The sequence below is a fragment of the Henckelia pumila genome, chromosome 3 (genome assembly GCF_033568475.1).
Source record: "Henckelia pumila isolate YLH828 chromosome 3, ASM3356847v2, whole genome shotgun sequence".
NCBI lineage: Eukaryota > Viridiplantae > Streptophyta > Magnoliopsida > Lamiales > Gesneriaceae > Henckelia > Henckelia pumila.
Window position 1 is genome coordinate 51,836,066 of NC_133122.1, and position 72,089 is coordinate 51,908,154.

General features: G+C 35.9%; 4 protein-coding genes across 7 annotated transcripts; 2 read left to right on the forward strand and 2 right to left on the reverse strand.

Moving 5' to 3' along the window:
- Positions 1–16,009: 16,009 nt before the first annotated feature.
- Positions 16,010–21,343, reverse strand: LOC140887984 (amino acid permease 4-like). 4 transcript variants are annotated; one of them, XM_073295640.1, is made up of 13 exons: positions 21,216–21,343; positions 20,942–21,059; positions 20,721–20,811; positions 20,396–20,629; positions 20,224–20,317; positions 19,940–20,129; positions 19,776–19,840; positions 19,573–19,695; positions 18,647–19,162; positions 17,924–18,061; positions 17,691–17,781; positions 16,384–16,874; positions 16,010–16,284 (listed from the first exon to the last, which is right to left on the reverse strand). In XM_073295640.1, exons 3-7 carry the CDS (start codon positions 20,809–20,811, stop codon positions 19,805–19,807), a joined length of 645 nt encoding a protein of 214 aa, XP_073151741.1. In that variant the 5' UTR covers positions 20,942–21,059; positions 21,216–21,343; the 3' UTR covers positions 16,010–16,284; positions 16,384–16,874; positions 17,691–17,781; positions 17,924–18,061; positions 18,647–19,162; positions 19,573–19,695; positions 19,776–19,804. The 4 variants fall into 4 exon arrangements, with proteins under 4 accessions (XP_073151741.1, XP_073151743.1, XP_073151742.1 ...); XM_073295642.1 differs by having other exon boundaries at positions 17,924–18,082; XM_073295641.1 differs by having other exon boundaries at positions 17,924–19,162; positions 19,573–19,685.
- A 3,349-nt stretch (positions 21,344–24,692) lies between these two features.
- On the forward strand, positions 24,693–25,504 carry LOC140886669 (uncharacterized). The gene is made up of 5 exons (XM_073293387.1): positions 24,693–24,797; positions 24,878–24,949; positions 25,028–25,071; positions 25,162–25,225; positions 25,393–25,504. Exons 1-5 carry the CDS (start codon positions 24,715–24,717, stop codon positions 25,439–25,441), a joined length of 312 nt encoding a protein of 103 aa, XP_073149488.1. The 5' UTR covers positions 24,693–24,714; the 3' UTR covers positions 25,442–25,504.
- Positions 25,505–47,086: 21,582 nt separating this feature from the next.
- On the forward strand, positions 47,087–48,817 carry LOC140887666 (3-ketoacyl-CoA synthase 5-like). The gene has a single exon (XM_073295071.1). It carries the CDS (start codon positions 47,168–47,170, stop codon positions 48,656–48,658), a length of 1,491 nt encoding a protein of 496 aa, XP_073151172.1. The 5' UTR covers positions 47,087–47,167; the 3' UTR covers positions 48,659–48,817.
- A 17,066-nt stretch (positions 48,818–65,883) lies between these two features.
- Positions 65,884–67,254, reverse strand: LOC140891052 (LOB domain-containing protein 41-like). Its single transcript, XM_073299295.1, has 2 exons — positions 66,853–67,254; positions 65,884–66,756 (listed from the first exon to the last, which is right to left on the reverse strand). The coding sequence occupies exons 1-2, from the start codon at positions 67,040–67,042 to the stop codon at positions 66,122–66,124; spliced, it is 825 nt and encodes a 274-aa protein (XP_073155396.1). The 5' UTR covers positions 67,043–67,254; the 3' UTR covers positions 65,884–66,121.
- Between the last annotated feature and the right edge of the window lie 4,835 nt (positions 67,255–72,089).

Genomic DNA, 72,089 nt, shown 5'->3' on the forward strand with positions numbered 1-72,089 from the left:
AACCCATTAACCTAAAACACATCATGTACTCTGGCCAGAGATTCATCACACTAATATCTCCTCAGATCGCATAGGATATCCACACTCGCAAGTATGTGGTGAATCCTTGACAACAAAGCATCGACTCCTATATGTGTCGTAACTATACCCAATCCCGACACCTGATGACCCCAATAGAGTCGGTAAATGAGTCAAAGTACAGTACTAGCATATAGAGTCTCAATGATGTTTCAAGTAATAAGGACTAATGGTGTACAACCAAAACCGCGGACTTTATCCACTCGATAAGTGATAACCACTTGGAAAGTCCGAATAGGGTAGTTCGATCATTCATCATATGAATATCCATTTGCATGCTTTGAACATCTCTATGTTCCATACCAATGAAACGTGGTACTCGGCATCGCAAATGCTAGTCTCAATCTCGAGCGATCCTTATCCTTATTTGCGAACGGCTCAATTGACTAGGAACAGTTTAGAATATACAGTGACTATAAGATGTGTTTCATGATAGCCATCCCCATGTGCTATCACATCTTACATACACTATAGTATATTCAAGGTCTTTATCAAAACAACAATAGTATATCATAATATAACAATATGAAGAAAGATAAAGTCAATGCCATTATAAAAGTGTAAATTATATTAAACAAAAGATTGTTTTACATAGAGTCATAAGCCCTTAGCCACAAGTTGGCTAACCGGGCACCCACTCTTTCAAGTGACGCAAGCAAGATAAGAAGCAAAAAGTAAAATCAAACAAAAAAACCGATCACTATCAGTAGGATACTGCTTCTTCATCTTCAGTACTTCTTCCTCATCAGTCTCAATCTCCTTCAGTGCTCTCATCTTCAACGCAACATTTCAACTTTTTTATCTTTAGAGCATCATCTTAAATTCAGCATTGCAGCATTCTCGTTGCAACATTCTGAAGTTTGAGTTTGTGCACTATATCTCCCCCTTTTTGACCAGAAAAGTAAAGTCTTTCACGAAAATCAGCCGAACAGGCTCCATAATTTCCAAGTCCTCTTGGGCTTGGGTAATCTTTCTCTTAGCATGAGTCATGATGGCCTGAATAGTAGTGAGGGAGAAATCCATAGTGGATTGTTGAGGCACAGTTTCTTCAGGTTCTTCAGTGTTGTATCCCGTGTTGACAACATTGGGCAAAACACTAGCAGTAGCAGCAGTAGTTTCAGACCAAGGAAGGTCAAGCTTTCTCTTCCCTCTAAGTAAAGCGACTGCAACCTGAAGATCTTCATATCTTAGAGCAGCTCAGAAAAACCTTCACCAATATCCCGAATCAAACCTTGAAACTCCAAATTCCATATATCAAAGATGGAAAAGGCATCTTGATGGATATTAATCATCCATCTGCAAACTGTAGAAGGGTCCGAAAATACCAGCTTCCCAAAATTAAAAGACTCTCATGCAATCTTATGCAAAGCAGAGTAAAATGAGGTAAGCTTGGCTGCAGAAAAATGACAGAAAACTAGGTAGTCATCCCACCAATCAGAACAGATATCACCTCATTGATATCTAGTTGAGGTACTTCTTCAACATCTGGTGTTGAGTACCTAGATCTCCAACTGAAGCAGTAAGATTTGCATAGAATTCCAGAATAGCTTTCTTACAGTAGGGCACCACAACAACGGTAGTAGAGTAAGTTTGCGAATCTTCAAAAAATCAACAAGATTGTACGTACTGTAGGAGCTTACATCAATGTTCCTCTCACCCAGCAATCCTCTGTGAATGTAGAGAGGCCAGACACCAGCAGCTTTACCAGAATAAAATACGAGAGAATAGGCAACATCAATGTCATATTCTTCATCAACAGTGTTGGCGATAGTGTTGGCAACACGAACCGCAACACTGGCTTCAGCAACATAAAGTAGACCGGGAAACTTCTTTATCAAATCACCAGTAAGTACAGAAGTGACTTCATGAATATCAGGGTGGTTTTCTTCAATATCTGCCATATGTGTCATCATCAATATTCTTCTCATCAATCAGCCCTCGAGTCACATAAAAGGGTCACACAACAGCATCTTCTCCAAAGTAAAACTTGTTGGAGAAGGTAGTGATCAAATAATACTCAGCAACATCCGTGTTGTCTGTGATGTTGGCAACATCATCAGCAACACTAGCATCAACATCATTATCATCTTCCTCAGAAAACTTGATGCATCACTCGCTTAAGCATCAGATTAATCTTCAGATGTTGAGGAAATATCAGATACATTGAGCCTGATTGCAGCAAATTATTCCAGAATCTCTTATCAAGCTCATAATTAGAAATATGACCAAAACAACCACAGAAATACCAGTCTTCCTTTGCTTTAGAATGTCCAGAAGTTGAGCCAAGGAAGCTGTGAGGCCTCAATTCTAATAATCTAATCATAGGTTAATACAACCATACATCATAATTAAACAATTGGAAAAGAAATAAAATAAATATTTTTTTAACGCCTCGCGCTCGAGCGCGCCCTGAATTTCCAGGGGCTAAAAGCTCCCCTCGCGCGGGAGCACGGTGTCCTCTCGCTCGCGCGCGCCCTGTAAAAACAGGGAGCTTCGATGCTCCTCGCGCTCGAGCGCGAGAAATCTCTCGCTCGAGCGCGAGCCACTTGGGCAGAAAAATGCCCAAGTTCAAACCCGAACTCTGAACTCGATTTTTCCGACACTACCAATAATCCTCGGGTACAAAATTACATGCAATAATCATCAACAAGGCTAAAAGCATGCTTTTTGAAAAATACCCAAAATCAACAGGAACTCGACAATTCAAGTTCTAAACATAATTCAATACATTTCTTTATTTAATACAACAAATGAGTTCGATACTCTTAACGACTCTATACCGAAGTCTCACTTCTATCAATCTTTCTCCAAGCTATCCAATACGACTCGGTCCTGCTCCTGCCCTACCTGTTGCCAAGTACACATACAAACAAAAACAACATTCGGATAATCCGGTGAGAATAATATTCCCAGTAAAAGAGACTAACAAGCAATATCATATAAACATATCTAACACGATATGCATCAACTTTCACATAAAATATCAAGTCAAGATATATATCAATAAATCCATTCAAGTGCGTAATAAAATGATATGCATGAATTTTAAAATCTGGGATTATCAGACTCAGATAATCAAAGGGAATTATTATTTTCTTTCTTCTTCGGTTGGGATCCCGAGGTTAAAATATCCAACAATCACACCGACTCCCCTTTCGAGGTGGAAAATGTATATTTTAATCCTCTAGACTCCAGAGCATTATAGTGAGTTAATCGACACTTGTAGTAATTCGCCTACTAAGGCCACTCAAATATAATCTCCAGATCTTCTAATTCAAAATGAATAATCAATCGGCTCAATATAAATGCATATGTCATCTCATGCATTCAAACATAATTTCAATCATAAATTCAATTAAGCATTCAAACATGCAAGTATGTGATTTTTTCTAGGACACTCGAATCAAATCTGGATTCGAGTTAATCATCATATTCCATTCAAAAGTCATCTTATACCTTTCAATTCAATCGATGCTCCAAATCTGGAAATAAACGATACACCAATCATTAAATAATCCAACAAGTAGAACCATTTCAAAGAAGTTCAATACTATACCGATCGTTGAATTCAATCGGTTCTATCTTCCAAGTTGATCAAAACCGTAACCTTTCAACCAAAATCTGAAATAGTGAGAATACAGATTCGATATCAATCTACTAACTCAAACAAACCCGGAATTCAACAATCAATTCGATCGATAATTCAAACTCGACTTCGACGGCATAACGGTTAGAAATTCAACTATACGAAAATTCAACAACTCCACAATTCAATCCAAATAACTCAATTCATCCTCAATCATCAAAACAAATCCACATTCATCAATATTCAAAAGACCCAATTTTTTAAAATCATCATTTAAATCATAACAATTCCGTTCTTCGTCCTTTTTCGAAACCGACTTCAAATATACGATCTATGCTAGCTCAAGAACAACATACTCGAAAATCATTCGATTCCAAGCACTTTCAAAAATTTTAATTATAATGGATCGGAGTGATACTTACGGCAAAAGGACGCTCTTGTGTAGATGATCGTTAATCTCAACTCGAAATGAAAATCCAACGGTCGGATCTTACACAATCGACGAAACAAAGCTTGAAGAAATTTTGGCCATGGCTTCTCGGGTCTTCGTGAGGGAGGAGGATGGTGGTGTTTGAATGATATGAGAAAGATGCAAATAATAATGCATGCAATAAAATAAACATGATTTTTGACTAGTCCAAGTCAAAATTGCATTTTGATCCCTGAAACTCTCAACTTAAATCAATTCAATCCCGGCTTAATTAATTCTCTTCAATTCAATACCAATAAAATTAATAAACTTTGCTAATCACGAAATAATTAATTCCCGGGCCTTACAATTCTCCCCCTCTAAGAATCGATTTCGTCCTCGAAATCGAATACAGTTCAATCTCCATTAGAGATAAAATCATAACTGTAATTATAATTATCATCATTAAATTCTCTGGAACAATATCTCTGTTCCTAATCGACTTATGTCTCTCAACTGGTTCTTCAAATTCGTAACGGCTTAACTGTACATACACCAACTGAATCGGATTCAAAATGAAAATCTCACAATATCCTGATTCAAACAGATACATTTGACAATAATTCTGACAGAAAACGATCATCTATCCCATCTAATTTCATTCTGCACGGAACACAGTAACATAATTCAACAATCGGTAACTCAATAATCGGATAGAATCTCAATCTCATGCTGATCAACTCGAAATCGGATGTGCAATAATCATTGATCAAAGAGAAATACCGATAGTAGATAAAATAATCACAATAATTTGGCTCGAAACATTAGCTGTTGCATTCAATTCTTCAGATAAAATAGATAGATTCGCAAACCAAAAAATTCGCAATCTAATCCTCTTTTCTGAAAAAAAAGAGTACATTCTGCGTAATAATTACTTCAACTGCCTCAAATTCTAAACTATTGCTTCCTTCCTCGGAATAAGAATATAACCAAAATCTCGATAAGAAGTATTTTCAAGAACTGAAAAATCATTTGTAGGTAAAATAAAGAATACTGAAACACTGATCTCCAAAGATTCCATCACCAGATAATAAGATCGAGGAATGAAAACTCGATCCAATCAGAATTTAGACATCGAAGAATAGCATACAACTGTTTAGCACACTAACTCTGTAATTAACCCTCAAGTACTCCGAAAATCAGTATAACTCTTCGTATGGATAAGAAAATCATCGATAAGAACAATCACCATTTCAACTAATCACTTTCTAGAAACAATTCACAGTCTCCTGATACTCGGTTAAGTAGTTCTACAACCAGAATAATCAAATTCTGATAACCTAAGTACTATACATCCATCACACTTCCATAAACTCTAAATCCAACTTTCGGACTGACCTCACAACATTCATCCTTTCTCTCAAAACGGCGAATAACAATTAAAGTTAGTCAAAGGCACAGAAGCAAGGTAAGTATGCAAACAATTTCCTCAATAAAAAAAATATAGTCACAAGACTATAATACGAACCGTTAACTGCTACTTCAGGTGTTGCTTGATCCTGATTCTCAGTGAGAGCAAACACTCTAGCCTGCTGTCCAAGAGGTTGGTTCGAGTTCTGGTTACCTCCCTGACGGTTCTGTTGTTGGGGTTGAAAAGAGTGAACTGCAGTCGCTTGCCTCCCAGGCTGAGATGACTGTCAAGAAGTATTCCCACTCTGTGCTGGTTCAGAACCACGCTGAGGACATAGTCTAGCATAATGTCCCGTCTGCTGACAGATATAGCAATTCCCAAAAATTCCTCTACACTGGTCACTGGAGTGACGACCTCCACACTTGTTGCAGGACGCTCCCAAAAATCCTGAGCTCTGTTTTGAACTGAACTGTTTCGAGCCACCGTAACTCGAAGAACTGCTTCCCGATTTCTTAAATTGTTTCCCTGTAGGACGAAGGTAATCTTTCTTGCTACCTCCACTGCTGTCACCCTCGAATCTCTGATGTTGGTTCTGATAATGAGTCGGTTGAGCCTGAAAGTGTCTCTGCTGTTGTTGAGGTGCAGACTGATTCTCTCTCTGTCTCATCAGTCCTTCTTCAGCACCCTTGGCCTGATCCATCGCATCTGCAAAGTTATCTGGCCTTCCGGTATTCACCAAGGTAAAGATCTCAGGGTTCAAACCATTTATGAACTGGTCTGCTTTTGCCTCCTCATTCTCGGAAATGTGCGGTGCAAACCTCAACAAGCTATCAAACTTAGTAACATACTCTTCAATGTTCAAGTTCTCTTGCTTCAGATTTGCAAACTCGGCACCCTTATCCTTCCGATAAGATACTAGGAAAAATCTCTTATAAAATTCATTTTTAAAAAGATTCCAAGTGATCACTGTACCTCGATTTTCCTTGGCCTTCCTAGTCATGATCCACCATTTCTTAGCCACACCCTGCAGCTGATGAATGATCAATCTAGTTCTGCGATCATCTGTATAGTCAAGCGAATCAAAAAGCTGATCAATGTCATCTAGCCAGCTCTCACAATCAACCGCATTCTCTGTACCCTTCAAATACGGAGGTCGGAAAGACTGGAATCTCTTCAATAAAGTCTCCATTGGATTCGCAGTAGCATCAATCGGATCAACTCCAGTACTACCCTGATCGGTCGAAGGATTCACCGTCGCCTGATTCCCATTCGGAGGAACAACTGCGGAGGGTTTCTGTTCAAGACTCTTCTCGGAGGCATCTGATATTCATAGAGTTAGGACACAATATCTCAATCTCAATCTCAATATCAATCATTAAGTGTTCCACAACCTATGATCTTCTTACTCAATTCAAAAGATGGAATTCGGATTCAAGATGAATGAAGAATACAATTCATATCTAATTTAATTCATGCTTTAAAATTTAAATCACAAGTCATGTAATTCAAAAAATATTTTCAATCAATAAAGCATGCTCGCATGATATTTAATACTCAATTAAATAAATCAATCACATGCGAGAATTCATTTCAAGCGGACTCGATCTACCTCGCTCACTCTAGTTCAGTCCATGAACTTATCGCTCTGATACCACTTAATGTGAGGCCTCGATTCTAATAATCTAATCATAGGATAATACTACCATACATCATAATTAAACAATTGGAAAAGAAATAAAATAAATAAATTTTTTTTAACGCCTCGCGTTCGAGCGCGCACTGAATTTCCATGGGCTAAAAGCTCCCCTCGCGCGCGAGCGCGGTGTCTTCGATGCTCCTTGCGCTCGAGCGCGAAAAACATCTCGCTCGAGCGCGAGCCACTTGGGCAGAAAAATGCCCAAGTTCAAACCCGAACTCCGAACTCGATTTTTCCGACACTACCAATAATCCTCGGGTACAAAATTACATGCAATAATCATCAACAAGGTTAAAAGCATGCTTTCTGGAAAAATACCCAAAATCAACAGGAAATCGACAATTCAAGTTCTAAACATAATTCAATACATTTCTTTATTTAATACAACAAATGAGTTTGACGCTCTTATCGACTCTAAACCGAAGTATCACTTCTATCAATCTTTCCCCAAGCTATCCAATACGACTTGGTCCTGTTCCTGCCTTACCTGTTGTCAAGTACACATATAAACAAAGACAACAACCGGATAATCCGGTGAGAACAATATTCCCAGTAAAAGAGACTAACAAGCAATATCATATAAACATATCTAACACGATATGCATCAACTTCCACATAAAATATCAAGTCAAGATATATATCAATAAATCCATTCAAGTGCGTAATAAAATTATATGCATGAATTTTAAAATCTGGGATTATCATACTCAGATAATCAAAGGGAATTATTCTTTTCTTTCTTCATCGGTTGGGATCCCGAGGATAAAATATCCAACAATCACACCGACTATCCTTTGGAGGTGGAAGAGGTATATTTTAACCCTCTAGACTCCAGAGCATTATAGTGAGTTAATCGACACTTGTAGTAATTCGCCAACTAAGGCCACTCAAATATAATCTCCAGATCGTCTAATTCAAAATGAATAATCAATCGGCTCAATATGAATGCATATGTCATCTCATGCATTCAAACATAATTTCAATCATAAATTCAATTAAGCATTCAAACATGCAAGTATGTGATTTATTCTAGGACACTCGAATCAAATCCGGATTTGAGTTAATCGTCCTATTACATTCAAAAGTCATCTTATACCTTTCAATTCAATCGATGCTCCAAATCTGGAAATAAACGATACACCAATCATTAAATAAACCAACAAGTAGAACCATTTCAAAGAAGTTCAATACTACACCGATCGTCGACTTCAATCGGTTCTATCTTCCAAGTTGATAAAAACCAAAACCTTTCAACCAAAATCTGAAATAGTGAGAATACAGATTCGATATCAATCTACTAACTCAAACAAACCCGGAATTCAACAATCAATTCGATCGATAATTCAAACTCGACTTCGACGGCTAACAGTTAGAAATTCGACTATCCGGAAATTCAACAACTCCACAATTCAATCCAAATAACTCAATTCATCCTCAATCATCAAAACAAATCCACATCCATCAATATTCAAAAGACCCAATTTTTGAAAATCATCATTAAAATCATAACAATTCCGTTCTTCGTCCTTTTTCAAAACCGACTTCAAATATACGATCTATGCTAGCTCAAGAACAACATACTCGAAAATCATTCTATTCCAAGCACTTTCAAAATTTTGAATTATAATTGATCGGAGTGATACTTACGGAAAAATGACGCTCTCGTGTAGGTGATCGTTAATCTCAACTCGAAATGAAAATCCAACGGTCGGATCTTACACAATCGACGAAACAAAGCTTGAAGAAATCTTGGCCATGGCTTCTCGGGTCTTCGTGAGGGAGGAGGATGGTGGTGGTTGAATGATATAAGAGAGATGCAAATAATAATGCATGCAATAACATAAACATGCTTTTTGACTAGTCCAAGTCAAAATTGCATTTTGGTCCCTGAAACTCTCAACTTAAATCAATTCAATCTCGGCTCAATTAATTCTCTTCAATTCAATACCAATAAAATTAATAAATTCCGCTAATCACGAAATATTTAATTCCCGGGCCTTACAGAAGCTGACTTATTTCACTGCATGATCCACTTGAGATTGTATAGCGCATGAGTGATCTGCAAAAAATAAGCTGTGGGAGTAGTGTTGCGCGCAGTGTTGGCAACACGAGTTGCAACATCAGATTCAGACCAAATTAGGTCTATTTTTCTTTCAGCAAATTAGGAACGACCTTCAATTCTTCACCAACCAGAGTCAAAACTCATCAATGTCTCGGAAAAACCATACGATTCCAGAATCCCAAAGATAAGATATGGAAAAATAAAATTTGTGGACTTTATAAACCTTCATCAATAAATTGGAATATGAACTTGAAACCAGATTCACCAAAGTTGACAGGATGTCATGTTCCAATTGCAAAAAGTACCCGAGCTTGTACTTGGTTATCACAGTAAAGTTGGTTGAAGAAATCTAGTTTTTCATAGTACTCCTTGATCTCCAGCAGAACTCATTTCTCTTCATCATCAAAAGTGCGGTATAGATAAGTGATAGTAACTGAATCAAACTTCGAGTCTTGAAAAAAATTCAACCAAATTCCGCCTCTTTCAAGCAACCATATCTATCTTCTGCTCTTCAATGAACTCATGATTGACATACAGATGTCCATAAAAAAACTTCTGAATATGACTTGTGAAATCAGACAAGTTCCATATTACAATCTGTATATCCGTGTTGCCTCCAGTGTTGGCAACACCATTCACAACATCATCACCAGCAGAATCTTCCGAGTTCGCTTCCACAAATTCATCATCCTTAGATATGGAATATGAACTACCAAAAATGTTATGCATGTTATCTGCAAGTTTCTGTTGCATATCCGCATCAGGTTCTTCCGCAATGATAGCATAATTGTAGATACATGTATGGAAAAAAAAAACAAAAAAAAAACAATATGATTAGCACAGACATCAGATAATCTTATGGCTAATCAAAACGAATGGATGTATGAAGGCAATTCGATGGTTACAAGCAACATTTAAGCATAAGAAATATCAAATCAATGAATAATATATGCTTAAAAGAAATCCATTGGACAGTAAAAAAAATCAACAATCAACCATCACCTTCTAACATACTCATTCAGAAACACTTACCAACGAAAATTTTTACGGGTAAAACTTTCTCAAATCAAGGGAATAAAATCCAACCCAATTATGACAATAATCCGAGATTGAATGCAATCAAAAATTTTCATAAATAACTCCACATCGGCTCAACTCCATTAAATCATTGTCAATCACAAAAATTCAATTTTCAGTAAATATAGTATTTCACCAAATTTTGATTTAGAACGTCAAACCCTGAACAGAAATATTCACAATTCTGAATGCACATGCATGTCTTATTTTATGCCTAAAACAGAATGTAACATAAAAGAAAAATGCAACCACACGAACATGATATGTTCACAAGTAAAGTGTTGTCTCTCGTGTTGACAACATCAACAACAACACCAAAGTTTTTCAAAAATTATTTGAAACTTTTCACACTTGATTACCCTTGAACAATTTATTAAAAATTTCAGAAGTGGTAGCCTGCACACTATAAGAACAGTCTTCATTGGACTCAAATAGATAGTTTTTTTTCATTTTCCTGTGATTATTCAAAAAGTTCGTATGTATGACATTAGTCAACAAACTCGATCAAAAGTATTGAACACTGAATTTGCGAAACCACTTTTCACATGGGACAAGAACATGGAATACACGTACATCCCTCAACTACTTTGTGGTTTAGTCAGAGTTCGCCTTACAAGGGCCAGTGTGTTTAATAAAATTGGTTTGCAAAAAAACTTGGCACCGTCGAATCACTGTAACAGAGATTAAAACATGCAAAAACACTTTACATCACAAATTGAATGCAAAATGCCTAAAATCCTAAATATGCATGAAAATAAAAACAACAGTGTTGTTCATGGTTTTGTAGCACCGAAGACAGCACCAGTAAAGGATTAAAATGCACACATGATGAGAGACTTCCTAAGATTGGAGAATCTCTCGAAATCTAAAGCTTTTGTGAACATAACTGTCAGTTGGTTATTAGTTCCAACAAAATCCATTTGGATCATACCTTTTTCTACCAAATCTCGAATAAAGTGACGTCGAATGTCAACGTGTTTTGTGCGAGAGTGTTGAAATGAGATTTTTGAAATGGCAATCGCACTCAAATTATCATAATAAACAATGGAGGGTTCATTTTTAAATCCATAATCATCTACCATTTGGTTCATCCAAAAAAATCGTGAACAAAACTTCTATTTCCAAAATAAAAATACCATCTGGTAGTGACTTTTCTATCATTAAAATACTCAGCCCAATCAACACCATCAACATCAACAAGATTGGTTTTTGTCGCCCTAGTGTACCACAACCCAAAATCCAAGATGTCAAAGATGTATCTTAATATATGTTTTACTGCTTTTAAACGCGTGACCTTAGGATCATATTGGTACCTAGCACATAAACACATACTAAACAAGATATAAGAATGAATTTCAATTAAGTACAAAAGCTTCCAACCATGTTGTGGTACATAGTGTTGGAAACACCGTCCACAACATCATCCTTTTCCAACTTTTTACCAGATCTCATTGGTGTTTTCATGCTTTTATTGTTCTCATTACAGAACTTTTTCACCAAAATTTTAACACACTTACTTTGGGACAGAAAAATACCACCATGTATTTTCATAACTTGAAAACCAATAAAATAACTCAACTCAACTATCATGCTCAATTCAAAGATGGAAGAAATGCATTCAACAAAATCATCAACATGCTTTTGAGAAGAGGCACAAAAAATGATGTCATCCAAGAAAACTTGACAAACATGTATTTCACCTTTGAACTCTTGAATAAAAAAGGTTTTATAAACCTTACCTCGTTTAAGCCAATTTCAAGAAGATATTAAATCAACCTTACCTAGTTTGAGTACATGGAACTTATGCATACTGACCCAATCACCTTGAGGTAGTCCACTTTGTCCATCCTTCGAGTTTGCATTGTTCTAGAAGCATTTTCAATAAACTTTGATGATGGATGGTTCTTCTATATCTTGCTTGAAACATCCTTAACATCATTTATCAAAACAACATCACCATATCTTGGTTGAGTATTCTCAAGTTCAGTCACTGTTGGAGTCAGTGTTGTGCTTGGTGTTGCAACACCAGAGGCAACACCTGGAGCTTTCAGTTGACTGAAAATTTCGAGCAGATCATCCACATAATTTTCAGTAGTTTTTCCTTTTAGATCTGCAAAATCATCAAAAACTACATTAATATATTCCATAACAGTTCTCAGATTAAACATACTACATGCATGACTATTTGAAGCATATCCAAGAAACAAGCATATGTCACTTTTGGAATCAAATATGTCTAGGTGATCTCTTATATTCAAAACATAACAAATACAGCCAAAAATATGAACATATTTGAAATTTGGCCTCTTTCCCATGAAAATTCATAGGATGTCATAGTAAAATAACTTCTCAAATACACAAGATTTGAAATACGACAAGCTGCATTCAAGGGTTCTGCCCAAAATCCTTTTGAGATATTCTTTGAGCTCAGCATCACTCTAGCCATCTCCTGCAATATCTCATTCTTTCTTTCGGCTATGCAATTTTGTTGAGGAGTCTTTGGAAAAGAGAACTCATGTGTGATATCTTTCTTCTCACACAAAAATGAAATTGAAAAGTTCTCAAATTTCTTACCATGATCTGTCCTAATCCTTCCAACCTTCAAGATATGCAGGTTAGTAATCTTTGTGAGAAGATTCTTAAAAATATCAAAAATATTCGGCTTCTCTCTAATGAATCTTACTCATGTAAAACGTGAGAAGTCATCAACATACACAAAAGCGTACTTCTTACCTCCATATCTTTTCGATTCCATAGAACCCATTGAATTCATATGCAAAAGTTCAAGGCACCGTGTTGTCCCAATGTGTTGTAACACGAGGCACAACACGAGAGTTTTTTTACCTTCTTGGCATGCACCACAAACATATAGAACTCCAGAATTCAAAATTGGCATACCTCGGACAGCTTCATACTTACACAGATTTTTCAGTGTCTTGAAATTTGCATGGCCCAACTTTTGGTGCCATAAATCAAGATCATTCACATTTGTATGTTTGTAGGAAAGTTTATCTCCAAGTTGATAGCAATTGTCTGCTGATCTCGTACCTATCATAACACACACGTCAACAATATCAAAAACTTCACAAGTATTTTTATCAAACTTGACATGAAAATTATCATCACACAATTGACTAATAAAAATCAAGTTTGAGTTTAGTCCCTCGACATGTAGAACTTTGTGAAGTTTTGGGAGTCCTTCCATATTCCGTTTGCCTTTACCAACAAACCTTCCTTTTGCACCACTTCCGTGAGTCACTTTACCACATCTTTGTTCAATACAGTCCATGTGATGTTCTTTCGAACCTGTAATGTGGCGTGATCTTCCACTATGAAAGTATCAATGACCTGCAATGTTAGTTTTCAAAGAAGTATAAACAACAAAACAATGAAAATCAAACTTTGGTATCCAAATTTTCTTTGTTGTGGGTCTGTTTTTGTAGGCAGTGTTGCACCCGGTGTTGTGCAACATGGGGGGCAACACCAGCTTTGAATCCCAATACATGCAGTCATAACTGAGCTTGAAACAAAAAAACCTGATGTGCTCTGGTTTAAAACAGTAGTGACACATAAAATGGCGCTTCCATTGGTTTGGCTTTTGAGGAGGAACACACTCTTTCGATGGAAAATTCTTGAATGGCGGAGCGACAGTGGGTTTTGATGATTCTCCAACTTCAAATACTCTGTTTTCTAACTCCATACCAGCCTTACCATCTAGAATCACTTCAAGCTTGGCCATGGTAGACTTCAAATCAGAATTTTCTTCAGGGAGAGTTGTATTCAACTTCTTCTGTTTGATCCGATCAGCATACAACTCCTCATGAAGTTTCTGTACACACTCTAGAGTTATATCATCACTGACAACTTCTTGATCACCAAAATTACCAAGAGTAGAGATTATCAAGGAATTAATATTCCTTTCAGTTGGGAACCACGCCAGGGCTTGGATACAATTAAGATTTAAAAGATGGTGCAGACTAAGATTAAAAGACCACTCTTTCGCATGACCAATTACCCTTCAGTGGGTAATTCATGCCTTCTTGAACAGTCTCTACAAATGCTATGGTCAGATTGATAAAAGACCAGTTTAGGTACCATTTTTCACCTCGATATGCATATCCCATCTCAGCGCAGTTCCAAATTTGCATTTTATTCGAGATTTTCAGTCCTCTAAGCATCCTCAGACGTTCTTCCACCAGTTTCTTAAGTTCTTAATTAAAAAAATAAGGTGATGAACAAGACACCTACATTATAAGTTGGAGCTTAAACAAATTACAAGCAAATAAAACCGCCTCAAGATGGTTCTAGACACATTAACTCTACCATAAAGGTGAAGTTGTTCATATGAAAGTGCACAAACTGTTCAACTAAAGTTTCTGAGCAGTATCCAAAAGAGACTTGCATTATTTGTTGATGTCTGAAAGTTAGCCGGCCCATGCAGAAGGGATCAAATGGATTTCTTTTTTGGCCCCATTTTTATGCCATTTTTTTTTGTATCTTTCACGAGATGGGAGAGATGTGTCATATGTAGTCACAACCAGCTAAAGGAGGAAATCGACCACATGGTGAAAAGATAACAGCAACCATGCATACATCACTTAATTAGTTTTTTATTACTATTTTTTTCTGGCCTCGTTGAATTTTTAACTTGGATTTAGTTTGGAAATGAAACCCATATTTGCGTCGATGAGAGGGAGGCCATTATATACCAATAAAATCACTAACCTGAACATATCTCAGCTGACCAGTTCCCTGATCTTCATCATATGGCTCATTAACTACCGATTGAGGTGGAGTCTTCTGTGCCAGATAAAGTGTCAGAAGAGATGCAAGATGAGGATGTGACAGTGAGTGATCCAACAGAGGATTTAATTACTTATAATCTTGCAAGGCAGACAGAACCAGAAGGGAGATCAGAGCTCCTAAGAGGTTTGGTGAAGCTGATCTGGCTTGGTATGCACTTACAGTAGCTGAGGAGGTGGAGTATTCAGAGCCGAATACATATGATGAAGCTATGGTGAGTAAACGGAAAAATAATTGGATTGAAGCAATGAATGAAGAGATGAACTCACTTGAGAAGAATCAAACCTGGAAGCTAGTAGACAGACCGAAGCATCAAAAGACATTGGGATGCAAGTGGATCTATAAGCAGAAGGAAGGAAATCCTGGTGCAGATCAGATCAAGTATAAAGCAAGATTGTTTGCAAAGGGTTTTGGTCAGGTAGAAGGTATAGATTTTAATGAGGTCTATTTTCCAGTCACTACAAGAAAAACGGCAAACGACAACGCTTTTTCCGCGTTATTATAGTCACAAAAAAGCGTTGTCGTAGCCAGTGTTGTGAAAGACCGCGGTCAAAGACAACGCGAAAAAAGCGTTGTCGTTTTGAGCAAAGACAACGCATAAAAAGCGTTGTCATATTTGAAAAAGACAACGCTTTTTTCGCGTTGTCTTTTTTAGCAACGACAACGCTTTTTTCGCGTTGTCTTTTTTAGCAACGACAACGCTTTTTATGCGTTGTCTTTGAGCGCGGTCTTTCACAACACTGTCTACGACAACGCTTTTTCACAACGTTTTTAAAAGCGTTGTGTTTTGCAAGGACAGCGCTTAAACCACCTACGACAACATTTAAAAAGCGTTGTCTTTTCTCAAATAAAAAACAAAAAAAAAATTAAAATTTAATTCACAAATTTTCAATATTATAAATCACTCAATATTCAAAACTTTTGAAAAGATTTAATATACAATATTTCAATATTATAAATCATTCAAATATATCAAAAATCATTCAAATATAACAAATAATCGAATTCTTCATGTTCATCTCGGCCATGTGCGCTATGCTTTCTGCCTCAAACTGGAGTCGGCGATCAGACCAACTCTCAAGAACGAGTGTCTGCTCTCAAAGAGCTCATTATCTAATATGATATCTTTATCATCTATGTTTTCAGGTACATCCACGACAATCTGAAAAGGATCAGAAACCAAATATGAAAAAGAAACATAAGAATGTTGAGTGCAAAATTACCAGCAATCGAGACACAATTTTCAGGTTAAATAAAGCACCTGAAGAAGGAGATGTTTTTCCGGGCAGCAAGATTTAGTGACTGTTTCCTTCATTGGATTTCCATCACGACATGGCATATGGGATTAAAACAACACAGAAAATAGTATTAAAGTCTCTAGGGAAATTATCCTCTGTAAAATTAATGTTATGTAGAAATAATTTCACTTCTTTGTTCTTCAAATTAATCACGTGATTCAACACGCACTCAAGAATCATATTGGACATGCTGATGGTATGAATAATTAAATGAAACCAGGTAAAATCTTGTTGATGGATGATATGAAACAAAGTTAATAGATAGCTCCTTAAGTATTTCTTGAGTTAAAAAACAGAAGAAAGGTCTTGGTCTTGAAGATAATAATACTCACCTGCTACATAAATGGTAGTGGCATTGATTGCAAGTCCAATGATTTCAAGATAGTATTGCTTGCATGAACTGCAATCGGACAACAAAAAAGTCTTCCTTATATGGCAGGATAGCATCCCCAAGCTGCAAAATTCGGGAAATAGCATAAAATTAGAGGCAATGCTACTGTATATAAGTCACTTTGAGGTGAAAATTTTGATATTCTAAAATCTTGAGGGGCCAAAGGTCTCTCACACCCTCAAAATGGTAAATCGTTGCACCAAACCTTTTATTTAATCTCCTAATCCATACAGAATGCAAAATCATATGAAACACATCAAAACATATCTACTTCTGATTCAAAATAAGGCAGAGATTTCTCATGAGAGAAATACAGTAGATCTGTCTGCATGTTTCTTAGAGGAACGAAATACAAGTTTCACTTTTATCAAAGAATTTATATATATGGAGCTGAATCGAATGCTACGAGCCTAAACCATTGGATAAAGTATGAAATTCAACAGCAGAACCGATCAACCACTTATATATAGAATATTCAGTGCAGAAAACTCAAATTTTGATCTTAAAACCATATATGAAACTATTTATGCAACTAAAAAAGTAGATCTACTGAGAATATAAGTCCAACTAAGTTTTAGGGGGGGGGGAAACAAACCAAGAAAATTACATCACAAGCTTGAAACATCAATTAAAACTTTTAAATTACCAAAAAAAGATAGATAAACATCACAGAAAAGTCATCTTCTAAATCAACGAAACCAATAAATTCAGCAACAAAACATCACAGCCCTCGGGCCCTAGCACTGCAATATGTTTATACTTTTGACCTAGCCTGGGAATCCACTAACGGCTCTAAGTTTCTAAGTTTGGTAATTAGCAGAAGTACTAAAGCACAAACTTAGAAACAAAATATTACACATCAAAAGTCTTGGGAGTTACCTCTCGGGCCTAGCAGAGACTTCCTCCATTCTTTTATAGCCTTCCTTATATCTGACGCTTTCCATGATGCATACTTCTGTTTCTGCTCAAGCTGTAGGAGAGGGGAAACAGAGAGAACAAGGGAAGAAAAGTGAAAAAAATACAGTAGAAGAAATCTGCACGATAAAGTGTCTGAAACGCAATGCTCGTCAATAACTTATAATGTAAATTCAGGAATGAAGTGGGAAACTTACATCGGACAACGACGATGAATCCAAGTCATTCATTTTGCCTCCAATTTTTAGTGATGTATAGCTTTGGCTACTCTCCTATTTCATGTCGATTCCACGTTGGTTTTCGAACTCGAGTCACCAATTGTTGATTCATAACATCTTCCAAGCACACATTCAGAGCTTAGCCATAAAACATCATAAATCATAATCGCTCAAACTTCCTAGAAACTTGTTTTCCTGGTTTCATTACTGTTGAGAAAAGCAGCTACGAGGAAGATCGATATAACATGTTTAACGAGAGAAAAAGCAACAAGGCAGCAACAAAAAGCAAAAATATTCTAAAAATTGTTGACAAATGGAAAATGACCAGAATTCTTGTAAGCCAGATGACTATTTCGGAGTGACAAGTGCACTGGTTTCCCATCATTAGTAGTAATAGTTGTAAAAAAGGACCTTCTTGAGTAGACTAACTTCACTGGTTTTGGTTACACAAAATTTTATGGCTTCTTCTTTCTATGTTCTTCATGCACAATAAATAGAATATAAAACACACTAAACTCCTTGAGAAAGTAACATTTCAATCTGAGATGAAAGGTATAAAAATTTTATCAGCATAGCCATGAAGCTACTCTTTATAAAAATATATAAACAAGTCGCTGTTAAATTAGAGAGAAAAACATATCAGAAATTTGAAAAAAAAAATTTCTAAGTCATTCGGACCACTAGCTGGGAACAACTACAAACCTGCTGTCTGAAATACGCCTTTCAGCTTTTGAGGCTGAGCTAACAAGATATTTTGATAGTACCTTTAGCTTATCAACCTATACAGTAAAAACAAGAACATTAGAGATAAAACCGAGAGCCATTTAATATGTGCTACCAGTGTCATTGAGCTGAAGCAACATCTTCTGGGTGATATTGAAGCCAAATTCTAAACTAAAATATGCACGCGCATATTTCCAATAAAATTGTCAGACCTCAATAAAATTGTTCCATATCAAGGAAAATCAAACAACTAGTGTATCACTCAACTAATATATGATCGTGCATATTTTCAAGCCAATAAAGTAACGAGGTTGACAGTTGACTCATACCTTTAGCCAAGGGGGAAGCAAAAATTGTGTGAAGCAAAAAATATGAATTTATTGGGATCGTAGTAACTTACTAGACGATGTGAACACTTAGATCCTTGATGAAAATGGTTAGATCTTCATTCCACACAGGATTGCAATTGTCCTTAACAACGCTTGTCTTCACTTTCTGCAACAGTTTTTTGCGAATGCATGCATAATTAGGTCATATGAATTTGATAGAATACAGGTAAATACATGTCTTTTTTTGTTTAATTATTTAAATTTATATATTACATATATTATTTATTTTACTCAAAATATTTCTTATGGAATTAACATATATCAAATGGGAACAAATCCTCATCGAGAATGCTAGTAGCAAGGTGAATGAGCTAGTTACAATTAGGCTAGCAATGACTTCTTCACAAACTTGTGAAAAGCTTGTATTGCGAAAACTTCATGTAAATCCATACTTTCCTACTCTGTTTTATTCATAGTACGTGCACAAGAAAACAATGGAGAACATAATATATATATATATATATATATATATATTTATATATTGTCATATATATGGGGAATTAATAATGAACAAACCTGAGTACCGGAGGTGATTACGACATAGGGGTCGCTCTTAACAGTGTCTCGCACAGCAAGATCGATACCTCGACGAACCCGAATTTTAAGTAATCCCAACGCATCCATGGATTCTGGATATAGCTTTATCATAATAATAATTCTTTTGTTTTAGTTTTTGGTCCTTTACTTGTATTGTTTATTTCTAAGGTTAAAAAACAAACCTTTTGAGTTTCGGTGACTGTTCCGATGCTTACTCCGGTGAGACTTCCTCGAATTTTACCATTTTCTGTTTCGAAATTTCAGTATAGATCAAAAAATATACTTCTTTATGAAATAGTATTAATTAATTCTAAAATCCAATAGGGGTGTGGAAAATTAAAGTCACCTGCAACTTTGTGGAATAAGTAAAGGACATGATTGCAGCAACAATGGAGAGCCACCAAATCTGATCGAAATCTGGGATATGTGAGAAAATTATCTCTATCACACCAAATGCAATCATATAAGGATTGCTGGAAATTCTGCAAGGGCTGTCGTCTCCTTTCGAGTGGAAGCAATTGGACTTCTGAATTGCCCTGTTCCATTAGTAAATTTTCTCATACAGATTAGAACACTAATTCTCATACAGATTAAAAGAAAAATCTGTGTAAAAAGTAGTTTGATTCTTACATCATGCTTATAGATGATGCAATGGTGTAACCAATGGCAACTCCAAAAAGATTCAAATACTGAATCGCCCCACAAACTTTAACCTGGAACCCACCTGAAATTCCAAGAAAATCTTCAGAATTACTTCACATGAATACAAAACTACAAGCTTCCTGTATCAAGAAAAACATACCCAAATTGGCTAAGACAGCATCCATGTAAGTGTAGTTCCTCTTCCCGTTGTCCGGGTCGCCGGTGCGATAACATGTTTCCAGAAGACAAGAGGTGTAATAGGTGACAAAAGAGAACAAGAACAAGACAGTTGGCCCAGCAATCCACCCCAGTTGAGCTGTGGCCCAAGCCAAGGACAAAACACCAGACCCAATCACAGCTGTTATTATATGAGCACTTGCAGTCCAGAGAGTACCTATTCACAGCAGAGGAAAAAAGAAAACCATTCAATCAAGAACATAACTTTACATGAAAGAAAAATTGGCTGAGAATATAAGAAACTATACCAGTTCTTTTGAGGCGACCATCGTCGTCGTAACACTTGGAACAGAAAAAAGCATCGGGAGTAAAAACTTGGATGCTGAAGTTAAAATACATCTAAGGTTGAAAATAGCATTCACATTTCAGGAAACACAATGTACAATATGAAAAACGTTAAAGGATTAGCAGAAATCAGATTTCATCTAAAGAGAATCTACAAGAGCTCGAGGCAAATGAACAATCTTACCCAGCGTCGAACCAACTATCAAATGGGTAGCTTTCTGACGGCTAATTTCAGACAGAGCAACACGGAGTAATGAAGACGATCGATTGAGCAAAGAGGAGAGACGATCGATTGAGCGAAGCTGGAAAACCAAGAATGAAAAGAAATAGATCAAAGTCGTAAAGAACAAGAACTAGCGCAGCTCCAATTGCAAACAAGCTAGGCGTGACGGTTTGATCTTTGGCCCGAGATTCCTAGATATATTGGAATAAAATTGAAGCCAAGTACGAGCTCTTACCTTTTCTAGCTTCAACTGGTAGCTTTTCGGCGGCTAGGGCGGCGAATCGATGGCATGGAGAGGCTGCTAGGGTTTGGGGAAAAAAGTATCGTGAGAATGGCCTTTGGGAAGGAGAGAGAAGATCCCGATTATGTGTTTCTTTTTTTTTTTAAGCGGTGTATGTATCTATTATATATCTCTCTCTCAAAAACACGCTCATCTACAACCCCTTATAATAAGCGTTGTCGTAAACATTTATTACAACACGAATTAACAACTCTTTATTAATAGTGTTGTCGTTGAGGTGAAAATAGCGCTTATAGACAACGCTTTTAAGAAAAAGCATTGTGAAAGGTCAAAAAACATCATTTAACAATGCTTTCACGATCAAAACGCTGTTATATCTATGTTGTTGTTTCCATATTTTCTTGTAGTGAGTGGTCAAACATTGTTCCATCCGGATTATGTTATCACTGGTGAACCAGCTCGACTTGGAGCTTGAGCAGATGGATGTCAAAACTGCGTTTCTACACGGTGACCTGGAAGAAACCATTTATATGGAACAACCAAAGAGCTTCATACATCATAAAACCCAGAACAAGGTCTGCTTACTGAGGAAATCATTGTATGGGCTAAATCAGAGTCCGAGGCAGTGGAATAGGAGGTTTGATGAGTTCATGATTGGTATTGGTTTTGTGAGAAGCCAATATGATAGATGTGTCTATATGAAGAAGGATGATGGGCAGGTTATCTTGTACCTACTGATTTACGTTGATGATATATTGATTGCAAGTAAGAGTAGGACAGAGATATCATCCTTGAAACAACAGCTCAACTCAGAGTTTGAGATGAAAGATTTGGGTGAAGCGAAAAGAATTTTGGGCATGGACATAGTGAGAAACAGGAAAAACAGGAGATTCATCTGAGTCAGAAGAACTATTTGAAGAAGGCTGTTCTGCAGTATAACATGAATCAAGCAAAATTTGTCTTGACCCCTCTGGGACAGCATTTGAAGCTATCTGCGAATCAGTCACCTGAAAGTGAGGAAGACAAGATGAAGATGGCTGGTATTCCATATGCTAGTGGAGTGGGGAGTCTCATATATGGAATGGTGTGTAATAGGCCCGATCTGGCATACGCAATCAGTGTAGTGTCAAGATTTATGGCTAATCCAGGAACATATCATTGGGAAGCTCTGAAGTGGATTCTCCGATATCTCATAAACACAACTGGGTTGGGGCTGAAGTTTGAGAAACAGCAAGATGGGATTGATCCGGTAGTTGGATATGTGGACTCAGATTTTGCTGGGAACTTAGACACGAGAAAGTCATTGACTGGATATGTGTTCACCTTTTACGGCACAGCGATCACCTGGAAGTCAAATTTACAGTCAGTGGTTGCTCTTTCTACCACTGAGGCAGAATTCATAGCTGTTACCAAGGCCATAAAGGAAGGATTGTGGTTAAAAGGAATGATAGCGGAGTTGGGTGTAAAACAAGATTAAGTTATGGTGCACTGTGATAACCAAAGTGCAATACACTTGACGAAACACCAAGTCTATCATGAACGATCGAAACACATAGATGTGAAGATGCATTTCGTCAGAGATATTATTGAAAAAGGAGATGTGATCCTTGTGAAGATAGCATCAGAAGAAAACCCTGCAGATGCTATGACGAAGTCACTGTAGTATGCTAAGTTCAAGAAATGTTTGGACTTAGTTAATGCGGTGATTGGAAATTAGACTCAGAGGCTGGGATGGAGAGCAGCATTCAACCTGAAAGAATCAAGGTGGAGATTGTTGAAGTATGCTTCTATCAGATTGAATAAGAATAGAGAAGAGATCGGATCGAATATTACAGATCAGATGAGCTCGGTGATCAGATGAGTTCATGGTCAGAATCGAATACTGGGATCAGATCGATGTGATGGTCAGATGAGTCTTCAGATGAGTTCAGGCAGATAAATTGCTCGAGTACTGTGGATGAATGAAGTCTTATCGGGTTGGACCATGTTGACTTTATAATTGGGCCATAAGTTACTGTTGACCTAAAGCCCAAGATGAAAATCGGTGTAATTCTCTATATAAGCAGATGGAAGCTGGCCGCAACGAACATAACAGAAAATCAAATTCTTCAGAATATATTGAGAGAAGAAAAGAGAGATTTCGGAGGAGAGAAACAAGCGAAGATTGTGACGGGAAGAATTCAAGGCTGTAACGCTTGAATTGAGTCTGTATCTAGCTTGAGAGTTTTTCGTTGTCCATCTTTGTAATAAGCTCTGTTCTTGAGCTTGAGTTTGTTCTGTTGGTGATTAATAAAAGTGTTGTGTTGCTCTTCCGTGGACGTAGGCAAAGTCTTTGCCGAACCACGTAAATAATTGCGTTGTTATTGCTTTCGCGTGAGTGTTTGGGTTTGATCTGTATGCATTGGTTTTATTTGTTCATTGGGATTATTGTTCGTCTGCATGGTGAATTCTTGATTATTAAATTTCAGATTGATTTCTTAACATTAATTAATAAAAATTTGTGGACTTGAGACCTTTGCATTCAGGAATAATATCTACTACATTATGAGTGCCCTCTTCGTAAAGGCCAATAAAAGGTTTTGCTCATGATGTACCACGAACCGCAAGTTTTGCCCGACATCTCCATCCCCACTAACGATTCACAAAGATAACTTCATAAAGTTGAAAATTGGATGCTAGTGCATAAATAGAACGAACCGATGGAATATTCAGTATATGCAATACGACTCTCGAATGTACGTGAAATCTGCGACACCCATGTTGTTGAAGAAGTCAGATGCCTCGCCGAGAATGCATGGAGTTTGTACTCGTGAGTGCAACCCGAGCAGCTGCAAGATTCCAACATCAGTCAGATAAAAGCAACAATTTCGGTCTTATCCAATTCAGTAAAGAAGTCGATCGAAAATAAGTACGATTCCATGAAGAGCAGGAGAAGAGTATGGGAGAGGGTTTTGCGATGGAGATTTCCGAGCTGAGAAGCGGCGGCGGTTGAAGAAAGTTGGGGACCGGAGAGTGAAGTAAGAAAAGGCGCGAGAGAGATGAGACTCATGATATCTGAATCTGAGCTTCGTTCGTCTCCGAAAATATTTTTATTTTTATTTTTTACTGTCTTCAAATTGTTTTATTTTCAAAATTAAATACCTAGTTTTACATTTTTAATAGACAAAAAATTATAAACATTTGCCCCTATTATATTATTATCTTAGTCATCTCAAATAATAAATATATCTATACAAATCATATCTCCATGACTTTTGTAATTGAATTGGTAGCTTATGGTTTTGTGACCCAAAAAGTCCCAATTATTTTGGGAGCCTAGGACGAGATATTATTTAGATAATTATATATTTTTTGAAAGTATAGATAATATTAATAAGAAGGGAAGTGAAATTCTATAAAAGAAATTATTATAAATATGTCCATCGTATTCCATCCCATGCAGAGTAAATAAATATATATGTCAGAAGAGTCGAGAAATACAAGGAGACCCAGAATGAGATGTCTAATATTGCTGCGGCATTCTGATATGTGTGTCTTCGCATCTCCTTTTCCGATTCCGTCAACAACAATTCTTTGGTATGTATGAATTAATCAATTCAATCGAATCGATCGGTTGATTATATTATATACATTCTTATGTTTATTATTCTTCTTAGGGATTCTGATTATGATAAGCCAATAACGATGCCGACGATATTTAAGCCAAAAGAAAAGAGGATGGAATCTAGGTATTCTATTTTATTTTTTTAGGAGAATTATATATTTGTTATTTGTTGATTGATTAATTGATGTGTGTGAATTTTTAGAAGCGGTGACACTGACAAGGAGGAAGAGATTCATCGTCCTCGTGGTAACCTGAATTTCTTCCCATTAATCTTTTCTCTTTATATTATTTTATTTATGGTTTAATTTGTTAGTTTGCAAATTTTACTTGTTACAGTTATTGGTAGCTGGTTTCATGACATCTTAGTCAAATATAATTATAAATTCACAAAATTCACAAGGTACGCACATAAGGTGATGTTTTAAATCCTTTGTTTTGTTTTTTGTTTTTAATTATCCTTGAAAACCAAGCACTGTTGCGGATTTTTTTTTTTTTTTTTCTGATTTAGTATATAGCAAAATCCGACACGCACTTATTATTTATTTGTTTTCCCTTATCGTGTTTTAGAAAATTTGGGAGCCAGAATGAGAAAAATTTGGAAAAGAAGAATAATTAAGAAGACAGTTTGTGGAGCCTTCTTTCAATTTTTATCTAGTAAATATGAAATTTTCTAGTTTAGCAACTTTATATATAATATTTTGGTCAATACTCTATCATCAAATACTTTCAAAATTTCGTCTAGTCATATTTTCGTTTTTCCGCTTTCCAGCATCCGTTACAAATAAGTTAGTCGGTTAAACCCCAACATGTAAGCATTATACGTAATGCTCAATCTACAAAGTATAACGGGAATCAAACTCAGTTTGATCAATCAATCTATTCTATCAATTCGGACACATCATAAATAATTTTTTTTTTTTTGGCATTATAACACGATGATTATGATTGAATGCGTCTTTATTAAAAAATTAAATTATTTATTTTTATCTTGTGTATATATATATATATATATACATACTTATAATTTATACTTTATTTACATTGGAAAAGTAATTTTAATACATTACAAAATCGATACTTTTTTACGCGGGTGTAGACATGGAAATCCTTTATGTTGTTTGACTGGTTTTTTAGTATTTCATGGAAATCCTTTGGCCCGTGATTAATTACCTTCTAAGCTGGAAAAGGTGGGAAAACAAATCCTTTGTGGGGCAAGGTATTGAGAAACACGAAATGCACACTACTTGGGAATAAGTGTTACATTGACCATTTCACCCTCTCACCTCACACAAGTTCCAGTTTTTTCTACCCACAAGAACGAAGTGGAGATCTAGGTTTCGGTTACGACAATGTGCAGAAATTCCTGGCGCTTCTTTAACAAATCTTTCAAAAATCTTAACTTGTTTGAGGTAAGTGGAAAGTGGTTGCAGACAGAAGGCTTTTTGGTATGAATTTTGAGATGAACTTTGACAGTAAATTTGAGAACCAATTTCCAATAAACAATCTCACAAAATCAATTCTCAAATGTTGTGCGACGATAATTTTTCTGACTAAATGTTAGAGTTCATTTACGAAGCTGGGGTTTCGAATGGATGTTTAGTTAGTATGAAGTAAGAAGCTTGAAGTTTGAAGTACGATGTCGGGGAAGGAAATGGATGAAGACGATAATTATTTAGGTTTTATTTAATATATATTTTTTAACAAAAATATATATATATAGTTTAAAATACCATAAAAATTATTTGGTAATATTGATGAGGGGTATTTACGTCATAAAAAATTTGTACACAATTTTATCCTTAAAACAAAAATCACACCAAACAAAATCAAATTTTATCATCATTACTAACTATCACTACATAGAAATCAAACAATCACACAAAGTCAATATCCATTAATTATCTCATCACACGTACCAAGCGCACCCTAAAAGATAGTTGGAGTTCTTTTAATGAGATTTGTCAAGAGAAATGAACCAAGCTCAAATTTTCATTGTTCGTTTAATGAGATTTGTCAAGAGAAATGAACCAAGCTCAAATTTTCATTGTTCGTTTAATGAGATTTGTCAAGAGAAATGAACCAAGCTCAAATTTTACAATGAAGAGATCGAGAGCTATTCGCGAATAGGTTTGTAAATCTTGTGATTAAGTTTTTATAATCGCGTTTGCACACGCAAACGTTATTAAAATATAATATTATTTATTGTGTATATATATATATATATATATATATATTATATTTTTGTTTCAAATCAATTTAAATTTAAAAATAAAATCAAGGCACACAATAGAGAAAATAATAGACAAATGAAGTTTAAAATATAGATAGAGATAAAAATAGAGATTTTGTTCTTTTTTAAAGGGTATTTTAGATATTTCATCTCGGACTTCACCAAATTAATTTTAATTCGATTAGTAATCAGCACTATTTTTTAATAAGATACTAGTATTTCGTTGCACGCATTGCGTGCTCGTACATTTTGTTTTTTTTTTAAAAATAATAAATAATAAATTGTAAAATTAAAAATAATAAAACAATAAATAACAAATTGTAAAATTAAAAAATAATAAAAATATAACGTTTTCCTAAACAAATATTCACAAAAAATATATATTTTAAAATGCGTGTCATATTTGTAAATAAAATAATATCAAAGGGCACAAAGTGAGCTTTTAATGGCTAGAAAAAAGGAAATTATATAAAATGACTATTTTGCCCAATAATTTTGGTTTTATTGAAAATTAAGTTAGGAGATAATGATAATTTCAAATCAAGCTTCACCAATTAATTAAAATTTTGTTAATTATAGGATCTCTACTTTAATAAGATAGTAAGATAATAATAATAATACTAATAATAATAATAATAATCTTCTCCTATATATAAAGAATCTATCCATAATCCATTAGATATCAACTTTTAGTTTTTCAAAATCATATTTATGTGATATAGATATTATACTTTTATTTTTTTAACTTCGACATTTCAAATTGTAGTTTAGTCCCTCAATAATTTTTACAATTATAATATTAATCTTATTTAAATATAAATCAAATTAATTACAAAATATTATATAAGCACGCAACGCATACATAAATACACTAATAATAATAATAGTTTTGATATTTAATTTATAAGTTTAAAATTTATTCTTGAAAAATCTATTAAATTTATTCATTAGAATAATACAAATTTAAATAAAAAAAATATTATATTTTTTCTCTAGACACGTAATTTAGTTTTTAATAAATTTAATAAATATTTGAATTTATATTTCTTAAGTTGATTTAAGTTGGATAAAAGCTCGATTAAGCTCGCAAGTCATGAATATATTTTTCAAATAAAACTCAAACTGGGTTCGTTTATTTACAAGTAAAACTCGAGAAGTTCGTTTCATATTATATCATAATGTTACATGTAGGCAGAGGCGGAGCACACTAGTGTGCATGAAAATGCTGTCACGTTAATTCGTTGGTGAGTTGTTGGATTATTTAATATATCAGCATGTATTACAATTGGGTTTTTATATCTCTAATTCATATATTTAATGATTAATTCCAAAATTCAAACATATTTTAATTAATTTATTTTTTTGACGTGAGAATCCAAAACCACTATTTTTGGTGTGTACTGGTTAAATCCCTGGACTAATGCAATATATAGTCTGCAAATTATGTTAGTCAGGTAAACCACACTAGGCAAGTCCTGTGTGACAGGCTATAGTACAAGAAGGTGTTGATACGAGGAATCAAACTTCTGACCTCTGGCCAAAAGTTCACCTACTCCATCAACTCGAACACCCCTTTAAGAACAACATATTTTAATTTATTAGACATATCAGCGTGTGCTTACAAATTAATGAAATAAAAGTTGTAGTTTACAGGTTGTAAATAAATCAAATTATATGCAAACGTATTGTTGTATTAATGTTCCTATGTTATTATATAACTTGTAAGAAACAATAAATACAATGTTAACGTTTTCATTTATTTCATTTATTTAATCAATGCAGGTTTTTATGTGAATATTTGAGCTCCACCACGTAACTAATTAAGCAATTAGTTAGTTGTTAGCATGTGAATAATGTTAGTTAAAATGTTAAAAATCCACAATTTTGCAAAGTTTGATGATAAAAACGATGACAGACTTTTTTCTAGAAAACTTTATATTAGGCCACAACCGTAAATTAATCTCATCAAAGTAATAAGATGTTTTTAAGGGTTGATGTTGTTGGAGAACGTCGATCAGATCAATCAACATTGATACCCGGTGCAGCGGAAGTTTAAAAATTTTATATGGAACGATTCCATAATGGGTATCAAAACTTTACGATTAAATTGTGTGTGTAAAAATTAAATAACAATTATAAATTTTTACCTCCAATCTCGAATCGAGATTATTGACACCAACAGATTGCTCTGCTCTTGTTGTATCTCCCAGGAACTGATGGACGAACTGTTCTTCAATCAGGTCCACGAACAGAGATTTAATCCCTCTGATAGATTGCACTAGAAAATCTATCAGAAGTTTCTACGAAGAGAATTAACGAATTTGATCCGTTAAACCAGACTGTAATTCAAAATTCACAGGCTGGATTTTTCCCGAGCAGAGGGGAGGGGGGCGGCCACTTTTATAGAGAAAACTAGGGTTTTTCGAAAATTGTGACATGTGTTGTGTAATTTCTGTACTGCAATAACTTATTTATAATGTAGGCCGCTAACAGCTTAGGACCCATTAGTCATAAGTTCAAGCCTGACAAGCAAAGCCCGCATGTTCAGAAATTAATATAAAATTCATCGTGACTCTGATTGATAAACCGATTTTACCAATGTTCACAGAAACCATTTCTGCACCTTTTAAAGTCAAGATAAATTTTTCTGATTCCGAATTCAGTGATTTCCAAAAATGCCCATCCCTATGTCATTTTAGGAAATCTTACTCCTCTACTCTTAAATAAGAAGTCCCACTTCTTTGTTCATTAAATTTAACTCTTTAAATTTAACTATCTCAACGGGGATTAAAAATCCATTACTCTGTGTGACCCTCAATGGTTCAGGGATACAGCTAGCTGTGGGCTCACAACTCCTTGTGACTCGAAACAACAATTTCCGATTTGCCCATCGAATCATGGTAATAGCGCCTAGAAACATCGCCCCATGATTCCCTAGGTATCACTGATAGTGCCTGCAAGAACCAATAGATTTTGGTTAACGTACAGTACGGTCCCTTCATCCATATATCCCGATCGAATCAACAACCATTGGTAAATCGAGAGTCGTTCGAGATTCGATAACTATGCAATACATCTTGAAGATCAAATAGTGACATCGCATGTGCTACTAAGAAACCATTTCTTAAAACACATCATGTACTCTGGCCAGAGATTCGTCACACTAATATCTCCTCAGATCGCATAGGATATCCACACTCGCAAGTATGTGGTGAATCCTTGACAACAAAGTATCGACTCCTATATGTGTTGTAACTGTACCCAATCCCGACACCTGATGACCCCAATAGATTCGGTAAACGAGTCAAAGCACAGTACTAGCATATAGAGTCTCAATGATATTTCAAGTAATAAGGACTAATGGTGTACAACCAAAACCGCGGACTTTATCCACTCGATAAGTGATAACCACTTGGAAAGTCCGGATAGGGTAGTTCGATCATTCATCGTATGAATATCCATTTGCATGCTTTGAACATCTCTATGTTCCCTACCAATGAAACGTGGTACTCTGCATCGCAAATGCTAGTCTCAAACTCGAGCGATCCTTATCCTTATTATCGGACGGCTCAATCGACTAGGAACAGTTTAGAATATACAGTGACTATAAGATGTGTTTCATGATAGACATCCCCATGTTCTACCACATCTTATATATACTATAGTATATTCAAGGTCTTTATCAAAACAACAATAGTATATCACAATATAACAATATGAAGAAAGATAAAGTCATTGCCATTAATAAAAGTGTAAATTATATTAAACAAAAGATTGTTTATACAAAGAGTCATCAAAGCCCTTAGCCACAAGTTGGCTCACCGGGCACCCACTCTTTCAATCTCCCACTTGCCCTAAAGCCAACTAGTCATACTACGTAGACCCATTGCTTCGCGATGTTTGTCAAATAATGGTCTTGGCAAGGGCTTAGTAAGTGGATCAGCGATATTGTCTGCAGAGGCCACTCTTTCGACAGTGATGTCTCCTCTTTCCACAATCTCCCGGATGATGTGGTATTTCCTCAGTACGTGTTTGGATCTTTGATGAGACCTTGGTTCCTTTGCCTGAGCAACGGCACCCGTGTTGTCACAGTACACCGAGACTGGACCAACAACTTCAGGAATGACGCCCAACTCTTGGACGAAATTCCTCATCCAAACGGCCTCTTTAGCAGCAGCTGATGCTGCAATGTATTCTGCCTCAGTGGTGGAATCCGCTGTGGTGTCCTGCTTGGAACTCTTCCAAGAGACAGCACCGCCATTGAGCATGAACACAAATCCAGAGGTTGACTTCGAGTCATCCACGTCACTTTGGAAGCTAGAGTCGGTATAGCCTTCCAATTTTAGTTCTCTTCCTCCATATACCATAAACATATTCTTAGTCCTTCGTAAGTACTTAAGAATGTCCTTCACGGCATTCCAATGCATTTGACCGGGATTAGCTTGATATCTGCTCGTGACACTCAGAGCAAATGCTACATCCGGTCTGGTAGATATCATCCCATACATGATACTACCTATGGCTGACGCATATGGTACATGTGTCATTTTCTCTATCTCTTCATCAGTCTTGGGACACATAGACTTGGATAGAGAAACTCCATGACACATGGGTAGATGTCCTCTCTTGGACCCATCCATTGAAAACCGTTTCAATATGGTGTCGATGTAGGTTGATTGAGTGAGTCCTATCATTCTCTTAGATCTATCTCTATAGATCTGTATCCCTAGAATATAGGATGCCTCACCCAAATCCTTTATCGAGAATCTACCTGATAACCATATCTTTGTTGACTGCAACATCCCTACGTCATTCCCAATGAGTAGGATGTCATCAACATAAAGTACTAAGAATGTCACAGCATCCTTAACTACTTTCTTGTACACGCATGGTTCCTCCGGGTTCTTGATGAAACCAAAATCCTTTATTGTTTCATCAAATTTCTGGTTCCAACTTCTTGATGCTTGTTTTAGACCATAGATTGATCTCTGAAGCTTGCATACCTTATGCTCGCTTCCCATGGATGTGTATCCCTCAGGCTGCGTCATATAGATTTCTTCCTTAATGTCTCCATTAAGAAAAGCAGTCTTCACATCCATTTGCCATATCTCATAGTCATACCAAGCAGCTATGGCAATAAGGATTCTTATGGACTTGAACATTGCAACTGGTGAAAAGGTTTCATCATAGTCAACTTCTTGTCTTTGAGTATAACCTTTCGCCACCAATCGCGCCTTGTAGGTCAATACCTTACCATCAGGCCCAAGCTTTCTCTTGTAGATCCATTTACACCCTATTGGAACAATTTCATCGGGAGGATCTACTAAAGACCAAACATGGTTTGTATGCATCGAATCTATTTCCGACTGCATAGCTTCAAGCCATAAATTTGAATCCGCATCAGAAATTGCTTCCTTGAAGTTTCTTGGATCACATCCAACATCGGGTTCTTCTTGATCCCCTTCAAGAAGAAGACCATATCGAATAGGAGGTCTAGAAGTCCTCTCGGATCTTCTAGGTATAGGCGTGTCTATCAATGGTTCCTGAGGTGTAGGATCGTTATTTTGTGTTTCGGGTTCTTCTCGAATTTCTTCGAGTTCCATCATCTCGCCTTTCTTATCCAATAAGAACTCTTTCTCCAAGAAGGTGGCATTCCTTGAAACAAACACCTTTGTTTCAGCAGGATGATAGAAATAATATCCGATTGAATTCTTCGGATAGCCTACAAAATAACATAAGGTGGATCGACTATCCAACTTATCTCCCACTGTCTGCTTCACGTAAGTAGGACATCCCCAAATCCTCAAGTACGAATACTTAGGAGCTTTGCCATTCCATAACTCGTATGGAGTTTTGTCCACTTCTTTGGTGTGGACGTTGTTCAACAACAATATCGCCGTTTCAAGCGCATAGCCCCAAAATGAAGGTGGAAGCTCAGTGAAGCTCATCATGGATCGAACCATGTCCAACAAAGTTCGATTACGACGCTCCGATACACCATTCAGCTGAGGTGTCATAGGAGGAGTCCACTGAGAGAGAATCCCATTCTCTTTCAGATAGTCCAAAAACTCGGTACTCAAGTATTCTCCACCTCAATCCGATCGAAGTGCTTTAATACTTTTACCTAGCTTGTTTTCTACTTCAGCCTTGAATTCTTTGAACTTTTCAAATGCTTCAGACTTATATTTCATTAAATATAAATACCCATACCTAGAATAATCATCAGTAAAGGTAATGAAGTAGGTGTGGCCATATTGAGTACCAATTCTAAATGGACCACAAACGTCTGTATGGATCAAATCCAACAGATTTTGACTACGCTCAGGTTTCCCCTTAAAAGGAGATTTAGTCATTTTTCCTTTCAGGCAGGACTCACAAGTAGGTAGAGAGTTAATATCAGACATATCAAACATGCCCTCTCCCACTAGCTTGTTCATCCTCCTTGAGGAAATATGACCTAGCCTAGCATGCCAAAGGTTTGCCGGGTTTTGACTATCGATTTTCCTTTTGTTTGTTGTAGCCGGTTTATCAACATAATTTATTGGAACGTCTTTTAATTTTAAGTTATATAGATCGTTTTCAAGTTGTCCATTTCCAATCAAACATTCATTCTTGTAAATATTGCAAATCCCATTCACAAAATTGCAAGAATAACCATCTCTATTAAGCATAGAAACAGAAATAATATTTTTAATCAAATCTGGAACAAATAAAACATCTCTCAAAAGTAACTTAAAACCGTTCTGCAAAATTAAATAAATATCTCTCACAGCTTTAGCTTCAACTCTGGAACCATTTCCGAACCTCAGCTGGGTCTCACCCATTCTAAGCCTGCGACTTCTTGTCATCACCTGCAAATCATTGCAAATGTGAGATCCACATCCGGTATCCAATACCCAAGAAGTAGTATTAAGTAAAACATTTATTTCAATATAGAACATACCCTTCGCAGTTCGCAACTGCTCAAGATATTCCTTGCAGTTACGCTTTTAATGACCGGGCTAATTGCAGTAATGGCAAACATCCTTGGACTTTTCCATGTTTGAAGCCTTTGTCTTGTACTTCTTCTCGGGTTCGATTTTCTTGGGTGGGGCAGAACGTTTCTTACCCTTTGTACTTGGCCCCTTCTTAGCAGAAGAAGAGGAGCCCACCAAAAAACCGGTTTATCCTTCTTTAAATTGGATTCATATGTTACAAGCATATTGACCATCTCTTCAAGGGAGACCTCTATCTTGTTCATATTGAAATTCACCACAAATACGTCAAACGAAGAAGGAAGAGATAGAAGTAATAAGTCCACGTTGAGTTCATGCTCCAACACCAAATCAAGCGTTACCAACTTCTGTATGAGCCAAATCACTCGTACCCCATGATCATGGACCGAAGTCCCTTCACGCATGCGACACGTCATTAGCTCCTTTACAGTAGCGAACCTTTCAGCTCTCGATTGAGCCCCAAAAAGTTCCTTGAGTTGTACGTGAATGTCAGCAGCATTCACGGTGTCCTCAAATCGCCTCTGGAGTTCATCAGACATCGAGGCTTGCATATAGCATTTGGCCTTGATATCATGGTCCCACCATGTATCAAGTTTGGCTAACTCTTCCGGACTTATGTCAGCTGGTGCTTCCTTCGAGGAGAGATTTTTCTAACACGTAGAGCATCTTCTCCGAAGTCAAGACAATCTTCAACTTACGGAACCATTCCGTATAGTTTGCGCCAGTCAATTTATTTTGTTCGAGGATCGAGAAAAGTGAATTACGCGAATTCATCTTTATGAAATACTGAAAAGAAACAGACAAATATCAGTGATTGTTTAATTAATTTACTAAGACATAAAATAGGCGAAATTTATTTTATGAATCTCACTCCCACTATTTTAACGATTTCACTACCCTCTAGTGAAAACGGGAAACTGTTTTCCTTAATGAGAACATGGAGTCCAATTGACAAACTATGGTCCCGAATAATATCAGCCAACCATAATTTTCAAAAGGTAGAGCCCAATTGTTTCCAAAGCAACCTCCACGTTTTTACCTCATGTCCAATAAGGGCCCAATAATATGACGCCGTTTATTGTGACATGTCAAGATGACCCATCAATATTAAGTTGTGATGGACGGTCGCCATGTGGATCCCCCAATAATATGAGCCGATCCCATGGGAGTTCCACCCAACTTACAACATGTGTCGATCCAATGTACAGCTTTCCGACAAACGGGCCCCCCCAATAATATAAGCCGGACCGTATCCGCGGGTAGCATCTCATACATTGATCGTTGATGGTAGGTAGGAACATTTAAACAATTTCAAATTTCCTTTATTTATCTTGATATCAATTTTAAATCATATTTAAAATGAGAAATTTTAATTTTGAAAATTTGTCTCATCATTTTAAAATTTGTATGCTTGCCGGATTCACACAATTTTGTCTAAAACATGCATACAACAATAATATCATATATTATATAGGATGATCGATTCCATTTCTAATCGACCCGTGGTTGCCAATCACGAGTCTTAGTCCAATCCTATGTAATATGCAGGTATGCAATGCAATCCTATTACATTGTGCTTCCAATTTACATTTCTTCTGTCTTTATTGTCTGCTGGGCCCACCTCCGTCTTCAAATCTTCATCTCCCACTAAATCTAATGTATTTACAATAAATAACCATGACAAGTAGGGGATACATTTTAAGGGGTGGGAACGGGCCATAAATCAAGCCCACTTTTATTACATATGACAATTCATATTGGGCCATAAACCAGGCCCATTAATAAATCCAACAACAATAAAAACAAATGTAAATTCCTAACATACACCTACAAAATTGGTCATGGCAATCGATCATCCTTATCCAATAAATTTTAATTCAAAATTAATTTATTGGATAACATGCAATGGCAATTTAAATTTAAAAGGATAAAATCATATTCCATATATAAAATCTTATTTTACATACAAAATCATATTTTATCTTTTTATCAAATAAAATCATATTTTATCTATAAAATCCAATTTTATACATAAAATCATATTTTACTCAATATATCCATAAGATCATATCTTATCATCAATTGTACCAAAAATAATTAATTTCATAAAATCTGATTTAACGGATAAAATTTATAAATTTTCCAAAAATTCAAATTTATCCAAAAATCAATTTTAAAATTTTTGGACTCGAACAATTCGATCCGACGCCTCGTGGACCAATCAAAAATAATTTTCGATCTGACCAAAAATAGAATTTTAACATATTAAAATTTTAATTTAAAAATTAAAAATTAATTTTTCGCGGGCCGCCCGGGACACTCCCGGGCTGCCCCTAGGGCAGCGATCCAATCGCTGCCCGTGTTTTTGCCCGAAAAATTTTTAATTTAAAAAAAAATTTATTTTTTTTCAAAAACCGAGGCTTAAAAATTTTTGTACAATCGATTAATTTAATCGCTTGATCTGAGCAACCTGGCTCTGATACCACTGTTGGAGAACGTCGATCAGATCAATCAAGATTGATACCCGGTGCAGCGGAAGTTTAAAAATTTTATATGGAACGATTCCATAATGGGTATCAAAACTTTACGATTAAATTGTGTGTGTAAAAATTAAATAACAATTATAAATTTTTACCTCCAATCTCGAATCGAGATTATTGACACCAACAGATTGCTCTGCTCTTGTTGTATCTCCCAGGAACTGATGGACGAACTGTTCTTCAATCAGGTCCACGAACAGAGATTTAATCCCTCTGATAGATTGCACTAGAAAATCTATCAGAAGTTTCTACGAAGAGAATTAAAGAATTTGATCCGTTAAACCAGACTGTAATTCAAAATTCACAGGCTGGATTTTTCCCGAGCAGAGGGGAGGGGGGCGGCCACTTTTAGAGAGAAAACTAGGGTTTTTCGAAAATTGTGACATGTGTTGTGTAATTTCTGTACTGCAATAACTTATTATAATGTAAGCCGCTTACAGCTTAGGACCCATTAGTCATAAGTTCAAGTCTGACAAGCAAAGCCCGCATGTTCAGAAATTAATATAAAATTCATCGTGACTCTGATTGATAAACCGATTTTACCAATGTTCACAGAAACTATTTCTGCACCTTTTAAAGTCAAGATAAATTTTTCTGAATCCGAATTCAGTGATTTCCAAAAATGCCCATCCCTATGTCATTTTAGGAAATCTTACTCATCTACTCTTAAATAAAAAGTCCCACTTCTTTGTTCATTAAATTTAACTCTTTAAATTTAACTATCTCAACGGGGATTAAAAATCCATTACTCTGTGTGACCCTCAATGGTTCAGGGATACAGCTAGCCGTGGGCTCACAACTCCTTGTGACTCGGAACAACAATTTCCGACTTACCCATCGAATCATGGTAATAGCGCCTAGCAACATCGCCCCATGATTCCCTAGGTATCACTGATAGTTCCTGCAAGAACCAATAGATTTTGGTTAGCGTACAGTACGGTTCCTTCATCCATATATCCCGATCGAATCAACAACTATTGGTAAATCGAGAGTCGTTCGAGATTCGATAACTATGCAATACATCTTGAAGATCAAATAGTGACATCGCATGTGCTACTAAGAAACCATTTCTTAAAACACATCATGTACTCTGGCCAGAGATTCGTCACACTAATATCTCCTCAGATCGCATAGGATATCCACACTCGCAAGTATGTGGTGAATCCTTGACAACAAAGCATCGACTCCTATATGTGTTGTAACTGTACCCAATCCCGACACCTGATGACCTCAATAGAGTCGGTAAACGAGTCAAAGCACAGTACTAGCATATAGAGTCTCAATGATGTTTCAAGTAGTAAGGACTAATGGTGTACAACCAAAACCGCGGACTTTATCCACTCGATAAGTGATAACCACTTGGAAAGTCCGGATAGGGTAGTTCGATCATTCATCGTATGAATATCCATTTGCATGCTTTGAACATCTCTATGTTCCCTACCAATGAAACGTGGTACTCTGCATCGCAAATGCTAGTCTCAAACTCGAGCGATCCTTATCCTTATTATCGGACGGCTCAATCGACTAGGAACAGTTTAGAATATACAGTGACTATAAGATGTGTTTCATGATAGACATCCCCATGTTCTACCACATCTTATATACACTATAGTATATTCAAGGTCTTTATCAAAACAACAATAGTATATCACAATATAACAATATGAAGAAAGATAAAGTCATTGCCATTAATAAAAGTGTAAATTATATTAAACAAAAGATTGTTTATACAAAGAGTCATCAAAGCCCTTAGCCACAAGTTGGCTCACCGGGCACCCACTCTTTCAGATGTATGTTACATTGGAAGTATTTCTTCCCTTATTCCAATAACATCAGATGATATGGTTTCTCATATTTTTAAAGAAGTTGATATATAATTATATATATACATTGATAATCTAAAACTAACATTTGACCACGTGACAGGATTGAGAAGAAATATTTCAAACGTATTATAAAATAATCTCCTGCAAATTGATGATTTTACTGCAAATAGACGCCACTAACACATGGCATTATCCATCGTAATTAAATACACATCCATTACCGCAGAGGGGCACGAAGAGAGATGAATTAATTAGTTTTTTTTATCGATAGACGAGGAAATAACAATATTAACATGGGAGATTCAATTCATACCGAATCGGAGACTGCATATTGCCTTTGCACGATTATATTGATTACACGTTCTAGGGTTTTCTCAGGAGAAACGAAGAGGCCATCGCGACTATAAAGCAAGCCACACACATGATTTCTAGGGTTTTTGATATTTTGTTCTCCTTCGAATCCATCGTCCAATTTCTGTATCTATTCTATTATATAATAATAATAATAATAATAATAATAATAATAATAATAATAATAATAATAATAATAATAATCACGATGATGATTGATAAATAATCTATACTATTAATAAGATGAGAGAGTGCTTGAATAGATCAAGTTTGCTAGCTAGGTTGATCTGAGGTTAGATCAAGACGACTATCCTTTAAAAGGGTTGACCCCGAATGGGACCCTATCTCACATGAGTCAGAGGTTTGCGTTTGAATAATTCTTGGATATAGTTGGAGACAATGCCTTTGGTTGCCAGAGGCGGCTCCATTAAGGGGGGAAGGGAGGGGGGGACCCCTTTAATTTTTTTTTATACTCTTACATTTAAAATAAAATTTATAATTTATGAATATAAATTTTTTTTTGAGAGTATTTATGAATATAAATTAGGAACGAAACAAGAAAATATACAAAATAGGGGTAAAAAAACTTAAAATTTGTGGCTCATAATCTTTAAAAAATTAAAGCTCAAGCACTAAATTTTTAAACCTAAACACAAATGAGTTTTAAGCTTTTAAAACCTAAAAACAAAAAAACAAATTGTTGAAGCAGGAATCGTTAGCTTACAAGTTTGTGAGTATAAATTTGATTTTACTAGTCGCAACAACTGTAGTTAATAGAAAATTTTTTGCTGTGAAGATTATTACGAAAATTATAAATTATTAATATATTTTGTAGATTTTTTTAAGAAATCCACCTGTTGTGGCGTTGTAGTTTGTCGAATGAAGTTATTAATAATATATATATATAGAAAATGTCAAGTTGTAAGGGTAAGTATAAGTTAAATTTGAGATCTAATAATATTATTTAAATTGGAGTACTTAATTTAACTTTTGTTATGTGTGTGTGTGTATATATATATATATATATGTGTGTGTGTGTGTGTGTGATCTTTGCATCTATCTGTCTGTCCTCCTTTGATAAAATTTTTGGATCCACCTGTGTCGGAACAAGAGCCACATGGGGCATTTTGCCGAGCTAGCAATATTATCATTAACCGATCCAACCTCACTCTCTCGGGTCATCGAGGATCCGTGCTTAACTGCCATGGGGTATCACCATGTATTTTAAAACTGTACCAATCACTAACCCTAATTCATTTTCGAAACCACACCAAGAATTTTTTTTTTTTTAATTTTTGAAAAATCACGACGACAAACTAAAAGCGTTCTCGAGAACTAAATTCTTCCACAAACGGAATCTTAAAATAAAGGTTTTATTATGTGTTGAGATCTCCGTGGCTTCTCTAACAAATAAAATCTCGGAAGAGCACTTGAAATCGACAAAAGATATGGCATCATGCTTTAAGCGCATAGAAACAGAGTTCAAGGAAACCTCAACATCGGTCGTAGAATCTTTGAAAAACATAGAAGTAAGTATAGCGTACATAATATTAAAATGTGAACATAATGTTCGATTTTTATGTTGTTTTTTTTTTCTAAAAAAACACAGAATCTATCTTCAATCACATGAGAGCTTCGGGGTCTGGGGTAGGGAAAACCCCATGTTGATGGGGCACACTGGGCTCGGCGCATGGGTTGTCCCCTCCGCAGAAAGCTCAGTCTGCAGATGTTTCCATACGTTAACACTCCTGTTGGCAACGTGTCGTGTATGAGTAGGATACAATGTCTCCATCCTCGTATCTATTTATTAATTCCCTCCCCATCTTCATTCTCATACCCATCGATTATTCAATTTTATCCTCATTCACATACCCATCAGAGAATCGGACATCCATACTGTACTCATCCACATTTATCGTATCTACCACATACAAATACAATTTTTCATATTCAAATTATTTTGATAAACATGCTTGCTTACCGGGTTTTTATATCAAATTTTTAAGATAACGAAAAGAAAAAAAAATAAAATATAAAAAATCAATAATCTAAGAATTATAAAAGAAATAAAAAATATAGTAAATAATTTATCCCAACATCAATATCCTACAAAATAGCATTAGATTTATACTAATAATTTTCATTGTTTCATTCAACTAACATAATTCAACGTACAAAAAAAAAATTAAATTAGCTTTTCTTTAATATAAATTAATATGTAAATATATATCATGTATTTATATTTATTCGAGTATCGGGTCGGGTATAGATAAGATATTACTACATCCACTTCCATCCCCATATACGAGATCCCCTTACCCATTTATTCATTTATTTAAGTGGTTCCAAAAAATGCCTCGGGTCATCGTGGATCCGTGCAACACTACCCCAGGGGTATCACAATGCAGTAGTATAGCTGAACTGAGCTTGGGAGCTCACTTGGGAGACGACCTAGACATCGGTAGAAGAGCCACATGGGGAAGTTTTGCTGAGCTGACAACATTATCATTAACCGATCCGACCTCACTCCCTCGAGTCATCGAGGATCCGTGCTTAACTACCCTGGGGGTATCACGATACATTTTAAAATTGTACCAAACCCTAACCCTAATCCATTTTCGAAACCACGACAAGGAAATTTTTTTTAATTTCTAAAAAATCACGGCGACAAACTAAAGGCGTTCTTGAGCACTAAAGTCTTCCACAAACTGACTCTGGAAATAAGGGATTTATTATGTGTTGGGACCTCCATGACTTCTCTAACAAATAAAACCCCGGAAGAGCACTTGAAATCAACGAAAGTTATGGCGTCATGCGTTAAGGGAATAGAAACAGAGTTCAAGGAAACCTCAAAATCAGTGCGAGAATCTATGAAAAACATAGAAGTGTAGCATAAATATTATGAAAATGTGCACACTTTGTTCGATTTTTATGTTTGTTCTAAAAAAAGACAGAATTCATTTTCAATCACATGGGAGCATCGGGGTTTGGGGTAGGGAAACCCCCTGTTGATGGGGCACATTTGGCTCGCCAGTTTTCTCGGCGCATGATTGTCCCCTCCGCATAAAGCTCAGTCTTCAGATTTTTTCTGAGGTTAACACTCATCTATTTATTAATCATTCCCCATCTTCATACTCATACTCATAGGTTATTCAATTTTATCTCCATCCCCATACCAGTTGGAGAATCGGATATCCATACCCTACGTATCCTCATTTATCGTATCTACCCCATACAAATACATTTTTTTCAAATTTGAATTATTTTTATAAAACTATGCTTATTTTCTGGATTTTTATATCAAATTTTTAAGATAATGAAAAGAAAAAAAAATGAAAGATAAAAGAAAATCGGTAATCTAGGAATTATATAAGAAATAAAAAATATCGTAAATAAATTATCCCGATATCATTATCCTACAAAATAGCATTAGGTTTATACCAATAAATTTCATTGTTCCATTCAACTAACATAATTCAACAAAAACAAATTAAATTAGAATTTATTTAATATAAATTAATATGTAAAATATATATATGTATTTATATTTATTAGGGTATTAACGGATATATATTACTACATCAGCCTCCATCCCCATATACGAGATCCTCATACCAATTTATCCATTTATTTAATAGGTTCCAAAAAATGCCTCGGGTCATCAAGGATCCGTGCTGAACTGCCCCGGGGCATCACAAGTGCAGTGGTATAGTCGAGCTGAGCTTGGGAGATCACTTGGGGGCCGACATGAATGTCGGTACGTACAAGATCCTCATGAGGAAGTTTTGCCGAGCTGGCAACATTATCATTAACCGATCCGACCTCACTCCATCGGGTCATCAACGATCTGTGCTTATACTGCCCTGGGGGTATTACCATGCATTTTAAAACTGCACCAAGTCCTAACCCTAATTCATTTTCAAAACCACGCCATGGAAAATTTTTTGAATTTCTGAAAAATCGCGGCAACAAACTGAATGCGTTCTCGAGCACTTTCTTTGTTGGGAACTCTGTGACTTCTCTAACAAATAAAACCCCGGAAGAGCACTTGAAATCAAAGAAAGTTATGGTGTCATGAGTTAAGGGAATAGAATCAGAGTTCAAGGAAACCTCAAAATCAGTGCGAGAATCTATGAAAAACATATAAGTAATTATAACATACATATTATGAAAACGTGCACACTTTTTGTTCGATTTTTATGTTGTTATTTTTTGTAGAAAAACACAGAATCCACTTCAATCACATATGAGCTTCGGGGTTTGGGGTGGGGCAACCCCCGGTGGATGGGGCACACTGGTCTTGCTAGTGTGCTCGGCGCATGGGTTGTCTCCTCCACAGAAAGCTTAGTCTGCAGATGTTTAATGAGGTTAATACTCATGTTACATGGTAAGGGGTCGGGTATGAGTAGGATATCATCTCTATCCCCCATATCCATTTATTAAATTCTTCGCCAACTCCATCTCCATACAAAAACTCATCGGGTATTTAATTTTATCTCAATCCCCATATCCATCGAAGAATTGGATATCCATACTCTACCCATCCTCATTTATCGTATCTATCTCATACTAATATATTTTTTCAAATTCAAATTATTTGATAAAACTATGCTTATTCACCGGATTTTTATACCAAATTTTTAAGATAACGAAAAGAAAAAAAATGAAAGATAAAAAAATAAGTAATCTAAGAATTATATAAGAAATAAAAAAAATTTAAATAATTTATCCCAACATAATTATTTTACAAAATAGCACTAGTTTATGCTAATAATTATAAACCCAAGAGTTGTAAATTCCAAAAACTTACTTATTGGCCTGGTGATGACTGATGTGACCTTATGAGTTATAATCACTTTTCAGGGAAAATTGCAAATTTAGTCTTGTATGTTTGTCACTTTGCGATTTTGGTTTTCTATGTTTTCACATTTTAGTTTTAGTGCTCCATGTTTTGATTTTTGGCAATTTTGGCCATTTTTATTCGAAAATGTCTGAATTGGTGCCACATCAGCGCCACGTCCGAAAAAGAACTAAAATTGCCAAAATAATAAAGATAGCGAACTAAAACTGAATCTAAAATATAAATGACTGAAATCGCAAAGTGACAAACATACAGGACCAAAAAAGCAATTTTCCCCCACTTTTTATTAGTTTAAAATTAATTTTTATGTAAGATATTGGAAATTTGTAACAGAATCAAACTCAAACTTTACAATGTTCGACTCGTGCTACAACTATTAGATAAAAATAATAATAATTTTGATATTTAGTTTATAAATTTTACACTTTTATTTGAGAAAAATATAGAAAAATTCATTTATTATAATAAAATTACAATGTTCGACGTCGGCTTTTCAAGAGGTCGACAATGTTACAACATTCCACGTTGAAATAATAAAGAATGTCTTATAAAACTATGAGGTTACACCACCCAATAGACAAATCTTTTGAGATGAACACTTAAGGTTTTTAACTCACCTTTCAATATTCAGTGTATGCATCCATACAACTTAATATTCCAGCCTATAGTTTTTTCAATTATCGACACTGATTCGATGGCGTAGCCATTTCTTAGGTCGTCCCATCCGATACGCGGACTCTCAACGAGAATACCAATTTTAGGTAATTATAAACCCAAGATTTGTAAATTCCAAAAACTTGCTTATTGGCTTGGTGATGACTGATGTGACCTTATGAGTTATAACCACTTTTTATTAGTTTAACATTAATTTTTATGTAAGATATTGGAAATTTGTAACAAAATCAAACTCAAACTTTACAATGTTCGACTCGTGCTACAACTATTAGCTAAAAATAATAATAATTTTGGTATTTAGTTTATAAATTTTACACTTTTATTTGAGAAAAATATAGAAAATTTCATTTATTAATTATAATAAAATTACAAATTTCAATAAGAAAATATATCTAAATCATGTATAGTTTGGTTTTTAATGAATTCAATAAAATATTTGAATTTAAATTTCTTAAATTTTATTGAAACTCGATAAAAACTCGAATAAATTCGTGATTATGAATATCTTCTTTAAATAAAGCTCAGCTTGGTTCAAGCATGCAAAATTCAGCTTGTCTCGATTAAATATTACATATATCCATATTCCTCAGTTTGTTTACTTAATTAATTATATTTGTGTAAGAATGTATGTACTTTTCATGCTTATATTAAACGAAAATGAAATCGAAAACTGCGAAACGAACTAAAGACTCGTTGCACGCAACGAAAATAATGGTTTAATTTAAAAGTAATTGGAAGCTAGAGATCATGTGGTCTATAACACGTACAATATTGCGTGTGTGTTTTCAAATATTTTTTTATAAGTTATAACTAGAAGAAAAGTTGAATAATCTGATAAATAATTAGTTAGACGAAAATATAAATATATAATTAGAAATGGAACAAAAAAAAAAGATGTCGAATGTCTCCGTGCATGTCAAATTAAACTTGAATCAATTGCTTTCATATTCTGGTAAAACAGGGGGAAAATAATTTGAAATTGATAAGTGATGTAGCCAAAAATCACTTGTACTCAATATGTTTATTCTGCAAAGCCCGGAGTATGAATAAATCCTTGTACGTTCCCTTGGAAGATCTTCAGTGGGTTGTTCCTACGTCACAAAACAAAGTCAGAGGAGCCGGGAGGGTTCCCGGCGAAGACAACCCGACTCTCAAGTCAGTTATTACTCAAGAAATAATAATCGAGAGTAGAGCGATATAGTGCTAAAGACAGTGTGTACCTTAATAATGAGATGACTTGAGCTATTTATAGATATTCGGAGAGTTTCACGGGCTTGAGCCTTGTATGGGCTTTTTTAGAATTCAAAGTCTGCTTGATTTAATTATATATAATATTTAAATAAGCTTGGGCCTCAAAAATATTTGGAGTTGACCTTCATGATTGGCCTCAGGCCCAGTTGATTTTTAGGTGTAACCTATAAATAAGAATTTAATACATACATACTACTCGTATAATTGCGTATGTATGGCATATGTAGCACACTATGAATTAATTAATAATTTAATAATATCATAATGTACATGTAGGCAGAAGCGGAGCACGCTCTCTAGGGCATGAAAATGCTGTCACATTAAATCGTTGATGAGTTGTATACTTGTTGGATGATTTAATATGATCTGCATGTATTGTTTTTATGTCTCTAATTTATATTATTTTTTTAATGATTTCAAATTTAAAACATATTTTAATTTATTAGACATATTTTCTCTGTCCCAAAAATGGTGACAAGGTTTATTTCATGTGTCGATATGTTTCTTCCCGTAAGAAAATTCTGCTAATTGGCATTCTATATGATTTATGATATATGCACTAAAATATAATTTTATTTAATTTTTAGATGAGTTCGAACATGGGTTTTTTTAAAAAAAATTAAATTAATTAATTATCCGCACAGTATGATTCCTTCACGGATCCATAAGGCATAAACCACAGAGTATTCTAGAAAATGTTATTTTAATTATTATAATTTATTAGTCACTATTCATCAACGTACAACCAATATCCCCAACCCGCCAACCGTCAAAAGACTCCCGATTTTGATGTATATGCATGCATGTCCATATATTTATAAATTTTTTTTATTTGATAAATTTAATATATTTTCGATATAACATTTCACCGCAAAGCCAAAGTATATATACATCCATTAATAGTGGATAGTTTCTATTTTCGCAAAATACATACGTCTGCAATTTTATTTTAGAATTTAATGATGTAGCCAAGCTTCGTTGTATGATCATTATCTAGCTAGCCAGATGAAAGTGAAACTTATCTATATGTACTAGAATGATATACTTAATCGAAACCTGACCTTTATCCAATTTAATTACACAAGTCCATTAAGCTCTATACACGCAAAATATTTTTATTTAATTTCAAAACATATAATATAATATTCCGTCCGTCCCAATTTTATTGTCCACGTTTCCTTTTTTGTTTGTACCTAATATATAGTCATATACCATATTTAGTAATATTTTTTTACACTTCTTTACTAATATACCCCTATTAACTACACCTTGAAAATTGTGCAATCATTTTTTAATATATTAAATAGGGATAAAATAAGAAGTTTATATAAAATTTGCTTTTCCAATATATTTTTTTTAATCTGTATGAAAGTTCAAAGAGGACAACATATATGGGACGAAGGGAATATAATATAAGAAATGTAAATTAATGTAAGGTTAGAATAATATATGGTCCAGCTAAGGGAGCATTGTGTGAGGTAAAGATCGATGTTCATTAAATCTTCTTACCTGTCTTTCATTCATTGCTGGCTTCCCCCAAGCTCTTTAAATTCTCCACCCTCTGACCCCCTTCCTCCGCCCAAAATCCTCCCTCCGCCGCCGCTTCAGAAACAATGCCGCCGGTTCTGCCAAATTTCTCCGCCTCCGTCAAGCTCAAATACGTGAAACTGGGCTACCAATATCTCGTAAACCACATTCTCACCTTCTTGCTGATCCCAATCATGCTCGGGATCTCCATCGAAATCCTCCGTTCAAGCCCACAAGAAATGCTGACCATTGCGAATTCGCTGCATTTCGATTTCGTCCAAGTTCTCTGTTCTTGTTTCTTGATCCTTTTCGCGGCCACCGTCTACTTCATGTCGAAGCCGAGATCGATTTACTTAGTAGATTACACTTGTTACAAACCTCCCGAGAATTGCAGAGTTCCTTTCTCTACTTTCATGGAGCATTCCAGGCTGATTCTGAAAGATAACCCGAAGAGCGTGGATTTCCAGATGAGAATTCTTGAAAGATCGGGACTTGGTGAAGAAACCTGTTTGCCTCCCGCCATTCATTACATCCCTCCAACTCCCACCATGGCAGCTGCAAGAGGAGAAGCTGAAATAGTGATTTTCTCCGCTATTGACGATCTGATGAAGAAAACAGGTATTAAACCGAAAAACATCGACTTTCTTATCGTAAACTGCAGCTTGTTTTCTCCCACACCATCCCTTTCCGCCATGGTCGTTAACAAGTACAAATTAAGAAGCAACATCAAGAGTTACAATCTCTCCGGCATGGGCTGCAGCGCCGGATTGATTTCAATCGACTTAGCTAGAGATTTACTCCAAGTTCATCCCAATTCATACGCTTTAGTAATAAGCACAGAAATCATCACCCCGAATTACTACAAAGGTTCCGAAAGAGCCATGCTCCTCCCCAACTGCCTCTTCCGAATGGGCTCCGCCGCCATTCTCCTCTCCAACAAACGCCGCGAAAGCCGACGCGCCAAGTACAAGCTCGTCCACGTGGTGCGTACCCACAAAGGCTCCGACGACAAAGCCTACAAATGCGTGTTCGAGCAAGAGGATCCGCAAGGGAAAGTGGGCATAAATCTCTCCAAAGATTTGATGGTCATCGCCGGAGAAGCCCTGAAATCGAACATCACCACCATAGGCCCGCTGGTTCTCCCCGCTTCGGAGCAGCTCCTCTTCCTTTTCACGCTCATCGGCCGGAAAATATTCAACCCCAAGTGGAAACCATACATCCCAGACTTCAAACAAGCGTTCGAACACTTCTGCATACACGCCGGCGGGCGTGCGGTGATCGACGAGCTGCAGAAGAACCTCCAGCTGTCGGCGGAGCACGTGGAAGCTTCGAGAATGACCCTCCACCGGTTCGGAAACACGTCTTCTTCTTCACTTTGGTATGAAATCAGCTACATTGAAGCTAAAGGGAGGATGAAGAAAGGTGACAGGGTGTGGCAGATTGCCTTCGGGAGCGGATTCAAGTGTAACAGTGCTGTTTGGAAGTGTAACCGCACCATCAAGGCTCCGGCCGACGGCCCGTGGGACGATTGCATTGATAGGTATCCAGTGCAAATCCCAGAAATCGTCAAGATCTGATCAGAAAATTATAATATTATTCAGATATCATTTGTGTTAATTTGATTCATAATTCATATGTTATTTTTTTTAAAAAAAAATTATTTCATGATGTTTTTCTAGTGATTTAGCTGTAGATCATTTCATTATTTTTTTACTATATTTTTTGCCCTTGGAGGAATTTTATTTGCTTATAAATCCTGCATGGATTTAAACCATAGCATGCATGTGGGACAAAATTTATGTATCATTGAATTCATTATTTCTATATTTTTTTTATATTTGGAAACATTTAGATATGTTCGAATCCATCCATCAGTCAATATGTACTCACCGATCGGACAATGTCTATAATCCTTGAATAAATGACGTACTGCTAGTTAAAGTTACAAGCAGTTATTAATATTGTGGTCCAATCGAGTACATAAATTCAGTAACTGTGATTAGGGCATTAAGAATTAAAGACACTACTTAATTAATTTACAATAACACTTTTTTCAACACATTATACCCAAAATTCACTACTAGAAAAAATGCCTTTAGTGACACACATAAATGTTCTTATATGAAACTTTTGGTGACATTAATATTTTGGTGACACTCACGATAAATGTCCTCTATTCTAATGTCGTCTTAGCCTTTGTGATATTTTGTAATGTCAAAATAACATATTAATACCGAATTTATAAGTGTCATGAATTAAGGATTGCAAGACAACATAAAATGTCAAGAAAGATTATTTGTAATGACACATATATTTGACTTGTATATTTATTTATAATGACAATAAAAAGTGTCACTATAAGTAATTTATTATGTCAGTTTAAAATATCATTTTAAGCATACTATTATGACATATATAAATGCCTCTTATACTAATATATATGAACATTTAAAAGTGTCACTATTTGTTTTTTATAAGGACATTTTGAAATGTCATTTATTAGTTTTAGAATCACATATCTAATTACTTAATTTTGATGTTTCATCAAGACACCAAAAAATTATGTATCACGAAATAAATAGTCGTTTTCACACCACAATTCCCGTAGATAGCAAATTAACTTAACTTGAAACATAAATAAAAATTTTCATAGAATCCAAAATATTGATACATGATTGTCATATTTGACTTCTCAACTTACAAACGTGTTACTTCTAAGTGGCTATCCACCAACAAAATACACCAAAAAAGATTTAGCAGTTGGACAGCCTTGGGATCAAAAGCAAGCAACTTTTCCAAGAGTCGAACGACCAAAGGATCAACATTTGGAAATTTTTGCCCAAAGGGAACAAGTTGCTACTTCCTCATGCTGCAAAGTCAAAAAAATTAAGTTTTTTTTAGTGCCGGAGTCACCACTTGCTTTATTAATGTTTATTCTATTATTCATTAAGCACCTATATTTCAATCATATATATCATTGACATTGCATCAACATGGAATTCAGGATGAAGGAGAACTCGTTGTTTGGGATGCAGAGGAGTCAGTTTATTAAATATTTATTGACAGAAAAAGAAACCAAACAATAGAATACATCAAGCTCTATAACATTTTTTTGCTTATTCTACTTTTCTTCGTGTGCTGCCACCCATTTCACGAAAATAAACACACCAAATTTCACAAACCGAAAGGTGAAAGTCCCAAGAAAAAAGGGGCAGACAGTGGCAATACCTGCAGAATGCTGAGTTTTTGGCTATATTAAGTACCTGCGGTGCACGTGACATGTTAATATTTATGTGAAATTTTCTAATAAATTAAGCACTGATATTCATAAAATGTTGATAAATTAAGCATCGACAATTTATAAATTAAGCACCGAAAGTTTATTATATGTCATGTAAAAATCTACTATAAAAATATAAAATATATTTTACCTAAAAATTTATGCATACAAATATTTAACCGTTGATATTATATGAAGTTTTGGAAGCTGCAGCAAGGGCCTATGATTTAGCTGCATTAAAGTACTGTGGGACTTCAACTTTTACCAATTTCCCAGTGAGTTTTTTCAAATATCAAGCATGTACATGCTCAATTACTTGGACTATTATATTTACTCAATATTAATTTTCTGCAGATAACCAATTATGAGAACGAAATCGGAATCATGCAAACCGTACGTGACAAAAGAAGAATCCACAGCTTCATTGAGAAGGTAGTAATCTTTTTAATTTCTATCATTTCATTTACCTCTGTTGTATAAAATAATTCATCATACTGCATGCAGAAAAAGCAGTGGTTTTTCCAGAGGTGGGTCAAAGTACAGAGGAGTTGCTAGGTATATATAATATGGTAAACTTTACAGAATATTATTTAATTTCATACATGCAGACACCATCACAATGTAAGATTGGAAGCTAGGATTGGTAGAGTTTTTGGAAATAAGTGCCTCTACCTTGGCACTTACAGTAAGTATATGTTCTAAAACAAAATTCTCAAATTCATGAATAAAAGGAGGTGAACAAACAAGCAAATCAATCATAATTTTTTTTTTCGAATGCAGACCCCTTCTTTTCTTGGGATTACTACTGCGGAATCATTTTCCACTGAAGATAATCAGATCCCGGCTTAATTCGGTTTCACTTTGTGTAGACACAATATTTTCTTTAACTTATTTATAGCATTTGAAAGAAAGCTATCCAAAAGCAAATTAATATTTGTGTCTTGCAAAATAAAAAAGAACGAGAAAATTGAAATTTGTGTACCTGAAGGAGAGTTATGTAGTTTCTTAGCAAGATCATTGCAACTACCCAATAGTGCAGGAGGTAGACCTTTGAAAGAAACGGTGTACGTGGTTGGTTATGTAAAATAGACAGTGTTGTCCTTTGTGTTGTAACACCACAAAAAACATAGTGCAGCGGAAATTTAAAGCGTAAATAAAACACAAGTAAATAATTTTGCACGAGTATAAAAATTCATGCGGGTGCCTTAGGGCTAAATATTACTAGTAAACGTAAGATCAGTCTTACAAAGCAATCCTAGTAATTTTACGAAAAGTCATTAAATCCTAAATTTCTCAACAAGTTGAGAAATCAAACTTGCATCCTAAATACAACAGAGTATAAAAGAAATTGGATGCAACTCCCGTAACCTAAATTGAAGAGACAGAAAAGATCTTCAACAACACAGTTCCCATAGTGTTGTCTCTGATGTCTTCAACACGAACGGCAATACGGGGACATGCAACAACGATGGTTGCAAACCTTGCTTCAGAGTTCTTCAAATTCTTCAACAGAATTCTTCAGAGTATGCGCAGTATATTATCGTCTGAATTCCTTATCAAACTTGTGCGTGAAAACCCCTTATATAGATAAGCGTTCAAATCTTGAAGTTTTCCTTAGATAGAGTCCTACAAGAATAAGTAAGAATCTTTTAGTAGAAAATAAACTCTATTAAATCTTTGTAAATCAAATCTTGATATTATCAAATAATATTATATCAATTAATCACCTTATCAAGATCCGATTTAAACTTTGGCAAATATATCTTTAACATATTCGAAAATATACACTCAATATTTACCAAATATATTATCTTGTCTAGGAAGCAAAATCTAATAATACCAATTAATACAAGGGCCGAAATTTCAAGGAAAAAGATTTCTTTCAATCTCCCCCTTTTTGCTTTCTGGACAAAACATCGCACAAGTATAAAATAATCACAAACTCCCCCTAAGTTTAAAAATCTTCTCCCCCTGAATTTTAAAGTCTCCCCCTGAAGTGTTGTCCCTCGTGTCGTAACACGGTAGATAACATGGACAATAACACATGAGATTCTATAATTCAAATATCAGAGCATAAGTGGGGTAGAAGATGTTAGTCTAGTTTAAAGCATGTAAGAGCACTTGAGACACATAACTAGAACAAACAATAACACTTATATTAAAATCAAAATTAAACTAATAAGCAAAGATGAGAGAAGAAGAAAATTCTAAATTTAATCACTATCGGATCCCTCACTATCGGATCCCTCTTGATCAGTAGCTTCATCCTCATCATCTTTAATCCTAGATGGACCAGCTTCAGCTTGCGCACTATCTCCCCCTGTTTGGCCAGAAATTCCAAGTTGTCTACGACAATCAGCCAAGACCATGCTGTAGAAGGCAATATCTTCCTGCGCTTGCGCAATTTTCTCTTCAGCACGAGTCATCAGCAGCTGAATAGTGGCAGTGGTGAATTCCAGGGTAGTAGGAGTAGGCACTGTTTCTTCAGTGTTGTCACCCGTGTTGGCAACACCGGGTGCAACATCAGCAACATTAGCAGCAGGAATAGGAGTGGCAGTCCAGGGAAAATCCAGAACCCGATTTCCCTTGAGAAGTCCAGCTGCTAACTTTAAAATCTCAGGTTGATCAGTGAGATCTTCCGTAATATTGCGGATGAAAGCCTGAGATTCCAAAATTTCGTAGATCAAGGATGGGAATGGCAGCTTAGTAGACTTGAGTCCTCCATCAGCAAACTGGAGCACTGTTTTGAATACCATCTTCCCAAAATTGAAGGGACTCCCAGTCCCAATGGCATACAAAATGACCTCCTGTGGTCTTGTGATAACTGTTGAGTTGGATGAAGGAGTCCAATTTCTCACAGCTATCTTATGCAGCACATAATAAAATGAGGTGAGCTTAGCTGCAGAAAAATGATCAGAGAATTTTTTGACCATACCACCAGTAAGAACAGTAATCACTTCATTGATTTCTGGAGGATTGCCTTCATCCACATCTGGGGTGGAATAAAAGAGTTGATTACGGCTGGAGTGAACTCGAACAGCCTACCCCGAAGGTACACCAATCCTTACTTTGCAGATTCTAGATCTTCAATGCTTGAGGTTAAGTTGGCGTAGAACTCCAGAATCACCCTCTTACAATAGGGTATTACCGCAACAACAGTAGAATAGAGTTGTCTAAGCTTCAAAAAATCAATCAAATTTTACCTATCGTAGGAGCGTACATCTATGTTCCTCTCATCCAGTAGACCTCTATGAGTGAAGAGAGGCCAGACAGCAGCAACATCACCAGAATAAAACATGAGGGAATGAGCAGCATCCATGTCATAGTCCTCATCAACAGTGTTGTCCGTGGTGTTGACGACACCAACAGCAACACTGGCATCAGGAGCAGAAACTTCCTCAGTCTCTAAAGCATCTTCATCAGCATTCATGCTGGAAATATCTTCAGAGTCTTCTTCTTCTCCAATATCAGCACTCTTATCAGAAGAATCAGCAGCTGACGTGGCAGAGGAGGAAGAGGAGGAAGAAACAGAATCTTGATGTGCTTTCCCCTGAGCAAATTCTTTCATCATCTCAGTATCAGGCTCATCATCGGAGAGATGAGCAGAAGGAGGAACAGACGAAGAAGCCTTGCCTTGCTTAAGGCTTTCCAAAATTTGAGCCAGAGTGGCATTTTCATCAGAAGCAACACTTTTTTGAGGAACAGTAGCAGCAGGAGTGTCCTTAGTAAGAACATCATCAGAAGGGTTTGAATCTTCGCTATCAGAAGCAGATTCAATGATCGGAGCAGAGGCAGAGGCAGAGGCAGCAGCAGAACCAGAGGGTTTCTTCCTTGCCACAAATTCATAGTTGGCATCATCAGAATCGTCGCCGGAGCTGCGATCTTCTTCAGCCATGGAGATGCGAGGCCCTTGTAAAACCGCTTTGACTGAGTAAAATCAGGGTCGTACCCTGCCTGCCTTTTTGAACGCCGAACCATCGGTGGAGGAGGATTAACCCTATTCAAAATGGAGAAATCAGGAGGATTCTCCAAATCAATCACATTCCCAGGTTCTCCGGGCATGAGAACAGCGAGAGGAATGGGTTCCATGGGTACGGGAACGATTGGTAGAGTAGAAGATGAAGATGGGTTTTCTGGTGTTGTAACACCGGCAGCAACATCAGGTTCTTTGTGGCCCATCTCGCTTCTAATATCATGTGGATCAAAGGCTGCCATTAAAAATTTTAGAAGAAGAAGAGTGTAGGGTTTGGAGGAAACTCGATCGGGAATAAAGAAATTTGAGAAGATTGATAATGCCCCATAATCACGAAAACTCATATATATAACCCTTATCACAAACGGTAATATTTTCCTAACAACCCCATAATTACTCTGATTTCCTTATCTCACCAGGTTACCAACGGTAACTTTTTTCCAACGACCAAGAATTAAAAACCGAGATTAAAGAGATAAAATCCCATAAATAAGGCAATAATCCAAGATGTATATTTCAGCCCAAATCTTCCAGAATTACCTTCACATCAGCGTAACTCCACTGAACCAAAAGGCAATCACAAAAATTCAATTTTTAGTAAATAGGGTAAATCATCAAAATTTGTCTATTTAGAACCTTACCCAAAAACAGAACCCTATTAACAAAAATGCATATGCATGGCCTATTTTATGCCTAAACAGAATGTAACATAAAGTAAGAATGCAATCACAAGCAAACAATATGTTGACAAGTGTAGTGTTGCCTCTCATGTTGCCAACATCATCAACAAAACCATAGTTTTTCAAAAAGCATTTGAGACATACACACTTGATTACCCTTGTTTTCAGAAAAATTTCAGAAGTGGTAGCCTGCACACTAAAAGAACAGTCTTCATTGGACTCAATTAGGTAGCTTTTTTCCATTTTCTTCCGATTATTTATAAAGCTTGTATATATGACATTGGTCATCAAAATTTAAAAAACTGAACACTGAATTTGCGAAATCACCTTTCACATGGGACAAGAACATGGAATACACGTACATCCCTCAACTACTTAGTGGTTTAGTTAGAGTTCGATTTGCAAGGGCCAGTGTGTTTCAATAAGATTTTGCAGAAAAACTTGGCATCGATTGAATCAATGACACAGAGATTTAAACATTACACATAACAGAGTGAGTGCAGAATGCCTAAAATCCTAAATATGCATGACAAGAAAAACAACAGTGTTGTCGGTAGTGTTGTAATACCGCAGACAACACATGCAATGAATTATAATGCACACATGCTGAGTGACCTTCGAAGAGTTGAGAATCTCTCATGATCTAATGCTTTAGTAAAAATGTCTGCCAATTGGTTATTGGTTCCAACAAACTTCATTCAAATCATACCTTTTTCTACTAAATCTCGAATAAAGTGATGACGAATGTCAATGTATTTTGTGCGTGAGTGTTGAACTGGATTCTTTGATATATCAATAGCACTCGAATTATCACAATAAACAATGGGGGTTCACTCTTAAAACTATAATCTTCAATCATTTGGTTCATCCAAAGAAGTTGTGAACAGCATCTTCTGGCTGCCACATATTCAGATTCAACAGTCGAAAGTGACACACAATTTTGCTTATGACTATACCATGAAACCAAATTATTTCCAAGGTAAAAACACCCACCCGTAGTGCTATTTCTATCATTCACATCACCAGCCCAATCAGCATCACTAAAACCTACAAAGTTAGTGTTGATTTCCCTCGTATACCACAATCCCAAATCCAATGTACCCGAAACATATTTTAAAATTATCATAATAGCTTTTAAATGGATTACCTTTGGATCAGATTGGTACCTTGCACATAAGCACACACTGAACATGATATCAGGACGACTAGCAGTCAAGTACAAAAGACTACATATCATGCTGCGATACATGGTGTTGTCAACATCAGCCGCAACACTGTTTTTTCCTAATTTTCCACTCGAGCCCATAGGAGTTTTCATGTTCTTAACATTCTTTTTGCAAAACTTTTTCACCAAATTCTTTGCATACTTACTTTGACACAGAAAAATTCCATCATTTGATTGCTTAACTTGCAGTCCAAGGAAAAAGTTAACTCTTCTACCATGCTCATTTCAAAAGTAGAAGACATGCATTCAACAAAACTATCAACATGCTTTTGAGAAGAAGCACCAAAGATAATGTCATCCACATAAACTTGACAAATAAGGATTTCACCTTTGGCCTTTTGAATAAAAAGAGTTTTGTCAACCTCACCTCGTTTGAAGCCAATTTCGAGCAAATACTCGGTCAACCTACCATACCATGCTCGTGGAGCTTGCTTCAAGCCATAGAGTGTCTTCTTCAACTTGTAAACATGATCCAAGTGGTGTGGATCCTCAAAGCCTTTGGGTTGCTTCACATACACTTCCTCATTTAAAATACCATTAAAAAACGCACTCTTCACATCCATTTGGTAAAGTTTTATACCCATATGAAATGCAATTGCTAGCAATAGTCGGACTGACTCAATGCGGGCAACAGGAGCGAAGGTCTCATCAAAATCAACCCCCTCAACCTGCGTATACCCTTGAGCAACCAACCTTGCTTTGTTCCTAATGATGTTTCCTGATTCAACGGTTTTATTTTTAAAAATCCATTTTGTACCAATGACATTACCATGATCAGGAGGTGGAACCAAAAACCACACATCATTTCGGACAAATTGTTCAAGTTCTTCATGCATGACATTTACCCAAAATTCATCATTCAAAGCATCATTGACATTCTTGGGTTCAATATTGGAAACAAAATAGGAATGCATTACCTGTGAGTACACGAAACTTATGCATACTAACCCAACCATCTTGCGGTAGTCAACTTTGTCCTTAACACGGGTTTGTCTTGTTCCATGAGCATCTCCAATAATATGTGATGATGGATGATTCTTTTGTATCTTGCTTGAAATGTTCTTTTCAGTAGAGACCTCAGTTTCCTCATTATTTTGAGAATTTTCTTCATGAACAGTTTTGGAAGAACCAGTGTTGTGTTTGGTATTGTAACTTCCGGGACAACACTGTGTTCTTCGGAGGAATTTCCAGCAAGCCTTCAATATCATCTTTAGCAGTTTTTCCTTTGAGATCTGCACCATCATAAAAAACAACATTAATAGATTCCATAATTGTTCTGGTCCTAAGGTTATACATCCTATATGCACGACTATTTGTAGAATAACCTAGGAACAAACACTTATCACTTTTGAAATCAAATTTTGCTAGGTGATTTCTATCATTCAAAACATAGCATACACAGCCAAAAATATGAAAATAAGTGAGATTTGACCTTTTTCCCATGAGTATTTCATAGGAAGTCATCGAAGAACCACTTCTCAAATACACACGATTGGAAATATGACATGCTGTGTTTAATGCTTCTGCCCAAAATCTCTTGGAGATATTTTTTGAGCTCATCATCACCCTAGCCATCTCCTGTAACGTCATATTCTTTCTTTCGGCAATTCCATTCTGTTGAGAAGTTTTTGGAGCAGAGAACTCCTGTGAGATGCCCTTCTTATCACACAAAGAAGAAAATGATGAGTTCTCAAATTCCTTTCCATGATCAGTTCTAATCCTTGCTACAGTCAAAGTATGTAGATTAGTAATCTTGGTAAAAAACTTCTTAAAAACATCAAAGGCGTCTGATTTTTCTCTAAGAAATATTACCCATGTAAAACGAGAAAAATCATCAACACATACCAAAGAATACTTTTACCTCCATAGCTTTCAACTTCCATGGGACCCATCAAATCCATGTGTAAAAGTTCAAGACACCGTGTCGTCCCACAGTGTTGTAACACGGGGTGCGAAACACGGGTTTGCTTACCTTTTTGGCAAGCACCGCAAACATAAGGAACCCCAGCCTTTAGATTTGGAAGACCTCTTACAGCTTCAAACTTACTCAAATTCTCAAACTTACTCAAATTCTTTAAGGTCTTAAAATTTACATGTCCAAGTTTTTGGTGTCATAGACTAAACTCATCAACCTTTGAGTGTCTACATGCCAATTCTTCACCAAGTTGGTAGCAATTATCAACTGATCTTGTACCTGTCATAACACAAAAATTAGTATTATCAAAAACTTCACAAGTATTCTTATCAAACTTCACATGCAAGTCATCATCACACAGTTGGCTAATTGAAATTAAATTCGCATTAAGTCCTTCAACGTGTAAGACGTTATGAAGCTTTGGAAACCCTTCTACATTGAGTGTTCATTTTCCAACAATTCTTCCCTTTTCACCACCTCCATAGGTCACTCTACCACCATTTTGTTCAACGTAATCAGTGAGGTGATCTTTCAAGCCTGTCATGTGTCAAGAGCTTCCACTATCAAAATATCAATTACCTGCAGTGTTAGCTTTCAAGGAAGTATAAATAACAAAACATCTAACATCAGGCTTTTGTATCCAAACATTCTTCACAGTGGGCCTCTTTCTGCCAGTGTTTCTCTTGGTGTTGGAAAACACGGGAGGCAACACCTGCTTAGATTCCCACACCACATAGTCATTTTTCAGCTTTCGACAAAAGGGTCTGATATGACCAGATTTGAAACAATAGTGACATAAAAAAGGACGCTTCCATTATTTTGGCTTAGGGACAGAAACATTCTTTTCAACAATGGGTTTTTTACCTTTCGAAGCAGTTGAAGGATGGTTCAAGGAATCATTACCTTACTTCACAAACACTGGTGTTTTGGAAGATTCACCAGTTTAAAAAACACTTTCTTTAAAACCAAGACCAAACTTATTATTTTTACCCATAGTCAAAATGGAATCAAGTTTGCTTGAACTGGAATTAAATTTATCAAGTGTTGTTTTTGCTCTTTCAAGTTCAGAATTCAGCAACCCTAATTCCAGATCTTTCTTAGTCATGAGAACTTCCAATCTAGCCACAGCAGCTTTCAATTCAGTATTCTCTTTGATTACTGGAATTATCAAGGTTAGTAGCAATAAAACAAACAGATTTTTGAACAGTGTTGCGTCCAAGTGTTGAAACACCGGAGCCAACACCAAGAGGATTAATCTGAAAATGTTTCTTACTCTCTAACAAAGCAGTAAAGGATATGAGATCTGTCTGTTCAACCTTTTCTTGTTCTTCTTCAGAATCATCATCACTCAGATAAGCATTCATACCTTTCCGAAGGCGATTTGCACATTCATAAGCATAGTGGCCATATCCCTTACATTCCCTGCATTGAACATTATCAAAATTTTTGCTTGAGGACTGAACCTTACCTTCATACCTTTGACGAGGTCCTCGAGTAGCAGTAGGTTTTTGAGGTTTCTCTGAAGTAGGCAATTTAGGAAATTTTGAAGGTTGCGCACCTTTCACATTCTTCTTTTCTTTCATAACCTTGAGATAATCAGTGAACTTCTTCGAAATCAAGGCGATAGAATTCTCTTCAAGATCAGATTCCTTTACTTCCTGTTGAACTTCAGAAAAATCATTGTAAACATTATTAGATACTTGAAAGGCAATAGACTTACCTTTTGAGTCATCTTCGGCTTCTAACTCCATCTCATATGTGCGAAGAGAACTTATTAACTCATCCAAACTCATTATAGATGTATCTTTGGATTCATATATCGCACAAACCTTGGTGTGAAATTTTTTGGGGACAGAACGAAGCACTTTGGATACAAGTCTCTCGTTTGAAATAGGATCACCAAGAACAGATGCTTCATTTGCAAGGCTCTTCAATCTTTCATTATATTCCATGATGGTCTCTGATTCCTCCATTCTCATTTTCTCAAATTTTGAAGTTATGAGATGCATCCTTGTTTTCTTAACACTTGTCGAGCCTTCACAGTGGGTTTGCAGTTTCTTCCAAGCATCCCTAGCACAAGTTCAAGTACCAATTAGATTAAACATATTCATATCAACAGAAACAAACATAGCATTAAGAGATTTAGCGTTATAAATAGCCGCAGTATTCTCCTCGGCTGTCCATTGTGATCTTGGCTTTGGTCCTGGTACATCATCATCTTTCATAGGTGGTGACCAACCGTCAAGAACACGTTTCCAAGCCCTGGACTCAATGGATTGAATGTACATGCTCATCTTCAATTTTCAAGGGCCGTAATTTGTTCCATCCAAAATAGGTGGACGAATTGCACTTGTGTACGGAGTGTCCATAACTAACCTGTAACACAAACCAAGAACTCACTTAGTAAAGTCAAGTGGTGGCTCTGATGCCACGTGAAAGAAACGGTGTACGTGGTTGGTTATGTAAAATAGGCAGTGTTATCCTTTGTGTTGTAACACCACAGACAACACAGTGCAGCGAAAATTTAAAGCGTAAATAAAACACAAGTAAATAATTTTGCACGAGTATAAAAACTCGTGCGTGTGCCATAGGGATAAATATTACTAGTAAACATAAGATCGGTCTTACAAAGAAATCCTAGTAATTTTACGAAAAGTCATTAAATCCTAAATTTTTCAACAAGTTGAGAAATCAAACTTGCATCCTAAAATACAACAGAGTATAAAAGAAATTAGATGCAACTCCCGTAGCCTAAATTGAAGAGACAGAAAAGATCTTCAACAACACAGTTCCCACAGTGTTGTCTCTGATGTCTTCAACACGAACGGCAATACGGGAACATGCAACAACGATAGTTGCAAACCTTGCTTCAGAGTTCTTCAAATTCTTCAACAGAATTCTTCAGAGTATGTGCAGTATATTATCGTCTGAAGTCCTTATAAAACTTGTGCGTGAAAACCCCTTATATAGATAAGGGTTCAAATCTTGAAGTTTTCCTTATATAAAGTCCTACAAGAATAATCAAGAATTTTTTAGTAGGAAATAAACTCTATCAAATCTTTGTAAATCAAATCTTGATAATATCAAATTATATTATATCAATTAATCACCTTATCAAGATCCGATTTAAACTTTGGCAAATATATCTTTAACATATTCGAAAATATACACTCAATATTTACCAAATATATTATCCTGTCTAGGAAGCAAAATCTAATAATACCAATTAATACAAGGGCCAAAATTTCAAGGAATAAGATTCCTTTCAACCTTCTTTCTATATCACTCGATCCTCTTCTTCCATTACTTCAAACACACTAGCTCTCAGCTCAGCCTAACAACAAATAACAACAGAACATTCAAAGCTTGCCTGAAAACAACCACAGTGACACTCTTTCGCCATCTCAATAAATGCAAATTTATTTTCATGGTGCCTTTTTATTAACACTACATGTCTACCAACAGAAATTCTAGCATCTTCAAAATTCTTTTGAGAATCTTAGGTTTATCACGCACTTATCTGCAAATTTTAGTTAATATTAATCACATTAGAAAAAAAAAACATAAAATTTGCAAAGATAAGTATAATTCAATCTCATCCCGAGTTCATCCATCAAATTGGAAGCTAACATTCAAGCATGAGAACAAGCAAAACCCAAATTTCAGATAGTAAAATCACAAATCGAACATCCAGTCCACTCTCAAGGATCAAGTGCGTGAATGTAACACACTTTTGAAGCACCACATCATTCAGAAGAAATTAAATTTAAATAAATTGTGTACTGGACCATGTGAATTAATGTAAAGTAAATTTTCAACAGAGAGTATGACCATTCCATATAGTGTTAAAAATTATGAATAAAGTTGATGCATATCCCTGCATTACCATTTTGCTTTCATTACAGATGGTTATCCATAACTCTTTTGAATGATCAGTCATTTTGCTCACATAGGCGCTACAAGCAGGCTCAGAGCAAAGGCAACCTTTGTTGTTCTAGCCATCGCCCCAAACGTGTATCCGTGAGTTCTATCTCAAAATCATATAACTACATAGTGGCAGCAAATATATAACACACAAATAATCTCATACCAAAACACAAACACCTTACGTGCCTTGATATTTAAACGAGCAATAGCTAGCTCTGAATTCTACCAAATATCAAATACACCAACAAAAAAAAAAATTACTATAAAAAAACATTGCAAGTGAGGAAATTGTAAATCACGAACCATTCTGAGTTGAAAATGGCGATGCACTGTAGGTCATAAAACGAATCGACATCGTGAAGCCCAACCGAAAGCAGAAATCTATAACCCAATAGTAAAATACTAACGACGATAACAAATGAAAAGTTACAAGAAATGAAAATAGATGAAGGGGACTGACTAACAATTCAAATGGCGGACATCTCGGGTCATGGATTGAAACGAGCTGTGCTTGTTAAAAATTCTACCTAATCTCGATCACAAACTTTTTACCACCTAAAATCAAAGAAATCAACAAGAATTTGTTTGTAAATCACCATAAAAAATAGAACACACAAAAACTTGCCTCCTAGGGTTTTGGATCGCGAGACAGTGAGAGAGGAAAGAATAACGGCCGAGGGCAGAGGGTGAGGATGGTTGCGCCGCCGGTGGAAAATGGTGCAAAAGGTGGTGCTGGGCGACGCGAGGCAAGGCCGTGCGTGGGAAAACAGAGAAACAATGAGATTTTTGAAGAGATAAAAGAAAAATTTAGGGATGTATGATGTATGGGACGTTAGGCGGTATAAGAATGAAATCTTGGAGGGAGAGGAAAAAAATTGGGAGCGGATGCGGGAAAAGTAAATCTTTTCGTGACATTCTTTAAAAATGTCGTCATATTATACCTTAGATTAGATTTTTATTTTATTAAAATTTTATTATTTATCATTGTCATGATAAATATATATTAGTGACACAGTTGAATAAATGTCACTAAGAAAGTATCAGCATAACCATTTTTTCTAGTAGTGATTTTATATTTTTTCCCTTCGTCTGAAAATAAAGAGTGCTAATGAAAAATGAGATCAATTTCAAAGAGAGATTCATTCATTAATTCATGGATTTAATCACAACGTGGAAATTCATGAATTTGTTTTTTTTAAAAAAAAAACGTATGTATATTATTTTCACGTCGGTACATGTATATATATTACAATATACGCAGTGCATGTGAAATCAGAGTGAAGCCCACTGTTTCTCTACTGCCTGGAGTGAAGAAATGCTTAAAGAATTTATTCGGGCCCGCAAGTTATTAGTGGCTGCTCCAAAAGTGAGAATTCTGGAAGCTCCAACTCACTGGGCAGCTCCTTCACAATCTTCTCTGCGCCTGGATGTTGATGCGGCGTACAACATTGATAAAAATCAGTTTGCAATTGGTGGGGTGGTTCGTGACCATGGAGGCCAGATTATTATTGCTTTTGGGAAAACCATTATTAAACCTCCTTCAGTTGTTTATGCAGAATTGATGGCGATTGGAGATGGTCTTAAGCTGGTTCAGGATTGAGGTTTAATCACAAATTTTATATTTTTTGACTCTCTCTTGGTGGTGCAAGCAATCACTTGTCAGGAAAAAAACCGAAGCGTCAATGGTGCAATTGCAAATGATATTAGATGTCTTTTGAGTCGTATTGATAATGCGAATTTATTTCATGTGCGTCGATCGGCTAATATGGTTGCACATGTTTTAGCTCATTTTGTTTTTCCCTCCAAATGCTTCTTTGTTTGGGAATATGAAAATTTTCCTTTTTGGTTGGTTGATCTTGTAACTAAAAACAATTCATTGATTGAATAAATTACAAGTTTCTCCTGTCAAAAACTTATTATATTGTATATTTATCTGAGTATATAGCTGGAAGTAGATTGGAGAATTTAAGAGATGGTGCAATTGGACCATGAACTTTGGTTCGTACCCACAAAAAAATGGAACAAGTAGGTTTAGGAGATGGAGACATTTTCAGCAAAACTTTTCAACGGCCGCGTGATTTTTTTATGAATTGTGTGGCTTTCGCATTTCATGGAAAAGTAGGGTTTTAATTGCAGTGACACTTCTTACTATATATTAATATATACTATCTTACTATATATTAATATATACTATCACACCCAACCCATTGATAAATATTCTCATTTGCATCATGAATATATATTGTATAAATATTTCATGTGGCTATATACAGAACACATGATACTTATATATACACACGCACAGACGGTGTATAATATATATATATATATATATAATTATATAGTTCTATTTACAGGTGTAGAGTTGGTGGCATTTACAAGTTATTAGTTAGCTATGAATGCAAAAGAAGGAATTAGTGTGTGGCAACATATCGATCATATATAGTACGTAACATGAAATGCAATTTAATTAACCCATGTAATTAACCTAGATTTATTTATCCATAAAATTTTGTTTACGAATTAAGTTCATCCAAAAATTTATTCCTATTAGACATTTGACTACGCATGGACGAAAAATATTAAATAGCATCTAAAGAATCACTTAAAAAGATGTCTAGCTTGAATATTCTTAAAAACGAGTTAATTTTTATAGTGTTCTATACTAAAACATTTACAATTAGTTTTATAACCAAATATCTTTTTTCGAAAAACAAAAAAAAAAAACTTTTTTTCGAGATTGGAAGGAATAAGGAGTCTATGGACATCGTAGGTGAATTTTGTGGAGATTGTGAAGTGAATATCATGCATGGTTGGTCCATGTGCCCGGGGGCCGGGACTGTGTTTTTCGAAAGGACCAAAATTTGGCCAAATTAATTACCAATAATGTATGTATCACTGGGCAGACAACTTTATTTTCACAAAAGGTTTCACTCATTTATTTTTTCTAATAGAGACCGATAATATTATTTTATTTATATAATTTAATTTGCATGTTTGCCACAGATATAGGCCAAAGTTATTTTTTATTACGTGAGAATCCGAATCCGCGGTCGTTATTTTTTGATACACACTGAATAAACCTCGTACTAATATGAACAAATAATAGGCTATTCCAAAAAAGTACTCTTAGCAGAAGAGTCGAACACATCAGTGACCAAGTATTTACTTACTGATCATCCAACTTGCATCTTGGACCCCACACCCCAGAGGCAAATACAGACCAAAGTTGGTGGGGACATTGGAAGTTACAATTTAGATGTTTTCCGTTCAAATACAAAGGATTTTACTTGCAATATAGATTTTGGCTTCTTCACTGAATTATATTCTGATTTAATTGTATGATCAATTGTATCAAATTAAATATAAATTAGGATAATTGCTGTCGGCACATTCTCAATTTGGACCGTATGAACTTAAACATTCAATTGGACTTAAACTGTGGTATTCTGAGCCAGCCCAGAGGAGTCCATAGTTCCATTATTAAGATGGATCCAAGTCCAGCAAAGTTGGTCCAGCCTACTCTATCAAAAGGTTGGGCCTGGGTAAAGGACATTTTCATTCTATACAAATTTTCATTTTTTTCAAAAAGATTTTGGGAGGATTTGCCTTTGCTCAAACTTCGTCCAACTCCAACTAGAACTTTAATGTTAAAGTGAAGTTTGACGTCAGATGAATTTTATCAATAAATATGAGCTTTATTGATTTTTCAGCGAGCCCATCCTGTCCATAGATGTTAAAATAGTATCCCAAATGGGGCTATGAAAAATATCAATATTCAATCAACAACATAATAAATACTTATTTTGGCCTTAAAAGAATAATGTGTAGAACAAGGCAATATATATCTTAAAAATTTAACCAAAAGTCGTTTGATTAAAATGTCCGCTCCCGTCCCCTCCTACTCATGTACACTACACTTTCTACATCTCACTCTCAAGGGCATTAAGGTCAAATCACAAAAGTAAAAAAAAAGACGGTAAAAAAAACAAACAAACAAATGAAAGAGTTGATCTCAGCCGTCAAAATTGACTCGATCTTCAAACAAGACCCAGCTCCATTTTACAAACCCCACTTGCATCCTCAGCCGAGCCAATCGAAAGCCGTCGCTTCAACTCCGCCGGCTTCTCACATAGCTTAAACGGCTCCAAACCCAGAGTCAGATCCAGCTCTATTTCACCGTCAGAAGCTCTCACGCCACCACCTTCACCGGAATCCATCGTCGTCTCCGCTCCGGTCATACGGTCAGCCTCCGTGGTCTCAGCCGAAGCCAAGCTCTCCCTCTCCACATTCGCCTCCGCCGCCTCAGACTGGTGGCTGAGAGACGACTCGTGGCTCGGAGACCTGTTCACCGACTCGTCTACCGACACATCCGGGACACGACTCTTCTTCGCCTTCCCAGGTCTCTTGAACCTGCACCGGGTCCGGACCCGGTGCAGCTCACCGATGCTGCTATCTTCCTTGTTCACATGCCTGATGTCGAACACCTTGAGAGGCGGCCCGCTTTTCGTTTCAGCAGCGTCCGTAGCCATTCGGGTAATCGGAGCTCCGTCCAGAACCGCCGCAACGGCGTTCTCACACAGCTGCCAGCTCCCGGACCAGAGCAACCCAACCGACCCGTAAATCGGGTTCACAATCCTCCCACATGCTTCGTAAAGCAAGGACTTGAATATAGCTGCACAACAGATATATACACACACAAAAAAAAAAACCCATCAACATGATTTCCATATTCTTTGCAAACTCAAAAGTAATTCGGAAAAACAGATACCTGGGCGGAGGTGTTGGGGGCCAGCATTGATGAGGTTCATGAGGCCGGCGCGGCCGTAAAACTTGGCGAGGAAGACGGTGGCGTGTGCTTGTGAGTCTGAAGTCTTGATCCACTCGAGGCAAGGCCTTATGCTGCAGTTATCGGTGCAGCCTTTGCGCAGTACTCGACATCCATTACAACTCAGCCGCATTGTTAAGTGGTTGCACTTGCTGTGATAGATTAGAAAACGGGTAAAGATGGGATATTTGTCGAAAATGGAAGAGGTTTATATATATATATATATATATACAATGTAAGCTGGTCATAGAAATACAAATTTGAATGCAAAATTATAAATAATTAAGGGGAAGAAGTTGGAAACAAGGGGTGGCATTGCAGTTGTTTGGAATGGTTTAGTGGTGTTTAAAATATAAACAGCCGGGTTTCCACATTCGTGGAATTGGGGGCTGCATTTCCCCCTTTATCTTTATTTTTTGATTAATAAAATGTCAATTATGGAGCCCACTCTCACCACTGACGCGTGAACTACTGCACCCAATGTAAATTAGCTTCTCTTTTCCTTCTTCCAAAGACATCTTCTTGTGATAAGATCGATTGATTTTCTCCGCCTCCACATGGACTATGAGATCATTTAATTAGGACCAATTATATCACGATAATCATAATTTCTCAGTCATTTTAAAGATCATACGTAAATTATAGCTACGCTTTCCCAAACACTTCATTCCAATGTACTAGATGAAGCTTAGAATTAATGCACTACATTTAATTAGGACCAATTATATCACGATAATCATAATTTCTCAGTCATTTTAAAGATCATACGTAAATTATAGCTACGCTTTCCCAAACACTTCATTCCAATGTACTAGATGAAGCTTAGAATTAATGCACTACCCGTCCGTTTCAAAAACATGATTTTACTTTTTTTTTTTCACATATATCAAGAAAAAATTATTGAGAAAATAATTTTATACAACTTTTTATTTTATCCCTATTTAATGTATTAAAAAATGATTGCACAATTTTTAAAGTGTAGTTAATATGAGTATATTAGTAAATGAGTGTAATAAAATATTACTAAAGATGATATATGATTATATATTTAGGAAAACAAAAAAAGAAACGTGAATTATATAATTGAAACGGAGGAATAGTTTATAAACCATTTTAGTCAAATAAACTAAATTGAACAAGTCGCATATATACCAAAAGATGTTGATAGGAAAATTGAACTTGTAATAATTTATCAAACGTTCATTTATTTCATAACTCGAATACCATAAGAAACACAAATTTGACCGAATTTTTTTTAAGAAAAATATAAAATGGGGCTCATATATATATTTTTTTCATAAGAAATGGGGCTCATATATTGGTTGAACGGATTAAAGATAAAGCGTGGAGTTGTTTAATAGATTGTCCTTTGTATAAATAATAAAATGATGCTTTTCCCACTTCAAAGTTTTATTCTTATCAACAAGATTGGGTCTAGAATCAGGCCACTTTAATTTCCTCGTTGTATACTTTTCAAACAATGTAATTGGTTGTTTTATGATAATAATATACATTTATTTTTCCCAAGACTCATCTCATCCACAGAAAAGATAAAGGATTTATCGTTTACAAATTACAACAACACAATTACGACGGAATAAGATAGCTGTGATCTGTCTTTGATCGAATTTTACAATTTCCCTCCAATATTAATCATATCCACACCAATAATTTTAATTAAAACTTAAATCTCTTGACATGTCTACCTTCTTTCCTATTATTTTCGACTTTTCGTATTAAAAAATCCATAAATTTTGATTTAAAATAACACCAAGTGCATTGTACATAACCCGACCCCGTTACTATACATGGAATTAAAACAGGTGAACATGCGATACGTGACATACGTCGCTCATACGTTGCAAAATGTGAGCTACAAAGAAAAGGAGGTGCATGGCCACGATGTGTCAAGAAGAGGGGGCGCCGTTGGCACGTGAGAGGGTATGGGGAGGCGACGTGGGCGGCGCGTGAAGATCACGTGGAGATGTCAGGGCTGCGGTCGAATCGCCACATATCGTGGAAAGTGGGGCCCGCGTGCAAAATTTCTCCTGGTTTTCTGGAAGTCGCGTGTTTTATCAAAAACCTAACACCGCTTTTTAGCAAAACAGGCTATTGGTTTCCGGTTTTTTGGTCTGTGGGCGAGCGAATATGGGCCCAACAAACCCGCTTCTCACGTCACCCGCCCTTATCCCATAACATTGGACTCCATTTTATATCTTCAATTTGTTATAAAGTTTATAACAACATGCTTCAATTTCTTGTTTGTTTATTACAACATGCATATATAATTTCTAATTTCTTGATTGCTTTCGTATAACCTACACGATACTATTTGTTGATTGCTCACATTTTTAACATTTGTTATTGTTTTCATTTGATGATATTTTATGCATTGAAGGTTAACATTACGTTGCTTATTCAATGTATCGTGAATAATTTCATTCGTTTATATTATATTTAACTTCCAAGTAGGTATATTTTAATTTTTGTTTTCAAAACTTGAAATTATTTTTTCAATGACCAGTGTTACTAACGGATAGCATTTTGGAAAATGGAGAAGATTAAAATTTCTATTTTTTCAACCTCAAGAAGACGAATATATAATTTGTACTGATAACATTTTTAACTACGCAACTATTATAGCCTCCATTTTATCTCACTAATTATATATAACTGCAGTAACTATAATTTTCAAACAAAGATGTATATTTTAACTTAAAAACCAGGAGCAATAAAATGAGCTATTTCAGAGGGTTAATGATCTATCCGACCAAGTAACAGTAATTGACCTCAATCGACAAGAATTGCGGAAAATAAATTTATATATTTACAATTTTAAATTTTATTTCCTTCGAAAATTTTAATTTGATGTTATCACTTGGATCTGTGTACTATGTTATATATCATTCCATGAATCTGTATCACAAATTTTAGAGTATTTTATTTTCAAAAAAAAAATCCTTTTTATAGTATTTTCATTGACAAAATCAATTAGTTTTATTTCATATATATATATATATATATATATATATATATATATATATATATATATTTGTTTCGGTTAGAGGAGTCGGATCTTGACTAAAAATTTGTATATATTTTAAGCTTTTAGCTCTATGAATTTTTGTAATCAATCCAGTAAAAATAGAACTCCAAATACAATTGTCTAAAAACGAGCTAATCTTGTTAGAGATTGGACGGTTTTATCATATAAAATATGTGAGTTGGATTGTCAATATTTCGATCCTCCAAAAATAAAAAGTCACCCTCCATCTAACTTAACACAAAATTAACTATACAAACTGAGCCGGTCTATCACATAAAATAAATAGAATGAGTTGACAATAAAAAAATATACATCATACATGGTAATAAATTGAAAAAAATAATTGTAAATTAGTGATAGTCCCATACTTTCAAAAATGGTAGTCATTATTTTTTAAAATTGATAGGCAAGTCAAAAAAGTTGATCAAACCAAAAAAAATAATAATAACAATAAGATAAAAATAATCCGACCCACCAAACTCGTGGGCTGCCACTCGGATTTTGGAAAAAAATTATAATTATATGATAAAGGTTCAATGTGATACAGTCATGCGTAAATTTACGATACAATTTTTTTAATAACAAATTAAAAATTAAAATTCACATTTTGCATGTGGGAAAATTATAGTAATTGATATCCTAGTAGATATCCCGGGTGGCTATACCCCCGGGTAATACCCTACAACCCGGGTGGTCGGGACAGCGGAGCAGGTCCTAGCCCGACTATCTTTAGGGAGTGTGGTGATATCCTAGTAGGACATCCCGGGTGGCTATCCCCCGGGTGATACCCTACAACCCGGGTGGTCGGGACAGCGGAGCAGGTCCTAGCCCGACTATCTTTAGGGAGTGTGGTGATATCCTAGTAGGATACCCCGGGTGGCTATACCTCCGAGTGCCAGGAGTATCTCGGATGATGATATAACGTCCCAGGGAGTCTAAGCACTCAGGAGACCCCGGGAGGTCTGGGGAGAACCCGGGTTAGAGCAAAAGAAAGCAAAGTTGGGGGGCCCAAGTTTTCTTTATTCTCAAGGCCAGGAAATAGCCACGTCTGCTTAGAGTGTGTCAGGATCAAATCCCCAACCAAATCATTATGGACCACGCTCCAACGGAGTGGGCTCTTTCCTTAAACTACGGGATGTCTAAATCACACGTGATGGTCATCCCATCACCCTAAAAGTCGTCAGTTAGCCCATAACCAGTAATCATTGAAGGCCCAAGCGGGCCATTATAAAAGCTAAGGGAGGGTTGGATAATTGGGCAAGGACTCACTCTCTCAAATATATTCACCTATCTTTTTCGCCCTGGAGTTTACTCGCCCCCGGGTAGTCATTTTATGATAATCGCATCATTGGCGCCGTCTGTGAAAAAGTGAGTTCAAGGCGTAGATATGACCATCATTGATGATCCAGAAAGCTCTCGTCGAGCAGTGGCCGTAATTCAAGAACAAATGAATGCTATGGTAGACGCCACGGTACAAAGAGTAATGGCAATGCAGCAAGAAGGAGGAAAGGATGGCCAAGGAAAGGAGGATGAAAAAGGATTAGAGGGAGAAGAAGAACAGGAGCCGAGGCCCGAAAAAGAGAAGAGTAGAGGTATACACTTGGAAAAGGAGGAAAACTCACATGTCGGGTCCGCCAATATCACCATGGCGGGGGAGCTGGAGATGCTGAAACAAAAAATACAAAAACTAGAGAACACGGACCCGCGGGAATCTTCGCGGGTCAAAAGTCTGGGTTGTCCTTTCTCCTCGGAAATCATTAGGGAGCCATTGCCGATCCATTTCAAATCTGCCAAAATCAAGGAGTATGATGGTAGCACTGATCCAGAGGAGCATGTGACCCGATTTGAGAACGTGGAAATGTTACATTGCTATGGTGATCAAATTAAGTGCAAGGTATTCCTGACTACCTTGGTGGATTCTGCTCAAAGGTGGTTCGAAAACTTGGAAGAAGGTAGTATTAAGACTTTCAAAGAATTCAGGGAAGTCTTTTTACAATACTTCAGCAGTAGCAAGCGATATAAAAAGACCACTCTCAGCCTTTTTGAAATAAAGCAGTCGAACGAGGAGTCTCTGAGGGCTTATATTAAAAAGTTCAATAGAGTGGCCCTGGAAATACCTGCATGTGCGCCGGAA

Bases quoted from the DNA above. Each gene is read 5' to 3' on its own strand.
- LOC140887984 (XM_073295641.1), bottom strand. From the start codon at position 20,811: ATGTATTTTAACTTCAGCATCCAAGTTTTTACTCCCGATGCTTTTTTC. The intron at 20,318-20,395 runs GTATGTTTTTCT...TTGGAATTTCAG, and splicing joins TGCTGTCTTAGCCAATTTGG to GTGGGTTCCAGGTTAAAGTT. The intron at 19,841-19,939 runs GTGACTTTAATT...ATTTCGAAACAG, and splicing joins CTTATTCCACAAAGTTGCAG to AAAATGGTAAAATTCGAGGA.
- LOC140886669 (XM_073293387.1), top strand. From the start codon at position 24,715: ATGAGATGTCTAATATTGCTGCGGCATTCTGATATGTGTGTCTTCGCA. The intron at 24,798-24,877 runs GTATGTATGAAT...TATTCTTCTTAG, and splicing joins CCGTCAACAACAATTCTTTG to GGATTCTGATTATGATAAGC. The intron at 25,226-25,392 runs GTACGCACATAA...ATCGTGTTTTAG, and splicing joins AAATTCACAAAATTCACAAG to AAAATTTGGGAGCCAGAATG.
- LOC140887666 (XM_073295071.1), top strand. From the start codon at position 47,168: ATGCCGCCGGTTCTGCCAAATTTCTCCGCCTCCGTCAAGCTCAAATAC.
- LOC140891052 (XM_073299295.1), bottom strand. From the start codon at position 67,042: ATGCGGCTGAGTTGTAATGGATGTCGAGTACTGCGCAAAGGCTGCACC. The intron at 66,757-66,852 runs GTATCTGTTTTT...TCTGTTGTGCAG, and splicing joins CCCCCAACACCTCCGCCCAG to CTATATTCAAGTCCTTGCTT.